At 44.7% G+C, this 59,438-nt stretch overlaps 1 protein-coding gene across 1 annotated transcript; it reads right to left on the bottom strand.

Moving 5' to 3' along the window:
• Window positions 1-1,883: 1,883 nt before the first annotated feature.
• On the bottom strand, window positions 1,884-58,770 carry abhd17b (abhydrolase domain containing 17B, depalmitoylase). The gene is made up of 3 exons (XM_072517373.1): window positions 58,254-58,770; window positions 7,651-7,830; window positions 1,884-5,161 (listed from the first exon to the last, which is right to left on the bottom strand). Exons 1-3 carry the CDS (start codon window positions 58,718-58,720, stop codon window positions 4,942-4,944), a joined length of 867 nt encoding a protein of 288 aa, XP_072373474.1. The 5' UTR covers window positions 58,721-58,770; the 3' UTR covers window positions 1,884-4,941.
• Window positions 58,771-59,438: the final 668 nt, after the last annotated feature.

Below are 59,438 nucleotides of genomic sequence, written 5' to 3'. Positions count from 1 at the left end.
AGAAAGATGATCGCGCTCATTGGAGGCCAAACATCTCAGTTCTGGTTCGTCACGGCAGGAGTTCCTCAGGCTAGTTTCGTGGACGCATTGTTTTATCGATACTCCTTCCATCATTGGATCAGAAGTGGGGTTGCTTGCACAATGTTCAGCACCATTTGCGACTCCTCAGATGCGGAAGCAGTCACTGCCAATATGCAGCATGACCTGAACAACATTCAGGCTTGGGCAGTCAAAAGTGTCAAGTAACATTCTCGCGACACATGTGCCAGGCCAAGACTATCTCCAGCAAGTCAGAATCTAACCATTTCCCCATGACATTCATTGGCATTACCATTGCCGAACCCCCCCCCCCCAATCTGTGGGAGGGTTGGGCACCATTGCCCTGAAACAGAACAGTATCAGCCATATAAATACTGTGGCTACAAGAACAAGGCTCCTATGACACCACCCTCCAAACACGTGGCGTCTACCATCTAGGTCAAGGGCAGCAGGTGCAGGAGAACACCACCGCCTGAAAATTCCCCTCCAGGTCACTCGCCAGCCGGTCTTGAAAATATATCACTGTTCCATCACTGTCAACATTCTGGAACTCCCTCCCCAACAGCACTGTGGGTGTACCTACACCACAGGGACCGCAGCGGTTCAATAAAAAGGCAGCTCACCACCATGCTCACGGGCAATTAGGGTTGGGAAAAAAATGCTGGCCTCGTCACCCGCATCCGTGAAAGAATCAAACCGCAGGCTGTCCGAGATTGTGAACTGAAACTACACACCCTCCTGTAAGAACATAGAGTGGCAGAGAAGGAAAAATTAAGCGTAAAGAAGCAGCCTTTTCTATTATCAAAGCCCCAAAATTCTTCCCTTTAGAAACAGTTTTAAGACAAGTAAAAACAAACACAGCACTCGTTGACCTGATTCTATGAAATCAAAGAGAGAAAAGAATAGGAGGTCATACTGATATGAATGAGATTACTGTAGAACAAACATTGCCATGGACCCGTTGGGTTGAAAGGTTGTTTCTGTGCTGCAAGTTCTATGGAATGCTATCAACTACAGTAGAGAATAGTATTTATAATCAACACATATGGCAAAGATTCAATGGATAATAATCATAGCCAGATGCTGGGTGTAATTACAGGACGGCACAAGTATGTGTACATAATGTTACCACTTTTAACAAGATTCTATTTGAGAATATAATTATAAACTTCATTTTATGGCTCAAAGTATGAATTTTCTTTTCAAAACAAGATAAATTACACTTCAATTATCCATATGTTGCCCACCTCGACATCAATTTGAGGTACCAGGAATGATTCTGTACTGCACTGGGGGGGGAAGTATCGAGCACTGGAGTTTGGAAGGGGCCGTGGGAGGAGGAGTGAGGGAAGCTGATCTGCCCGCATTTCAACCATCACATGCTTGCTACACGTTTACCACAGCTGGTGAGTAAGAGCAATGGGGACACAGCAGGTCTTAAAGGACTGCCTGTTCCTCCAAAACATTGCTGCTCATTGTGTGCAGTGTGGTGATGGAAGTAATCTTTTTCAAAGGCCTGGGGTGTGTATCGCAGATGTGAGCCCCTTTTGAGACATAATCTACCCTGGGTAACTTTATCGCACAGCCCACAGTGCAAACTAGTTTCCTCAAGTTTCCAACACAGGCCTGCACAAATGGGGGAGGTGGGGGGGGGGGGGGGGGGTTCTTTCCAGCATGGATTTCCAGGCCAAACAAATATACTACTTTTACACACAGCTAACAGAATTTTAAACTTATTTCAGCAAAATGTTGTATTGGGTCTTTTTTGTCCCCCCCAAACATGATAGCAATCTGAACAGATGTTAACACCAGGACCGAAGGGAAAAGATTCAGTAATACGCGTGTGTTTTAAATCAAAGTTTAATTCATCTCTAATAACAAAAGTACCAATCTGCCTGCATCAGGTAAAACAGAAAAAATCAAAACAAAGAGGTACAGGTAATTGTGATTTGCTCAGTAGTCGGTACGGTAAAAAGGTCTAGAGAATTTAATTTGCCACAGGCCACTCCATTTATCTCACATTTAAACAATGGTTACACAAAACACAGATTTCACACATTTTAAAGTGGTTTAATATATGGCACCTATCTGTTTAGACTGGTCATGTGCAATTACTACTATCACTTCAAGTTACCTGCCCAGCTAAGTAACCCATCCATTTTATGTCATCCAGTTCACCTCTGCTGCCTCTCACCGCATTTCTGGGTAACAAGAGGTGGAAGGAGCTACAAGCAGTTACAATGCTCTTTTGGGAGTGTTGAAAGTGACACACAGAATGAAATGGTTTACTAGTGTCGTACTGCTGTGTCGAGCATCAACCCATCTTGATCTGGGACTGAGATTACAATCCATAAAATTCAGGAAGTCCCAGAATACAGATGATTGCCTCTTCAATTCCACTCACGGATAACTTTGTATTGTGATGTCTGTGTATCACAGGGAGATATATACCTAGTCACTTGGAAAGGCAGAACATGCGGTGCAATTAATGCACGAGCATGGGGCATTTGGTTTCAGTCTTCCCAACCTCTATGAGATGAGCACAAGTTGAGGTCTTTTCCAATTTGATAAACTACTGAGGTAGCTGATCAGCAGGAGGACTCTGCTGCCTTTTGGGCAGACGAGATGATCCTGTGTTTGTGCAGCCAGTGGATTTGCAAATGGAAATTTCTCTTCCAGACTGCTTGCTGGAAGTGCACGGGACTGAATGGCAAGCTGGGTTATCAGTTAGTGGTGGGTTTTAGCTCTAAAGATTCACGAGTGAGAACAATGAAATATACACCGTGAAACTGCAGGATAATTTGTTAATTCCATGTGATCGGCAACATGCTGAACATCACACATAGCGGGGGGAACTTCAAAGAATGTGCACTACAGCTATTTTCCAGCACTGAATGGATTCAGGGTGGGTTAAGGAATACAGATGGGTGCCAATTACAATTTGAAAGATTTATCCGAAAGATACCACATCCTTTTTCATAATCAGTCTATATTAAAAAATGGGTACTCCAGCGAAGTATAACAATTGGCTCCTGACGTACTGAGCTCTGAATATAGCACTACCAGGACAAAGCATATTGCATCAAGGGGCAATGCCTGCTTGCCGCTCCTTATTTGACACAATGCATAAATTGGACTTTGGGCAGTTTTCCACAGGCAAGATACAACTGACTGCCAAATAACACATGTCATGATATACAGAAATAGATCATACATCAGCATGAAAATTAAAATACAAGAATTACAAGCATTTACATGTTCACATTATTTTTTTAAAAGTCATAATTCTGTAAGGCTACGTTGAGTACCATAGTGTTAAAACCTCCTTACTCCCCCCCCCTTAAAGAATTCAACCCTCTGCATTGACCCTTTAATGCGTTCATTCCACACTGCCCTATAATTGTTAGAAAGCTTAACCTACACAGCACTAAGGGGAGAGGGGGCACAGGGGACTACACCTGAAAAGAATGCTGTATTACAGTGCGTTGGTTATTATTCTGTTAAAATCATCCTCTATCTAATTGGATTAGTGCCCAATTCTGCATGATATGTCATCTCCCCCCCACCCCCCCCAGCGAGCCCGCCCCCAGCCAGCCCGAAGTGAAATGATTGGGGGTGGGTGGGAGGGGAGATCTACTTCATTACGAGAGACTTTTAAAACAAAACGGGATTAAAAAAACCTTTAAGACGCGGATGTTATGTTTTAACTGCCATCTCCCTTGTATTTACATATTGTACAAGATGTGTAATCTGAAACCAGAGTTTATTCACATGATCAGCAAAAATAAAATCAAAACCTGAGCGACCTCAATTTGTCAAAATTGTGCAAAAGGATTAGTACACGTTTTTCGGTTGAGTAAATTCGGCACTTGAAAACAAATCTCCGTGCGCTGAAATTGGTAAAAGAAACACAGCTGGAGAATTTTAAACGCTGCCGTAAGGTCAGCTTGAATCGAATATGCTGAACGGCACGAGACTTGTGAGATGGGGAAATGCTTCTTGTTCTTTTAACTCTGAAGGGGAGAGACTGCCCCCTTATGCCCACCCACACGTCCTCTTCCACCCTCCCCCAATGTACTTCCCACTTGCACTGCCCTGCCAAGCACATAATTGGAGCTTTGAATAATTCAGCAGTTACATGTCTCAGACTTGTACCACGTTAAGATTTACATTACGTATTTGTAGAACTGACGCTGTTGGAAGTTCAAGTCCCTCTGCCAAATTGACAAACACAGCCTGCACCCCTGATCTTCACACATTAATATCGGTTCAGCTCCCCGAAAAGCTCCGAGCAGAAGCAAATAAGTGTAGATTCTATTAAAAGATTTCAACTACTTTAAAGAGAAAGTGAACGCAATTCCACCAGGAGGAGTTTACATCATAAAGGGGTGAAAATTTATACCACAGGACCGGCACCTTGATCAGCATCCGCAATATTTTTGCTCCGTGTTGATTTACGAAGATGCATTCCAGAAGGCGTGTTCAATCCAATTCTCTTCCGTATTGATATGCTAATCCATTTGGCAATATACACGAAGCAATTAACCAAGTGCATGACTACTAAAGAAACATTTCATACAGTACATTATCGATCTGACATTTCTGAACAGTGGGATGGGGGAAGAAATATGTTTTTTAGGTTACCCCAAAACCAATTTGACAAACTGACTATATGTTCCAGTCTTACTATAAATACTGGCATCAATTATCACTATTCTTTATGTTTACAAACCTCTATAATCCTAAGGGCAGTACTTAATTTCACAACAAAGCCCCTGTAAGTCTTTTCTCAGTTAGGCTACAGTTGCATATATGCTTTGACAATGAGAAACGGAAAGCAGTCACAAATTTAAAAAATAAAAGCAAAAAAAAAAAAAAAGCCTCTGTCTATTAAAATTCCATTTAAGAATTTGTCAGTTCTTGAGAAACAAACTGCTTCAGTCTTTCGAGGTACTGTCCGTAAAGCTCCACGTCATTGTGGCCAGCTCCCTCTACCCACAGCGGCTCCACTGGTCTTTGGCATTGCTCATACAAGGCCAGCCCGTGTGAGAAGTCGATGACTTCATCTTCAGTCCCGTGGATGACCAACACCGGAGAGGCTATTTTTGAAATCTTGTCGATGCTGTCGAGACAAATGAAAATTCAGATTCATTGCTAGTTGGTGGAGGGGGGGGGGGCAATCGGTTTACTTTACTAGAAAGGTCGGAAAAGCTCACAAAAGTTGCATTTAGCACCACCGATGTTTCAGCCTCTGCACCCACTCGCTTCAGTTATCCCTGGAGACCACCATTAAGGCACAACAAAAAGCGCATTAGTAAAATTGGAATCCGCTCGAATATTTAGCATTTAGTTGCTGCAATGTTATTGCAGGATCATTCTCCACTAGCATAGCGTAACATATGTATATTAAAAATCAGCACGACTCTCTGAAGGATGAAATTAAACGCACACCAATTAAAATCAATTAAATTTAAGAATGTGAAGAAAATGTTACAACTATGAGGTTTATACAATAGTTATGTTTCTGGGACTGTCTTTTCAGATAATATGAAGATGGTCATGTGAGCTGTTGAGATGCGGTTTGTTGGAGATTAAATAGGGCCCATATTGTTTTACTCAGAAGGTGCAAGGTGTTTATGCTTGGAGACAATGGCAGCAGCCTCCGTCCTAACAGTAGATAGCCTGGGAGTCCCCAAAGTCCCGGAGAGTGTCGAGAATGTTTGTTTGCAAACAATTATGCTTTAAGCTGTCCACTTAGTTTATATACGTACAAGGAAGAGTAGGCTATTTGGCCCCTCGAGCCCGTTCCGCCAATTATTTTTATTGTTTTTCCAATTAAGGGGCAATTTAGCGTGGCCAATACACCTACCCTGCACATCTTTGTGTTGTGGGGGCGAAACCCACACAGACACGGGGAGAATGTGCAAACTCCACACGGACAGTGACCCAGAGCCGGGATCGAACCTGGGTCCTCGGCGCCGTGAGGCAGCAGTGCTAACCACTGCGCCACCATGTCGCCTATGCTATGTTTCAATCAAGTGCCAAGGTGCGAGAGAATTGGGCTCTCAAGGAGAGCTAATCAGCAACTCTACCTGGATACAAAGCCCGTGTGGCTTTTGCTGCCATGGAAATGGGCTTTGAAAAGGGAAGGATTTCTAAACTATCCCTGCAAACCCCGAGTCAGATTAATCTGCAGGGTCAGGAGAGGGAGTAAAAGCAGATAGAGCCAAAGGTCTCTTATGGTTTGCCACATCAGAAAGTGGGTGTAAGTTTGTGCTCAGATTGAAAAGATCAAATTAATGGGGAGTTAAAATGAGGCTGAAAGATTTGCCTAGCTTTAGATGGAGGGAGAAGTCTCCGGGAAAATGTGAACTTGATACTGGAGGGGAAAGATTGGACATAAACCCTTAGGAGCTAAGAATCATTTTGGACTGATCAGGGAGAACTGAATGCCAACTTTGTGGACAGTGCAACATACACCTGATTTTCTTTATTGCTTGTGTTAAAAGATCTTTTTTGCAGTTAAAGAATAAATTGTGTACAAAAATTGTGTTTAGCCAATAGAGTTTTTAGTCTGTTGTTACAATAAACATCTTAAAATGTGAAATCGTGTTATGTAATCTGTTCAACTAGGACCAGGTAACGTGAATTTCTTTCTAAAAGTTATCGGCCTCTATGAGGATTGTAACAACATACCAAAAGCACATTTCTTAAATGCCAGCTATTACAGTATTTATACATGGAACAACAGAACACACGTGTACATGCGTATGGACGTCCTCCACAGTATATGCATACTATGCCCAAGGAGGCAGAAAGAAAATGACAGCCTGAAGCAATCTGAAATTTGGCAGAATGGCTTTTAGCAATGACTTCTAAAGGAAAATGTTGAAGAGGCAAGACATAGCAGATCAGTGATGCTCGGTAAAATGGATAACACTCCCAAGGAGGAAGAAAGGATATCTTGGAGTTGCACGGTTTCAAGCCTGTCTTGTAAACTAATCATTACACTTGTTCCCCATCAATTTGCTACACATTTTGCTAGTGTCAACTCTGGCTCAGTCAGTAACACTCTCGCCTTGGAGTGAGAAGGTTGCGGGTTCAAGTCCTACTCCAAGACCTTGGGCACAAAGAAATCTAGGCTGATATGCGGTACTGAACGAGTGCTGCACTATTAAGGGTCCATTCTAAATGACGTCTACGTCGGAGTTGGAGAATATTAATAAATGTAGCACTGCATCACTTGAACTGGATAATTGCAACATAAATCCACAAAACTTTAAGAATAATTTATACTGCACAAATAAAAAGATTTTTAAAAAAGAATAACTTGTCCTGCAAAATTTTAATTTAACCGTACTAACCTATGGACTGATCTCTTCACATCTTTGCTATGGAGTAGTACTACACACCTATATGCTTCACCCGATGCCTGCGTCCATGTAGTTATATTGTGTATTTTATGTTTGCCCTATTATGTGTTTTCTTTTCATGTATGGAACGATCCGTCTGGACTGTACGCAGAACAATACTTTTCACTGTACCTCGGTGCACGTGACAATAAACAAATCCAATCCAATGACTGTGAACATTGGTAGTAAAATCACTTACTTGGGGAACGCATCAAAGCAGTAGGTCTTCTTAGTGTCTGGAAAGGCTACACGCATGCCCGACATTAAGGGAGAATGGAGGACAACTGCAGCACATTCGTATCGAGCAGCCAGGTCCACTGTTGGTACTGTGCCTATACTCTGACCATACAGGATCACGTTCTCTGGACGAATCCCATACCTGTTGAATGGAAAATGAAGCTGCTTTAAAACAGTGTTTTTGCTTTGAAAAGGGTGAAAATACATTACAGATTTCAATCATTTTTCTCATCAGGCAACTATTTCCCCATCCCAAATACATCTAAACTGAACTGGGCGAGCCACATTAATACTGTGGCTACCAGGGCAGGTCAAAGGCTAGGAATCCTACAGCGGGTAACTCACCTCCTGACCACCCAAAGCCTGTCCGCCATCTACAAGGCATGAGTCACGAGTGTAGTGGAATACTCTCCACTTACCTGGATGCGTGCAGCTCTAACGGCACTCGAGAAGCTCAACAGCACCCAGGACAACACAGCCCACTTGATTGCTCCCCCTTCCGCAAACATTCAAACCCTCCACCACCGATGAACAATGACAACCTTGTGTGCCATCTACAAGATGCACTGCAGCAACTCACCAAGGTTCCTTAGACAGCACCTTCCGAACCCACGACCACTACCATCTAGAAGGACAAGAGCAGCAGATAGCTGGGAACCCCACCACCTGGAGGTTCCCCTCCCAAGTCACTCACCACCCCGACTTGGAAAAAGATAAATAAAAATAAATAAACCTTCATTGCCACAAGTAGGCTTACATTAACACTGCAATGAAGTTACTGTGAAAACTCCCTATTAGCCACATTCCGGCGCCTGTTCGGGAGAATTCAGAATTCTCCGCTGGTACGGGAATTGAATCCGCGCTGCTGGCCTTGTTCTGCATCGCAAACCAGCTGTCTAGCCCACTGAGCTGAACCAGCCGCTGTTCCTTTGCTGTCGCTGGGGCAAAATCCTGGAACCCCCTCCCTAGCAGCATAGTGGGTGTACCTACACCTGAAGGACTGCAGTGGTTCAAGGAAACTCACCACCACCTTCTGAAGGGCAACTAGAGATGTGCAATAAATGCTGGGCCTAGCCTGTAATGCTCATCCCGTAAATGAGTTTTAAAAAAAAGCAATCAACATGCATTCCTGAAGCTACATTGAGGATTAGGTAACCATAAATGCTTTTAAATAAACACAAACAACATTAACTTTGTATATATCCATTTTAATACCTATTTCCAGAGTTTAACTCCATACAATTGAAACATAATACAACCGGGGGGGGGGGGGGGCGGGGGGGGGAGAAGGAGAGGTTCATACATTATCATAGAATTTACAGTGCAGGAGGCGGCCATTTGGCCCATCGAGTCTGCACTGGCTCTTGGAAAGAGCACCCTACCCAAGGTCAACACCTCCACCCTATCCCCATAAACCAGTAACCCCACCCAACACTAAGGGCAATTTCGGACATGAAGGGCAATTTATCATGGCCAATCCACCTAACCTGCACATCTTTGGACTGTGGGAGGAAACCGGCGCACCCGGAGGAAACCCACACACACACACGGGGAGGTCCGCACAGACAGTGACCCAAGCCGGAATCGAACCTGGGACCCTGGAGCTGTGAAGCAATTGTGCTATCCACAATGCTATCATGCTGCCCGTGGTGTGGGACTTTTAAATAAGATGTGGTAGCTGGGCAGTAAAAAAGGAACCAATTCAACATCAGAAGCAGGAGGTTACCATTGCCACAATTTCACAGTACCTTCATTGCAGTGTTAATGTAAGCCTACTTGTGACAATAAAGATTATCAAATGTTGTCCCACTTTTTGCATCGCACTATTAAGTCCAGCAGGATCTTAGATGTAAGTTAAAAGCTTTCTGTGTGTTACAATAGATCGTTCCTGCAGCTGCAGCCAAACCTTGCTCCCTCGGAATCCCTGAAGTGGAGCAAAAAGCCATTTATCAGCATGGCCTGGATTCAAATTCAGTTCTCTGCGGAGCGAGGCCATGTAGCAAGTTGTAAGATTAATTTCATCACGGTGAGATCTTAAATAACCATAATCTTCAACCAATAAAAAGCACTTTTGTTATAAGCTCCCCTTCCTTTAAGCAAGGGATTACAGTAAAAGTTCCAAAAATAAGTTAGCGGAGCTGGCCTCATTTTATAGTATAATTGAAAAGAAAATGTAATCTGCAGGGCATCAGATAACGCACAAACTAATCACCATGCTGAAGTGCTTCCAAACATAAGTACTTGGAAATTTATAGAAGTAATTCCAGATATGCATAGCAGTCTCCCCCACAGAGAGGTGCCCCACTTACTGAAGCTCAGAGAACTTATTGGCAGCAGCTGAACTGTAGGGAGCCCCAAGTGAATGTATGAGCAATTCGCAAACTCAAACCAGCTGAAACCTTGCAGCTTACCAGCACAGAGCTTGTCCTGCTAGATCATCCACCCATTAATGTCACCTTGAGCAGTGAGAAGAAATTAATCAAACAGCAACAAATTCCATTAGTGAGTCATGTAGGCTTATCAATAAACACCCTGACTAGTACTACCGAGCTCAGGTATCAGGTTCATCGAGTAGAAGCAACCCAACCTCGTCTCCCGAGGCAGGCAAACACTCTGTAACAATAAGAGGAGGCCACAAGTCAATCATATCAACAGAAGTGGCCACTCAGCCCACCATGTCTATGCTGGCTCTTGTGCTGAAGTCACACCTCCCTGCTTTTTGTCTGTAACCCTGAAGTTCGTCATCTTCAATTTCCTGTCCAGCTCCTTTTAAAAATTATTTAGGGGATCAGGTTCCACCAGGGTTTCAGGAAGTTATCCACATGTCAACTAATCTCGTTGAAAAAGGAGTCTCATTATTCGCTACCTCTGCTTTTTGGGATATGTCTAATTTAGCTTCTGTTCCTATCTCTTTGTCCTCTGATCTCAGTATTGCTCCCTTTTGCGCACCCCGCCCCCCCCCACCCCCCCGGTCAAATTTGTTTAAATCCCCGCCAAAGGTACTAGTTAACCTCGCTGTGAAGATTGATCTCGGCTGTTAGTGTACAACCTGCCCGCCTTGTGCAGGAGCCTCTTCACTTAGAACCAGTTCCAATACCCAGCAATCTGAAATCTCCAACCACACACTGACCTGCACTATCTCCCTTGTCTCTAGTCACGAGCACATGGTGTCGGGAGTAATCCTGAAATTACTAACTTGGGAGGTTATGTCTTTTTAAATCTCTTTCCTAGTTCCTGAAACTCAGCTTTCTTGACCTCAACACGCTTTATACCAAGTCACTGGTTCACACATTGCTTCACCCTCCCTTCATTTTGCACCACTGCTCTCTAAACAATTCAAAAAGCACACTTTGTTATGTTATACGTAAAGGGAATAATTTACCAAGCCCTGAAATATGTGACTGATTATTAGAATCACATAGGAGACAAACAAAACGTTTGCGATATACAATCAACAGCAGGTACCAGCAGAGTGTTTTACAAGCACACAAAAACGTCACGTCATTAAATAAACTGCAATCAAAAGCTTGCAGACGCCACACCCAGATGTACTTAGTCTTACTCACCTTCAGTTTACCGGAGCTTTTTCTTTAAAGAGCGCAAGTTCTCTGCCTTTTCCCTCTCACCTGCCTCTGTTCACACATACTCAGCTTAGTAAGCAGGTCAACCCCTACAATGCGTGAACGTGACTGAGTGATGCAAGGCAAGTATCAAGAGCCCCATGCACCAAAAACAGCAAACTGGCCTAAAATTATACAGCATTGGGTCATACTCTGCTGGGCCAGCTGCAGACAAGTAGTTCACGAGCTTGAAAACTTTCCTAGCTCCTGAAACTCGGCTTCCGAGACCTCAACATGCTTTAAAGCAAGTTACTGGTTCACACCTTCCTGGTCACCCTCAAGAGTCTCCTTCTTGAACCACTGCAGGTGAAAGTGCTCCCACAATGCTATCACAGCGAGTGTACAGCACAGACACAGGCCCTTGGGCCCACTGATCCGTGCTGGCATTGATGCTCCACATGAGTCTTCTCCCATCCCTCTTCATCTCGTCCCATCAGCACAACACTCTATCCCTTTCTCCCTCATCTGTCTATCTAGTTTCCCCTTCAATTTATCACCTTTGACCTTTTAAAAAGCACGGCAGCACAGTGGTTAGCACTGTTGCTTCACAGCGGCAGGGTCCCAGGTTAAATTCCTGACTTGGGTCACTGCCTGTGCGGAGTCTGCACGTCCTCCCGGTGTCTGCATGGGTTGCCTCCGGGTGCTCCGGTTTCCTCCCACAAGTCCCGAAAGACGTGCTTGTTAGGTGAATTGGACATTCTGAATTCTCCCTCAGTGTACCCGAACAGGCGCCGGAGTGTGGCAACTAGGGGATTTCCACAGTAACTTAATTGCAGTGTTAATGCAAGCCTACTTGTGACACTAATAAAGATTATTAAAAGTATGGTAACTTGCATATAATCTGCATCTCCAGCTAAAACTTATTAATTCCTTGAAAGAGCAAATTAATATAGGGACACCAGTTCTAGATATAAAAAGTGAATTTCCAGAATTTGCAGTTTGACCATAACACTGCTAACAGTTTCCAGTTAAGCACATTCTCAAATATTTAAAGAGTTTAATAAAACAATGATATGCAAGATGGCAAACCTGGATATTAAAAAGTGTGGACTAAGAATACAAGCTTCCCCTATAAACCCATTAATGAAATATGAATTTGACTCTTTTATGGAGCTTAGAAATGACTTTGAATTAAGATATATACAGGAATGATCCACCAGTATTGCTCAATAACATGCACAGTGGTATTCCACTGCTTTCTTGTGATCATGCAGTCAGATATATACACGGAAACAACAAGTGCAACTTAAACATGTAATTAGTCAGAATTGTCCAGAACAGCTTAGCCCCAACACAACTGGACAGTGTTTACATTGGAACAAAAGTACAAGATAACAGCAGTCAATTCCCAAAATATACTGGTTAATCTATTCTTCATGGCCAGTCCTTTCATACAATAGATTATGTTTGAAAGCTGAACTCAGTGGCCCTGATAAAGGAAACAGGAGTATGTGGACTGGCTGAACATGTCAAGGCCATTATATACGTTGAATCCACGAAATAGGAAATCTCATTTTTCCGCTGTTGCCTCAGCTGGGGGGGGGGGGGGGGGGTGGGGGGGAGAAAAGAGAGGAAAGAATGGTGACAGCATAACTGATGGACTCCGACCAAAAAACGTTATCTGTAGATAATGCGCATCTTTCAGGGATTTACTTTCCAAATTGTTATGGAAATCTCAATGAAACTGTGGCCTAGATTTTATGGGGTTTTATTTGGACATATAGAATTTGGAGAAGGAGGCCATTCAGCCCATGGAGTCTGCACCGACCCTTGGAAAGAGCCCCCCACACCCCCATCCTATCCCCACAAACCCACCCAATCTTTTTTGACACCAAGGGCAATATTAAGGGCAAATCCACCTAACCTGCACATCTTTGGACTGTGGGAGGAAACCAGAGCACCCAGAGGAAACCTATATAGACAAGGGGAGAACGTGCAGACTCCGCACAGACAGTGACCCAAGCCGGGATTTGAACCTTGGAGCTGTGAAGCAACTGTGCTAACCAATGTGTGACCGTGCCATATTCCTCAGCACCCCCCGATTAAGCTGTCGGGCTACCTGCTTGGTGTGGGCCTTCCCCTAGCATGGGAGAAATAGCGGTGGGGGCAGGATGAGGCGAGTTGCCATTAATTGGCCTCAGTAGGCCAATTAACGAGGACACATTAATGTGAAATGTTATCAGTGTTAATACATTAAATACAGGCAGTAGCTTACAGCACATGAGGCTGTTTGGCCCATCATTCCTGCACGTGTTCTGTCACAGAGCTTTCCAAATAGTCCCACTCTTATGCTCTTTTCCCGATCAACCCTTCAATTTTTATTCTTTTCAAGGTGTTTATCCAATTCAGTTTTGGAAGTTATTGAATTTGCTTCCACTGCCCTTTCAGACAGCACCTCACTGTGTAGGGGAATATTTCCTCACCTCAGCACTGGTTCCTCCAGCAGCTACTTTAATCTACACCCTCTGCTTGCTAGTCCTGCTATTGGAAATAGTTTCTCCTTAGTTACTCAACGCCCCTCATGATTTTGAGCATCTCTCTCAAATCTCCTCTGCTCTCAGGAGAACAGTTCCATCTTCTCCAGTCTGTCCACATCAATGGCTCTCATCCCAGAGGCCAACCTAATAAATCTCTTCTGCTTCCAAGTCCTCCACATTCCTCCTAAAGATGTTTATTTTCCTAAACTATGGCAGTGGCAAGTCAGTATTTAAGATGACAGCTATGGTGCTGTCAGTATCCAAGGATAGGCCAAAGTCGATAAGGCTTAATAGGGACCCATGAGCTTAAATTTACCTTTGGGTTTGTTTAAACCCACAGTTAAAGTGAGTCTTGTTGGAGTAACAGTTTCAGGAAGGAAGACCTCCAAATCATCTAACCTATCTATCCATGGTAAAAGAATACATCTGCATTTGTATAGCACTGTCTATGTCCTCAGGGCACCCCATTATTCTTTGGAGCCAATAAAGTTACCAGTGTTTCCTTAACCCAAGGAGAATCCATCTACCTGCATTTTGGCCTCAATCAAGATTTCTCCACCCGATGTATTGAAGCGGAGGAAAGCATCTGAAGGATCAGGCAGATTTTTGTAATGAACGCAAGTGTTGTAGGGCTCTGGGTCACACGTCTTACAACTTAGAGTAATGAACAGCAGAGGGCAGCAAGGTGCACAGAGAACAAAGGAGAGAATGCACACGACTTGGCGACATATCTTCCCAGTTGCAACTATCTACTGATAAGTAGGAAGACATTAATTGGTGTTGCTCGCCTGAAATCAACTTTACAAAACACCCAATTCATAAAAAATAGTCGATGCATTTTACACTCACAGACCTCAAGCACATAGGAACAGAAAGAGCCCATTGATCCATCAAGCCTGTTCCGCCATTCATTTAAGAAGATCAACTGAACTCCATATACCTGCCGTTGTCCCATATCCCTTAATGCAATTGGTTAAATCTCAGATTTAAAATTAACAGTTGATCTGGTATGAATTGCCATTTGTAGGAGTGTGTTCCAAACTTCTAACACCCTTTACATATAGAAGTGCTTCCTAATTTCAACTCTGCGTCAGAAACCTCTTCTAAATCCTGGTCTGATCCTAGTGTCCTTTTTAACTCCCGTCTTGCTAGTGGCTTCAATGTTGCAAATTTTGGGTTTAAACTATAGACTTTTGAACCCCCCCACCCCGGCAAGTTGCTATTTGAACTGGCCTAGGGGGATTCCCCTCCGTGTAGTGTGCTATGTGGCATAGTCTTGTGATGTCATTTTGATGGACTTGGCATTCGGCCAATTGTCTCTTCTGAAATTCCAGGACATATTCTGCTTTCGGCTGTGATTGGAGGAGCCCTTCGGAATATTCTGGAACACAAGTAGATTCAATATCGGATCTCAGTGCTGCTTAGACATCGAGAGCAGCCAGAAGCAGGTTTAAAACACACTCTCTACCCAGCCAGGTCTGAGAAATTTTAACCTCTGATTAAAAGGCTGCAAAGTATTCTCTCCAGCCAGGCCTGAGCAAGTCTAAACCTCCATGTGAAAGCTGAGAAAAGCCCAGGCTGATGTTTCTATCCTGAGAACCCAAAAAGGTCTTGAAAAACAGGCCCTTTTCTCTTTTTCCTACCACGGCCAGAACCTTGCCCAGAGAAAGGGAAGACAAGTGTTTTAGGGGTGGAGTGGATGGAAAACCTTCTTTTAATCTCCCATGCAGGGAATTGTAAGATTGTCTCAATGAGACAGAGTCAAGCTGGTGGTCAGTGGAGGTGAAGGCGACTCCAGAGGACATCCTACAGCCTGAGAGTTCTACCTGAAGGTAGATCCTAGAAAATCCAAACCAACTGATGGTTTGCAACAGCTCGCATTCGGAGAAGATCACGTACAAAGATGACAATCTCAGCAGCGCAGATACGCACCTCTCATCGAAGTTTAATCCCTCTGATTTTGAACCTTTCCTACCCCCCCACACTGTGTGTTGAACTTGTGTGTGTCTGGGTGGAGGGTGGGATGGGGTTAGGGGAATAATTAGATTAGCAGAGGGTGGTTGTATTTTTGCCATCACATATTTATCTTTTCTCTTGTTATAAACAAACTTTCAATGGTTTACTTACAAATCTGGCACCTGCAAGTCATTGGAGCAGTCAAGGGTCAAAGATCTCGGGAAAATACACAAATGATTGGTTAATTCACTTACGTTGGGACTCCCGAGGCCTGTGGGGCTGGAATTGCCCGCGCACTCGTCCAAGGTAACACGGAAAGATTTGGCTCTAATGTTTACACCATGGTCCTAGTCACAGACACTACAATCAGTGAAAACAGTTCTTCTCACTCGACCCTATCTGTTCCCCTTAATATCTTGAAAATCACCCCATAACCATTACAATTCCAGCGTTTATGCAATCTCCCCTCGGGTTTTGGCTCTTGGGAGCTCGGGTATCATTTTGGTAAATCTATTCTGCATCCCTTCCAAGGCCAACATATTGTCCCCGAGATGTGGTGCTCAGATCGGCTCTTTGTCCAACATCAGCGTAACAGATCTGGAGTGACGCGGAGGTTTTGATCTCAGCTGCCAAAGTGCACCAGCTTCATTTGCTGAAGGTGAACATAGGAATTCAGCAGCTGGAGGATCCCCTATAGACACTGGAATGCAGTCCGAGGTATAGAAACATAGAAACTAGGAGCAGGAGGAGGCCATTTGGTCCTGCTCTGCAAATCAATATGATCATGGCTGATCCACAATCTCAATGCCATACTCCCGCTTTCTCGCCATGCCCCTTGATGCCATTAAAATCTAAAAGATTCTCTATCTCTCTCTGGAACACAGTGACTTGGCCTCCACAGCCTTCCTGGTGGGAAATCATCCTCCTTGCATCTACTCTTCCCAGCCCGGTTAGAATTTTATACGTTTCAATCAGATCTCCTCTCATCCTTCTATACTCTAGCTTCACAGCACCAGGGTGCTGGGTTCGATTCCGGCTTGGGTCACTGTCTGTGCGGAGTCTGCACGTTCTCCCAGTGCCTGCGTGGGTTTCCTCTGCGTGCTCCGGTTTCCTCCCACAATTCCTGAAAGACGTGCTGGTTAGGTGAATTGGACATTCTGAATTCTCCCTCGGTGTACCCGAACAGGCGCCGGATCACAGTAACGTCATTGCAGTGTTAATGTAAGCCTACTTGTGACACTAATAAAGATTATTATATAGGCCCAGTCGAACCAATCTCTCCCCCATAGGAGAGTCCCGCCAACCTGGTCTCAGCCGGGAACTTGCGCTGCAATCCCTCTATGGCAAGTATATCCTTTTTTAGGCAGGAGACCAAAATGTACACTATACTCCCGGTGTGGTCTCACAATGGCCCTGTTTAACTGCAGTGAGACATTTTTACTTCTGAACTCAAATTCATAATCAACAATCTGGCCACATCTCAACCAATCTTACAGGTTACTATATGGGCCTTCTCCACTGCTGCGCTCGGAAGATCATTGATAAACCGGCCAGAACTTTGAAACAATCCACGAGTGCAGCAAGAGGTAGACGGAGCAGAGTTGGCTCATTGCCCTGGACAACACCCACAACAACAAGAATTACTGTCAAAATGATAAAAGGCTCAACAGATCAGACAACGTACTGCCCTGAAACAGTAATGTGCACTCCATCCAGATCGTGTGGGCTTTTCACTGATTTACGGTCCAATTAACTGGGAATATGGCGCTGAGGACCTAGGTTCGAATCCCGGTCCTGGGTCACTGTCCGTGTGGAGTTTGCACATTCTCCCAGTGTCTGCGTGGGTTTCACCCCCACGACCCAAAGATGTGTAGGATAGGTGGATTGGCCACGCTAAATTGCCCCTTAATTGGAAAAAATTGGGTACTCAGAATTTTTAAAAAATATGTATTTTAAGAGACTAAAGTTGACAGAAATAGCTGTAAGCTCATTATTGAAACAGTATTATAAAAATTGAATTGAAAAGGGAAGGACATTTTGATGAACTATAAAGATATTCCGTCAGCTTACATGCAGATAACTGACCAGCTTCAGCAGGGTAGGTAATTTTGCAGGATAAACATATTCTGCATACAATCTACCTTTCCCTTCACTTTGTGAATTGTGGGGCAGGGGAGGTCAGTAGGAGAGTGTTCCACGTTCCACGATAAATTGCAGCAGCTTAATCCGCATGTGAAAACTCATTCCACAAAAACAAACGATTAGCCACACCAACCAAAGCAGTAGAGCGAGCCAATGGTTAGTACAATTATTTAAAAATGTGTGGCACTGGATCACTTCTTTGGCTACCGATCTTTGGAGATGAACAGGCGCACCTGAGAATGAGATTATCAAGTTTGCTTTAGGAAGAGAGAAACAAAGTCAATAAACATAAACTGAGAAACTTGTATGGCAGTACACGCAGCCTGACAGTGCAGGAGGCATGATCAAAAATCAATCTCTTAAGGAAGAGGATCAGACTAAAGGTTTTTAGGTGCTGGAAGCCTCGAGTGAAGAAGTTGGTCTCTGCACAAATACATGCATCAAAAGGTATACCAAAGGGTTTTGACTCGGGTTACAAGAAGGTGTTACCCATCCAACTCCAAACCTCGATTAGAAAACAGCCCCATCTTTGCTTAATTAACGACAGGCAGCATGGAATTTGAGTATGGTGCACAGAATCAAACTCTTATCAAAAATAGTTTTATCGATCTCATGGAATATATGAAAAGGGAAAGCATGAAGTCAAAGAAAGCAGCAGCATCAGTGGCTAAGAATCAAGGACTCAGTAGAGAAGGGGAATATAATCTGTGGCTCTCTATTCCACATGAAGATTGAACCACCTATATCCAAACATTAACAGAAACTTTAATGGACAATACCCACTCATTTACATTGATCAGCATCTCTTATTTATTTGTTTTTAAATTTTAGCATACCCAATTAATTTTTTTTCCCAATTAAGGGGTAATTTAGCATGGCCAATCCACCTAGCCTGCACATCTTTGGGTTGAGGGGGCAAAACCCACGCAAACACGGAGAGAATGTGCAAACTCCACACGGACAGTGACCCAGAGCCGGGATCGAACCTAGGACCTCGGCACCGTGAGGCAACAGTGCTAACCACTGTACCGCCGTGCTACCCTGATCAGCATCTCACAACTCCCTCTTGCGCTGCATAACTCTCCAGTTCCACCAACATGAAACTTGCGGAACACTGGTTAACACTGCTTCCTCACAGCGCCAGGGGCCTGGGTTCGATTCTGACCTCGGGTGACTCTGTGTGTGTGTGTGTGTGTGTGTGTGTGTGTGTGTGTGTGTGTGTGTGTGTGTGTGTGTGTGTGTGTGTGTGTATGTATGTGTGGAGATTGCACTTTCTCCCCGTGACTGCGTGGGTTTCCTCCAGGTGCCCCGGTTTCCTCCCAGTCCAAAGATGTGCAGGTTAGGTAGGGTTACAAGGATAGGGCGAGGCAATGGGCCTACGTGGGGTGCTCTTTCGGGGGGTCGGTGCAGACTCAAATGGACCGAATGGCCTCCTTCTGCACTGTATGGATTTTTTTTTTTTTATAAGTGTAAATTTAGAATACCCAATTCTCTTCTTCCAATTAAGGGGCAATTTAGCGTGGCCAGTCCACCTACCCTACACATCTTTTGGTTTGTTGGGGTGAAGATACGGGGAGAATGTGCAAGCTCCACACGGACAGGGACCCGGGCCGGGATCGAACCCGGGTCCTCGGCACCATGCTGCCCACACTGTAGGGATTCTATGGATAATTTTGGAATAAGACTGCAATGCAACTCCACACAGCCTCATTACCCTTGACTGACTCCTAAGTAATGCTGCATTTGCACTGCTCTGGTGTCAGAACAAAAGTGAAGTTCATAGAATTTACAGTGCAGAAGGAGGCCATTCGGCCCATCGAGTCTGCACCTGCTCTTGGAAAGACCCTACCCCAAGGTCAACACCTCCACCCTATCCCCATAACCCAGTAACACCACCCAACACTAAGGGCAATTATCATGGCCAATCCACCTAACCACTGATGTTTCGACCAACGTTATAGTGCAGTGCCAATGCAGCCTTCGGACACCAGAAGGGTTACACGTTAAATGTTGCGGCAGTGAAGTTACGTAGCAAATTTTATCCGAACAATTTTGAACAAAAGTTAGCTCTGTCTTGTTCTTTTTTTTTAAAAAAGGGTCTGTTCCAAACAGATCACAGATGTGGTGCTCACTGAAGTGTCGCTGATACAAAGAAAGCTTCCCAAACCTACTCTGCAATCAGACTCCAGTTTCCCCGAGCTGCATTATACTGCTTCCCTTGGGAAATTCCAGCAGTATTATCTGCCGCTGAGCTTTAAATAAATGCTCTGCCCGAGTTGGTGGAATAAATGTTTTTTGCCCCACTTGCTAAAAATCACATTTATACTGTGGCTGAAGGATTGATAACCAGAGGACGGAGGTTTAAGGCAAAGGAAAAAGCTTTTGTAGTGAGTTGCTATGATTGGGAATACAAATGGGAGTTGGAAGCAGATTCAACTCCACTTGTCGAAAGAAAATTGGATAAATACTTGAATAGGAAAAGAGTGTGGGGGGGTGGGGCAAACGGCCGAATGCTTCCTTCTATACGGGTTGGTTCTATGATTCCACATCACCATGGTGTGTACAGTTCTTAGTGTCTCACTCAAAGTAGTGTGAACCATTGCAAAGCAATTCACACAAGGGCTCAATGGAATTAACGTAAAGGGAATGGTTAGGAGACTTTAGAAAGTTAATCCAGCATTTGACACGTGCGCAAATTTACCTGGAACGCTATATACCGCCTACAGGTGTGTTTCTCCCCCATCCCCTGTGCTCTCATCCTTGTTGGATTAAAAAAAAAAAACTGCTGTGACAAATATTTGTCTATACAAACAGCGGTAAAGTCAACGGGGATAGAATTCCTTCTCTTAAAGAGACACAACTTTAATTTCCCGACCTCAGATTTTGTGCATATGCAGTGGTGATCAAACCACTGATTACTTTGCAATGCTCCCTCACAGCAGCTACTCCAAGACTTAAAAAGAGAAAACGCTGGAAATACTTAGAAGGTCAGGGCAGCACCTGGGGAAAGAAAAAGACAGATCAAACGTGGCAACGTCAACTCGATTTTCCTCTCCACAGACACTGCCTAACCTGCTGAGTATATCCGACATTCTCTGCTTTTCAGCACCCACAGTATTTTGTTTTGATGTACGAGCAGTTCCAGGCAGTATGTCATGTCTGAAATGTTCAGCACTGAGTTTGGTGTGCGCGCAAAAGAAAAAGACCACTACATAAATCAGGGGAGACAGGGTTGCGCAGTGGTTAGCACTGCTGCCTTCACGCCGCCAAGGACCCGGGTCCGATCCCAGCCCGGGTCACTGTCCGTGTGGAGTTTGCACATTCTCTGTGTTTGTGTGGGCCTCACTCCCAAAACCGTGCAGCGTAAGTGCATTGGCCACACTAAATTACCCCTTAATTGGCAAAAAAAATTGGGTACTTTAATTTGTAGAAAAAAATAAAACTACATTAATCAAACATCTACAGAAAATAGAACAATCAAAAAAAATTTCAGTGCCCATCCATATCTGACTAAAAACAATCGGCATTTACATAGTGCCTTCAGCATAGCTAAAAGGCTCCAAGGAGCATTATCAAAAAACAAGCAACCCCATGCAGCGACCTCACCCAGCCAGTCACTGTGCTGTTTCTAGGAGTATACAAAGAACAAAGAAAATTACAGCACAGGAACAGGCCCTTCGGCCCTCCAAGTCTGCACCGACCATGTTGTCCGTCTGAACTAAAACCCCCTACCCTTCCGGGGACCACATCTCTCTATCTCATCTTATACATGTATATGTCAGGACGCCCCTTAAAAGTCACTATCGTATCTGCTTTCACGACCTCCCCCGGCAGCGAGTTCCAGGCACCCACCACCCTCCGTGTAAAAATGTTGCCTCATACATCTCCTTTAAACCTGGCCCCTCGCACCTTCAACCAATGCACCCTAGTAATTGACTCTTCCACCTTGGGAGAAGTCTCTAATTAAGAATCTAAGACGTTCAAATAGTTGAATAGTAAAAACAGCCTAGAACATCCAGAAAAACTCATAACAAACTGGATTCAAATTTCACAAAATTGGACAATGAACATTGAAAAATGTAACTTCACCGTTGGCAACTTTGGTGGCAATGTTAATAAAGCTCTTCTTTCATACAGCAACTGGGTTATCTGATGGCAGGGTGGCGCAGTGGTTAGCAATGCTGCCTCACGGCGCAAAGGGCCCGGGTTCGATCCTGGCCCTAGGTTGGTGTGGAGTCTGTACATTCTCCCCATGTCTGCGTGCGTCTCACCGCCACAACTCAAAAGGTGTGGTTAGGCGGATTGGCCACGCTAAATTGCCTCTTAAGTGGAAAAAAAAAAGGAACTGGCTACTCAAAATTTAAAAAAAAGGAACGGGTTAATCCCATGTATTTTATATCACTTTGGCAATTATAGAATCTGTATTCCCCTGCAACACCACAAATAGGAGAACAAGCAAAAATGTTCCTCAGTGATTATTTCGAAGAACAAAGGAGTTGGAACAGGATACTAAACTAAGACATCGAGCTGGACTGGGGAGGGGGATGCAAGGTGGGTTACTGTGGATTTGCAATATTGTTTAGCGTTAACAGGAATTAGCAATCTTGCTTTGATCTTTAGCCCAACAGAGCAATGATCACAATGACTAACGAGTACCAGTCAATAAGCAATACTTTGGTGTCAGATATCAGCTCTTGAGCGGTTTTTTTTCCCCAAAAGGACACAAGTTAAAACAGGATATGCAATACACAGCTGCTTTTTTCTCCCACAATAAGAACAGAGTAGGCCATTCAGCCCCTCAACACTGTTCCACCCACCCATTGTGGATTCATATCTTAACTCCATCTATCCACCTTAGTTCTGTAATCCTCAACACCCTGACCCAAGGAAAATCCATCAATCTGTTTTGAGCTGTCCAATTGACTCCCAGCTTTCCACTCCCTTGTGTGAAGCAGCTGTTCCTAACTTACCGCTAAACTGCCTAGCTCTAATTTTAGCATTATGCCCATGTGTTCTGAAATCCCCGTAACAAAGCAAACAGCTTATTTCTGCCTATCCGATCAAACTGTTTCACCACCTTAAAACCCTCAATCTGATCGCCCTTTAATTTGCTCCTGTCGAAGGAACACAAGCTTAATGATGGTGCTAATTTTTTCTTGGTTATGGGGATGGGTTATTGTGCACAGGGCAGCACGGTAGCACAGTGGTTAGCTTCACAGCGCCAGGGTCCCAGGTTCGATTCCCCGCTGGGTCACGGTCTGTGCGGAGTCTGCACGTTCTCCCAGTGTCTGTGTGGGTTTCCTCCGTGTGCTCCGGTTTCCTCGCACAAGTCCCGAAAGACGTGCTGTTAGGTAATTTAGACATTCTGAATTCTCCCTCAGTGTATCCGAACAGGCGCCAGAATGTGGTGACTAGGGGCTTTTCACTTCATTGCAGTGTTAATGTAAGCCTACTTGTGACAATAAAGGTTATTGTATTAGCCCTAACATTGAAGTCAGTGGTTAAGGAATATAGCACTCGTTGTTCACCTCGCTGACAACTGCCCAGTGTGCTCCTGAGGTGTTTTTTTTAAGCAAAGACATCGGACATCTGATGTGGCGGTGAGCAGGAAGAATCCTCACCAACACATACACTAAACCAAACCAAGAAGCATAAATTAGATTTAACTCAAGTATAGAAACAAAGCAGAGACCGAGAAAGTCAGACAGGATGAGGAGGAGTAAAAGGTAAAACAAATAAAATCACAACATTAACTGGCTTCTGGGGCAGCACGGTGGCGCAGTGGTTAGCATTGCTGCCTCACGGCGCTGAGGTCCCAAGTTCGATCCCGGCTCTGGGTCACTGAACGTGTGGAGTTTGCACATTCTCCCCGTATTTGTGTGGGTTTCGCCCCCAAAGATGGGCAGGCTAGGTGGATTGGCCACGCTAAATTGCCCCTTAATCGGAAAAATAAATGAATTGAGTACGTAAAATTTATTTTTAAAAAATTAAATTGCTTCTGAAGGAATGATGCGCCACACTTGGTAAAATCAAACTTTCCAGACCAAAGAGGTTCTTTGGCAGCATTGATCACTTATCCAAGCTGCTAAATATTGACACTCCTGAATGCACCCACCTTGACTTTTACTGGCACCTTCAGTAAATGGTAATAAATGGGTAAGTAACATCACATCTGATGCATTATGTTAAATGTGCTAACCCTGTTCTGTTATAGTGCGGCCTGTGAAGGAGCTGATAACCCTGAGACGTCCTAGTTTAAATGCACATATGCAGACTCCAGAAATTGCAGCTTAAATTTACTCCATAATAACAGCAAGCTAAAATCTGGGCCATGTTTGTCTGAGCTTGTGACATACCCTGTCACACCACTTCTCATGAGGATGTGGAAAGTACCGAGTGAGAAAATAATTGGAAACTGGGTCATCAAATGAAAAGCTTAAACTATATTCTGAACCTAATCCATTCTGCAGAGACTCATTTCTCAATTTAAATGAGTAAATATGACATTGAAAAAATATTAGAAGAAAAGGTTGTACCAATAAACAAATACAGTATTGTACAGGATACAAGCACCACAGTATTCCCAGATTTTGGAGCATTCCGTGGGGAGCTGAATGGGGAGGGAGAAAGCCAAGTTAAATATTTGGTGAATATTTTCCTCGGGCAGCCAACATGTTTGCGTTACTTCATGAAAAGGAGAGAATGAGGTATCCCTCGTCCATAAAGCTGGGCGAAGGCTCGTTACAGAAAAGGAATTACTCCTCACTCCAGATGTTTCACAGCCTACCAGCAGCATCTTGTGTTGTAAGCACTAAATTCTAAAAAACCTTCAAAACAAAAAAGTGGGCTATAGAAGGAACAATGGAACAGGCGGATGTCATACATCCCCTTGAGGCTGCTCCACCATTCAGAGCTACAGATTAGTTAGAATTTAAACTTGCAGCCATCTCTTTTCCTTCTGCAACCCGTAATATTTTTGCCTAATTAAAAGCAATCAGTTTCAGTTTTGAAATATTCAAAATGAGCCAGCTCTTAACAACTTCATAGGATAAGAGAGTCCCACATCTCCGTTATCCGGTGTAGAAGAAATTATTTCTGATGAACCACGCCGGCGGGAACTCGGCTGGTCGACCGCAGAGAATCGACGCGGGAGCCTCGTTCAACGGCCCCCGGCCGTGCACGTGCGACTGGAGCCGATTCGCTGGTCAACGGAGGTTCACATCCCGGCATCGGACCCTATCGCGGCTCTAACGCCCCATTCCCCATCCCCTTGCCGAGCGCAGTTTCGGCTCGGAGAATCCCGGCCAATACTTTGTGTCTTTCGAATTAGCTGGAGGGAATTTCTGGCTCATCCAGTACTGGATGCCAAACAATCCAGAGACGGTGGAGGGGTGGTGACCAGGTGGAGCTGGGTAGTGTCAGCATACATTTGGAAACTGATAGCGTGTTTTCAGATGATGTTTGCACCTAAAAGGTGTTGTGCTGTTCTGCCTTACAGAACACCTTATGGGGAACACCTCAGTAGAAGCAGATGTCTGGTCATGAAACTCTTCAAAATAATCTCCTTTGGTCTGGATTAAGAATGGGAGGAAGGCATCAGGTGGAGCAGCACTAGTTGCTGCGAGAGGGGGGGAAACGGGAAGGCAAAGAGTCATCTCTGCCCCCCCCCCCCAAATTAACCCTTCGTTTGATGCTTTAGCTTTTGAACCAATTGGATTTAAGACACGCTGCCTAGTTATTTATGATACCAGAAAGTAACAAAGTGAACAATTTACAGTGACGTTTATGCACAAAACGTACTGCTAATAAAGTAAAGCAGCATTCCAGCAAGTTGCATCAGTAAACTGCTACAACTGAAATGTGTCTGAATGGGAAATGTATATACGGCATTAGTGCATTAGGAATACCTTGATAAGTAAACTAATTTCCACTCTGCTGTAACCTCAATAGAATTGATTTGCTACCTTGCTTTAAAAAAAAAAAATTAGAATACCCAATCTTTTTTTTCCAATTAAGGGGCAATTTAGCGTGGTCAATCCACCCACCCTGCACATCTTTGGGTTGTGGGGGGGAGACCCACGCAGACACGGGGAGTGTGTGCAAACTCCACACAGACAGTGGCCCAGGGCCGGGATCGAACGCGGGTTCTTGGCGTCGTGAGGCAGCAGTGCTAACCATTGTGCCACCCAATTTACTACCTTGTTTGGGGAAATGAAGCAAATGTGGGCATTAAGGAGGCAATGGTAGAATTATCGCTAATTAAGGCATTTAATTAATTATCGTAAATTAAGGTCCTCTGAACCACACTACTGAACACCCCCAAAGAGCTAATACTGGAATGCTATGAGAACTAGTAAAATTGCATAAGAGAAGCAGAGGCAGCAGTACAAAGGACAGTGACATCTAAGGCACAGTGTTTTAAATTAAGTATGGAGCCAGTTGTTTAAACCGATCAGAATTTAAAGCTTAATAGGCCATTTAACGGATCATGATGTCAGCATACACAATCGTGAAATATATGACAGGTACTTCTTGGAACTGAAAACGAACTTTGCTTTTGCATTGCATCTTTTATGAACTCAAAGATATCCAAAAGTGCCTTTGAGCCAATGAAGTATTCTCGAAGTGCAATCACTGTTGTAACATAGGAAAGACACGGAATCTTTGCAAACATCTATTGCCCATAAACAGGATGAGACACCTGCACCGGTAGTCTGTTTTAGTGATATTAATTGAAGGATTAATGTTGGACCGTTGAGTCCCTGCTCAAGCACCGCCTCAATTTTAAAATTTACCTCATGTTCAAATTCCTCCAGAATCTTGTCACCCCCATTTTGGTAATCTCCTCCAGCTCTACAAAACTCCAGGATCTCTGCCCTCTTGAGCATTTACGATTTCCACCGTTTCCACCATTTGTGGCCATGCCTTCAGCTGCCAAACTCCCAAAACTCTGGCATTCCCTCCCTCGACCTCACAGCCTCTTCTACTTGAGTTCTTTGTCACCTGTTCAAATCTCTCCTTATTTGGCTCAAGTGTGAAATTTTTGAGAACACTGCTTGTGAAGTGTCTTGGGGCATTAAAGGTGCTATATAAATGCAACTTGTTGCTGCTTGTTGTTTCTCCTCTTCAGAATAAGGCAATGGGATGGGTCTTTTAACCCGAGAGTGCAGACTAGATTTTCATCAGAAAGGCATCATCTCCAACAGTGTTGCATTCCCTCCGTGCTGCAGGGAAGTGCTGCCCGATGTTAGGGAAAGTTTGAGAATTCAGCGTGAAACTAAGATGCTAATTTATGAAACTTATCTATCTGAATGATATTTTGGAAAAGGCTCCACGAGCCAATTTTCCTTTAACTACCCTGGGCACCATACCAATTACAGAAGATCACAGCTAATCGACCTCAAAAGCAAAGTTTGTACCTGGAAATGTCGCGGTTCCTTGACCGACTTACACATTGGGCAGTGCATTTCAACACTAATATCCATGCTGGAGGAAAAGGGGGAGGGTGCCCGGCCTTTTTAAAAAGAAAATGGAATTGCATGACTTGTGAATCCACATGTCTCACTCAGTCCTCATCGAACATGACCAAACGCACAATAGGTCATTTCTGACCAATTCTGATATGCATCAGAATGATCTAGGAATTCCTTTTCAAAAAAAAAAATCATCAGCTTTACAAGTGATTCAAACTTTGTCCACGGCTAGGTTTTAACTTTCGGAAGGAATTGTCGTCAAATTGTGATAAATTAATTCCCTGTCTAAAATGGGATTTGAATATTAGATTTGGACTCTAACAGTGTTGACAAATACATAGGTCAATATTGCGATGCTTCAAGTACAAATCGAGCAGATTGCCTTCTTAATCAAGTCCCAATTTTCATGTGAAGGCACGGGGAACGTTAAGGATTAGTGTGGGCAAAATGGTGACCTCAGAAAAGCAAACATCTGTTCCAGATGTCAGCTTGTAATATGAAATTCTTTATGAATGCAGCCATTGTACGCCCTGGCATTGTTTGTGCCAAGGTTTCTGAGCTGATCAATGATACTACAAACCTTAAACAGAATTTAACATTAAGAAGTTTGCTTTCCCTTCCCCCAATATTTGAAAGCAGAGAGAGAGAGATTTTCAGAAAACATCAGTGTTCTCGACACAGCACCCAGGAATAAGTCTCGATGTGGCTAGGCAATGCATCAGTAAAAGAGTTGAAAACTGATTTTGGACAAGCTCTCACTTCCACGCTCCATTGTGCAAGCTGAAGAAAAGAACACAGGGGGACAACAAAATGTAGCAGGTCTTTCCATAGGCTCCTCAAATAGAGGGAGGTATTGCAAAGAGCTCTCCAAGGCAGCAGGCAAAATACAAGATGCTGAGCAGAGGGTGGAGGGCCTGGGAGTGGGTACAGAGAAAATGCGAGTTGGGCGAATTGAAAGCAAGGTACTAAAGGACACACTGGCTAAAGGAGCACGTGCCTATGGCAGAGAGGAGAGAGATCCGACAGCATGGTGCGCCTAGCATTGGGAGAGTACGTTGGCTAGAGATTATTTGATTTATTATTGTCACATGTATTAGTATAGTGAAAAGTATTGTTTCTTGCATGCTGCACAAACAATGCATCCCGTACATAGGGAAGGAAGGAGAGACTGCAGAATATAATGTTACAGTTATAGCAAGGTGTAGAGAAAAGATCAACTTAATACGAGGTAGGTCCATTCAAAAGTCTGATGGCAGCAGGGAAGAAGCTGTTCTTGAGTCGGTTGGTACGTGACCTCAAACTTTAGTAATCTTTTTCCTGACGGAAGAAGGTGGAAGAGAATATGTCCGGGGTGCGTGGGGTCCTTAATTATGTTGGCTGCCTTTCCGAGGCAGCGGGAATTGTAGACAGAGTCGATGGATGGGAGGTTGGTTTGCGTGATGGATTGGGCTACATTCACGACCTTTTGAAGTTTCCTGCGGTCTTGGGCAGGGCAGGCTCCATACCAAGCTGTGATACAACCAGAAAGATTGCTTTCTATGGTGCATCTGTAGAAGTTGGTGAGGGTCGTAGCTGACATGCCAAATTCCCTTAGTCTTCTGAGAAAGTAGTCATTGGTGGGCTTTCTTAACTATAGTGTCGGCATGGGGGGGGGGGGGACCAGGACAAGCTGTTGGTAATCTAGACACCTAAAAACTTGAAGCTCTCGACCCTTTCTACTTTGTTCCCATTGATGTAGACAGGGGCATGTTGTAGCCACCTAAAATGGCTGATTCCCTATTAATTTGGCCAAAACCCGATTTAAAATGGCTAACCGAAAAGGCTGATGGGAAAAGCAGCCAACAGGACACAAACGGACAGCTGCAGACAGAATAGCGTATTCGGCTCTGGGGAAGTCGGCCCAGATCGATACTCAAGACTATTAGCAGCACATCAACCCAGATATCTGCAGTTTAATCGGCTATCCCCGGGAACAATTGCAACATATTAGCAATTGAATGCCGGGCCAGACCTCTCGGCGCCAGCAGTGGCCGAAACAAAGACAGGTGAACGACCACCCCCCAATCGAGGAATCGCCCCGTTATTGGACATATCGAACCCAGTGATCGGGAACAAGTCCAATCACTTGGGACTCAGGGTCAAGGGCCGCCCCGAGAGGCGGGAAGCCCCTGGGCCCTATAAAGTGAGGGGCCAAGTTCAGATCTCTTCCTCTCTCCCTTCTTCACCTGCTCGCAGCCTTCGCAAGAACCTTCAGCAAAGAACCGCAAGTTTGACTCCAGCGATCGCTACCCGATAAAGACTCCTAGCCATTGACCCGTATCAGCCTTTTGAATCCCGCGGGCCAGATCCAATTCGATAAGCCAATCGTTTCCCTGACCTGGTGGGCCCTTCCTAAAGTTAAGTATTGGCCAGTAGTGGTAGGTTTCGATATAGATAGTAGGATTATTGTGTAAGCATTAATTGTTGTATATAATAAATGACCGTTGATTTCAATCTTAACAAGCGGTGTGCTGACTTATTAATCATAACTCGAGCTTGAACCATGTGGCGGTATCAGAAAGATACCTGGCGACTCGTGAGCAAAGGTGACATAATCAGAGGTAATAAAACTAAGGCTAAAAAGAGCAACAATGTTCTCCACTACGCTTCCTGAAGTCGATGACAATCTCCTTCGTTTTGTTGACATTGAGGGAGAGATTATTGTCGTCGCACCAGTTCACCAGATTCTCTATCTCATTCCTGTACTCTGCCTCGTCATTGTTTGAAATCCGACCCACTGTCGTGGTGTCATCAGCAAATTTGAAAATCGAGTTGATGGGGAATTTTGCCACACAGGCATGGGTGTATAAGGAGTATAGTAGGGGGCTGAGGACACAGCCTTGTGGGGCGCCGGTGTTGAGGATGATCGTGGAGGAGGTGTTGTTGCCTATCTTTACTGATTGTGGCCTGTGGGTTAGAAAGTTCAGGATCCAGTCGTAGAGGGAGGGGATTATTGCAGTTGACAAGTCTATGCGGAAACTTGGAAGAGGATGTCAGGGATCTTTAAGTCTATTTACTGGGGTGAGGAGAGTCAGAGGTTGGAGAGGACAAGGACAATAGGAGTGTGGGTGTGAATGCGAGTCTTGGTTTGTGGGGTCAGAAAAGAGGAGCTTAAACGCCACAGCAAGTAAAAAGGCACATTGGAAAACGCCACTAAGTCCGAACTATGTTTTACTGCCTATATGCCAAATACAACCCCACCCACTCTGATGATTCGCCATCACTCTTGAAGCCAACAATCTGGCGTTAAAATGATGCAACTAGTAGACTTTTGAGTAATTTGTTCTTTGATCACAGGTTTAATTCTGCCAGTACCTGCACTATGCCATGTTACTCAGATATTCTGTAACGATTGTAGGGAAGGGTATGCACAGTCATCTAATCGTCGGGAAGATGGGTGGCGATGCAGGTGGCTATCCAGCTTAATTTTATTGTGTCTACTTCATGCCGCATTACATGTCAGAATAGGCTTGAGCTTGCTGTAGAGTCGTCGTCTTCAATTCAAGCTGGTTCACTTTACAAGTCTAGATTTACACGATGGAATCCCAAGTGTGTGTAAAGCAGAAGAACATGCATCTTTGTGATGTTAGTTATGGATTTGTAGCGATATTCATTAGTGTTTTGCACAAGTTGGGGACAGTGTGGCAGAAGTCAGATATTGGATCGTTCTCATATTAGAATGTCTTGAAATTAGGTTGCGACAGTTAATCAACAAAATGATGAAGCAATCCCAAAACAAATCCACAAAGTCAGGAGATCTGAAGTCAGACAGTCATTGACCAAGTCATTATAATTCCCTTCTAAATGCAATTGTAAAGATGACATAAATCTGTTAAACTCAGGATTCCACTAGATTATACGATTAGAGTTTGTCCGTACCGTCTCCTTCCAAGAACACAATACTTGCCTTGCCATGAGTCTGCGGATATGGGAGCAGCAGCAAACACTCAACAAAAGGTGAGTTTATGTTCAATTGTTGGTCAGATGTTCAAAAAGGTGGTTCATATCTCTTGGTCCTATTACTCAACAGAAAATAATTGTGTCGTGAAAGTTTCAATTGACCCTCTGCATCCAGAGTTCCAGATTTCCATTACCCTTCATGTGGAAATGTGCTTCCTGACATGACTCCTAAATAGCCCCCTCTGATTTTAAGATTATGCCCCTTGTTCAGTATTGCCCCAAAGGAAATAGTTTCTCTGTATCAAGTTATTTAATCCCGTTATCATTTTAAATATCTTGATTAGATCACCCCTTACCGTTCTAAACTCAAGGGAATAAAAGCTACAATTAGGCAATATCACAGAATCATTACGCAGGAGACCATTCAGCCCATCGTGTCTGCACCAGCCCTCCAAATGAACATCATGACTTTGTGCCTTTCCCCTGCCTTTTCCCCCCCCGTATCTCGAAAATAACCAACGCCCTTTTGAACGTCTCAATTGAATCTGCCTCCATTACATTTCCAGGCAGCGCGTTCCAGACCCCAACCACTCGCTGTGTGATAAAGTTCTCTTTCCCATCATTATTTGCTTCTTTTGCAAATCACTTTAAATCTGTGTCAAAGAACAAAGAAAGAACAAAGAAAAATGTCAGCACAGGAACAGGCCCTTCAAGCCTGCGCCGATCCAGATCCTCTATCTAAAACTGTCGCCTATTTTCTAAGTATCTGTATCCCTCTGCTCCCTGCCCATTCATGTATCTGTCTAGATACATCTTAAATGACGCTATCGTGCCCGGCTCTACCACCTCCGCCGGCAATGCGTTCCAGGCACCCACCACCCTCTGCATAAAGAACTTCCCATGCATATCACCCGTAAACGTTTCCCCTCTTGCCTTGAACTCGTGACCTCTAGTAATTGAGTCTCCCACTCTGGGGAAAAAGCTTCTTGCTATCCACCCTGTCTATACCTCTCATGATTTTGTAAACCTCAATGAGGTCCCCACTCAACCTCCGTCTTTCTAATGAAAATAATCCAATCTACTCTCGTTCTCGATCCTTTTATGAGCGAGAAGGGTTTCTCCCCGTCTACTCTGCCCAGCTCCCTAATGATTTTTAAAATTTCCATCAAATCTCCTCCTAATTCCTCCAAGACCAGTCCCAACCTCTCCAGTCTATCCTCACAATTGAAGTTCCTCATCCTTGGAACCATTCTTGCAAACCTCTTCTGCACTCTCTCCAATGCATTTACATTGTTCCTATAGTGTGGCACCCAGAACTGTACACAATACTCCAGCCGAGGTCGAACTAGTGTCTTGTATAAGTTCAGCATAACCTCCTAGCTCTTGGTCTCTATGCCCCTATTAATAAAGTCCAGAATACAATATACTTTATTAACTGCTTTCTCCACCTGTCCTGCTGGCTTCAGTGATCTATGCACACACCCTGGTGTACGCTCCTGCACCCTGGTAATTTAATTTAAGCCCTGGTATCATTCCGGGGAACCGCACTGTCCCTGCTTCAAGGAGAACAGCATATAACCGTCCAGGTGTTGTGCACAAAATTGATCACCGTCGTCCAGATGGAAAACAAACAATACTTTGTGCAACTGAAGCATCACTTTCTCACTTGAATGCAAGCCCACTTGAGAAAATGGCCAATACCTCATCAGCCTTTTGATTCCTTTGTGTACCTGTGCAATTTGTCAATGTGTATACTGTACCTAGACACCCAAGGCTCAATTGATCTGTTGGTTTATCATTGAGAAAATATTCTCCAATCCAAAGTAGACCACGTCACTCTTACCTACATTAAACTTCATCTATTCACATTGTCTATGCTCCTTGAACACCGAATTCCTGCAGTGCAAAAGGAGGCCATTCAGCCCATTGAGTGTGTAACAACCCTCTGAAAGACACTCCACCCAATCCCAATAACCCCCTAATCTAACCTACATTCCTGGATACTTGGGAGGGATTTTATTATGGCCAATCCACCTTAACTGCACATCTTTGGACTGTGGGTGGAAACCCACGCAGACTCAGAGAGAGAGTGCAAACTCCACACAGACAGTGACCCAAGGCCGGAAATTAAACCTGGATCCCTGGGACTGTGAGGCAGCAGTGCCAACCACTGTGCTGCCCTTAAAATGCTATGTAAATAGGAGCAGGGTGGTTGTGTCTCCTAACTTAGTCCCAATTTGATATACAACTCTGTTCCTTCATCCAAGTTACTAATATGGTAAAAAGCCGAGACCCCAAGTACAGATCTCTAGTGTACACCACTTGGTACAAACTACTCATCAGAAAGCATTCCTTTTATCCCTTACGTTCTGTCTCCTATCACTTACTGACCCGTGTTACAAGACTACCTCCAATCTTAGTGAGGAATCATATCATTTCCTTATGGAAAGCCATAAAAGGCAACACGCAGGAACAGAAGCCTTACCTACCATGCCGACAATCTTTAAAAAATGGAATTAGATGAGTCAGATATAACCTACACCCTTACTCTCTGATCAGCTCACACTTGCTCAAGAGCTCAGCCACTCGGAGGATAAATTCCAGTAACCTTCCCGCAACTGATGTTAAACAGACAGGTCTGAAACTAACTGGTTTTTATATCGCTCCCTACTTGCGTAACAAATTATAAGGTTACATGAACAACTTTACAATTAAAGGGCATAAGCCCTAAATCTAGAAAACGATGGAAAATTCTAGCTATGCACCTATACTTTCCTTAAGTGCTGTTTTTAATTACCCTGGGGTGGAAACTCCCTGGTCAAAGACATAAATGCGATTCTGGATGCCCTCAGTTTACAATCCCAGCTTGAATTTCTTGACCGCCATTACTTTTAGTGGTGACACTATATTCCCCTTACTGAGGTCTCATGGCTCAAGCCCAGTAAGCGCCGTGGAACATTAATATTGCTGACAATGCTTTATTCTCCCACGGCCAACTCTGGCACTCCCTACAACTCAACCTTCTTCTGGTATCAAATTTGAGACCATTGGCAACATCAACCAGAGAATGGGTGAAGTGCCACCATATATCAATGGTGAGGGTGGGTGAGTGAGAGCAATCATCCTGTGCCGTGTGAGGTTGTGGTTGAGGTACTTTTATTGGGAGCAGATCAGAGGTAGCTGTACTCTGCAGTAACTAAATGTAGATATCTCAATAGTGCTGTGATTCTGTTACTAAGCTAACAATCTAGAGAACCAGAGTTCAAATCCCATGGTTTAAGAATTTGAATTGGGATCAAACCGGGTCCTCGGCGGCGTGAGGCAGCAATTTGAATTCAGTGTTGTTCTTAGTAAAATGAGAATTAAGCTATTCAGCTATTGTGAACATCTAGCTTACCATTATCCTTCATGGAAGGAAACCTGCTGCCCTTACCCACCAGACTCTCAACACTGTGGCTGACTCGCAACCCCACTGAAGAGGGCGGCACGGTGGCTGAGTGGTTAGCACTGCTGCCTCACGGTGCCGAGGACCCGGTTTGATCCCAGCTTTGTGTCACTGTCCGTGTGGAGTTTGCACATTCTCCCCGAGTCTGCGTGGGTCTCACCCCCACAACCCAAAAAGGTGTGCAGGGTAGACCGATTGGCCACGCTAAATTGCCCCTTAATTGGAAAAAAAAATAATTGGGTACTCTAAATTTATTTTTTAAAAACTTCCCACTGAAGTTGGCTAGCTGCCACTCCGTTACATCAAACCACTACAAAGAAAAAGAGTAAAAGCGAACGGACTGAGTGTCCACCTGAGACTTAACCATCAAAGCAGAATTCAAAGGCACAAAGTCAACCCTGAAAAGTCCTCCTAAGTAACAAATGGCGACTTCTGCCAAAATTGAAAGAACTGCCCCACAGACTAGTCAACTAATCGTTTGACAAAAATCATACTCATGGATTCATGTCCATCAGCCATTGCCGAGATTCCTTAAATCAGATTCCTGGTACATCCAGACCCAGCGGAGCTGGAAGAACAGTTCATGGGAAAACAACGAAAGCTTGCATTTATATAGCAACTTTTAACATAGTCAAACATCCAAGAGTGTTTCACAGGGGCAAACACAATAGGGCAGCTGGTCAAAGTGGGGGGTTTTAAGGATAGTCTTATGGAGAGAGGTAGAGGAGTTTAGGGAAGGAACTCTAAAGCTTAGGAGCAGGAGAGCAGGAAGCAAGGTCTGCTCTGGTGCAGTGATTAAAACTGAGAACAATAAATGTGGCCCACCCCAGTGTGAATAAAAAATTCAATGTTGTCAGTTCATAGCAAGAGCAGATAAAGATTTTAATCCACATAAGGCACTCATTTTAAAAAGGGGGAGGGGGGTGTATAGTATAATTATCAATCCTTAACTTACCTGCATTTGTACCATTCCTCTACCAAGGACAATTGAAATCCGAGTGACTTTCTGACCAGCACGGTTGACTGTATCTCTTTTTAATGATTTGCAAATATATTTAAAAATAATTTACCTCAAACATCCCAAGAACATGTAGGCCTTCAATCTAAAGTGCTATCAATTGCATCAGATTTAATTAACCATGCTGCACTCCAGCATGAGCTCATCAGTGTAACTTGCAATCAATTGAAATGGTATTGGATCAATGATCACCTCTCGAATGAGCTAGACAGTGCAGCAGAGAGTGAAATCAATGTAAATCGGAGTGAAGCACGAACAGTTAACATGATTAATCAAGAACAGAAAATAGGTTGTAGTTCTGTAATTCATACGGCACTTGAAAATCCTCTTCAGAAAACCTATTATCGAGGTACAAAGTGAATATATTATAGTCTACTTTACCAATTAATAATGTTGGGTTTGAAGGCAGTGCAAGCACATATGTATTTTACTCAATGAAGATTAGTGTAATGGTCATTGTTTGGTTTTGAATAATTACCGTCATTATACAGTACCCTTCACACCCCACGGATTTTTAATGAAAATTACCAAACAGGCGGTACAAAAGAAAATTTGCCGTGGGCAATCAAAGGTGTAATCAGAGGTAGATTTTGAATAGACATTGAACGGGGATAAAATAAGTTATGCTTTCCAAGCGGGAATTAAATTTCACCGCCTGATATTTTTGTCATATTATAGTTTCTGTTAATTATTCATTCTCGGGTAATGGATGTCATTGGCAGGGCTTTGCATATACTGTCTATCCTTCACAAAGCATACTCTTGCTGTCTGGACTGTTAAAACCACAATATTAATCTATACCAGAACTACCAGAGACAACGTGCCGCAATGAATAAAACTCACTTCTCTTAATAGTCGGAACGTTTGAACCTTCACTTTAAAATCTAGGAAAGAATCTTTTCGCATTCCTTCATTAAACTAGAAATGCACAATTTCCCATTAATGAAATTAGCATTTTCAAGTTTGAAAAACGGGCTTCTTTCCATTTGTAAATGTGTTTCAGATTTGTTTTAACATGATTTTTATCACAAGCGACTGCACCTGCACATTTCTCTTCCATCATTGATGTGGTAATTCACAGGGAATGCTCCATCTGAAGCTGCAAGTTACTGCAATGCTAATGATCCAAACTGAAAAGTCAATTTAAGCTTTTAAAAGCACAAGTAAACCCGAATATTCACCTATCGCATGCAATTTCTTAATTATGATATTAAGTTCTGACGGGTGACTTAAGCTGCAGAGTACAGGACATTACAACAGTTGGGCAACTCTCAAAACAGGATGGATGGCGCCTGATGTGCGCTATCAATTGGAATGTTATGTGAATAAGCTCCTTGGTGAGTCACAGTACAAGCACAAAAATGAAACCACAAAGCTCAAGGGCAAGAGACAACGAAATAAAATTGACAGCTACAAGTCTGATATGCTGCAGTGCTTTGCATAACTGCAAACATCTTTACCGCATTTAATCACTACAATTTTCCAGCAAGATAGAACTTAAAAATTCTGGATTCAGCGATGAGAATGGCATTTTCTCACTGCTTACTATCCGTGTCTAGATATGGTACAGCAAAGGACGTAGAGCTGATCATAAACTTTGTTCATTTCTTGGTTTAATAGTTATTTTATTTGAACAGTCAATCCACAACGTGAGAAGCAATGCAGATAATGGGCCAGCAGTTTCAGTTTAAGTTATAACTGCGTTCAGAGGAGAGAGAAAAATGTTTGCCTTGCATCACATTCCTTTCTGGATTAAGGTGAAGAACTGGCAGGCAATATCTGAATCTTTACATCAACCAACACCTCCAAAATACTAATCACAGACAGATTTTTCTCAAATGCTACTGATGCAAGACAAGCATAAAATCACAAAAGCTTGCCGATTCACAATGACAGGACTTGTTGAGAACATCAACGTGCTATCATCAGCAAAGCGACAAGCTCTTTAATTAGTCATGTTAACTTGAAACTACTCAGATCGGAATCCACTGCTAGCGCCAAAAAGTCTCAGCATCTGGGACAGAGTGGATCCGATTTTACACATGGCTTCATTGTCGTCCTTATTGCAAATGCCACAAGTACTTTGATTATTGGCAAGCAGGTGCCCATTTATGTTGCATACAGTTTCTCCAGATCTAATGCAGTTTTGGACTTTATTGATCCCGGGCAGGTAAGGGCTCTGGCAAGGACCTGGCAATGCCTAAAAAGGAGTCACCCAACAAATCTGGAAGATACAGATGCTGACTTGCTGCAGTGACAACAGTATGCCCTGATCGAGCAAGAGCGACATAGAACATTCCAAGATGCTGCACAGGAGCGATATAAAGCCGGGCCACATTGGATGATGTGAGGGCAGGTGGCCAAGAGCTTGATCAAACAGATAGGTTTTAAGGAACGTCTTAGAGGGGGAGAAGGATGCCGAGAAGCACATCAGGGAGAGAATTGTGCAGCTGAAGGTCACGGCGGTGTGACGAACGTCAGGGGTGCTCAGGAGGTCTGAACTAGAGGAGCACAGAGATCTTGGAGATTTATCTGGCTGGCTGCAACGTCTCTCATAGATAGGTGGAGGAGTTTGAAAACGAGGATGAGAAGTTAAAAAATCTAGGCATTGCTTACCCAGTACCGTAGATCAGCAACCATGGCGGGGGGCGCAGGGCACAGTGATGGTGAATGGAACTTGGGGTGAGTAGATGCACAGTTTGGGTGATTTCAGGTTTTTTGGAGGGGGAATGAGGCGCGCTGGTCTGGTGTGCAGTTGACTAGTCAAGTCTGGAGGAAGCAAAGATACGGTTGACACAAAGTCGGAAGACGGTTGCAAACGTTTTTTTTTAAAAAACTCTTCCTGTAAAACTTATTTACAGCACATGACAATATTGCAAAGCAGTATTGCCCACTGGCATTGCATTTCGGCATTTTGTATTACTGAAGCAGCCTCTTTCTTTGCAAACTGAAAACCGGCCAACGCTAAATGTGTTTACATCATTTTTTTTTTTAAAAAGCTGCCCTTTAGGGAGATCCAAGACTTGCCGAGTGTACGCTGATATCCGAGGATTTAATCCTCTGCCAGATTCATATGCTAGTTGTCTCGAAGCAAAATCCTGTAAAGTTACTCGAGTGCAATTTTGCAAGAAAAATACCCAAAGAGCAATTAAAATAATTTTTAAAAAAAAACATAATTGCTGTTAGAGACTTTGTTACAAAATTGCTGAGGATTCAGCATTTCCATCAATATAATAGGCCCCAGCCGTCAGAAATTGACAAATAAATTGGCAATGTTTCATTTCACAAGAATGTGATAGGGTCTCATGAATAATTCTACTCATAAAACGCTCATTCAATGAGCAGACAGGAGGATACCTATTAATATTTAACCAGTTGCTGCTGTGGGTAATAGGATGTGTTGCCGTTTTGCCTGCTCTTGTTTTGACAATGCTGCTAGTTGTATAGGCAGAACAAGGCCTGGTGAAGACAACGCAAAATAACCTTCAAAGTGTCTACAGCTCACAAAAAACATTGAAAAAAAGACTTCCTCTCATTTCAAATGTTTTGTACAATAACAATTCATGACATTTGCAAGCTTGAAGGGCTTTTTACTTCTTGCCGTGCAGCCTGCATGCATCTGTTAAAAGAAAAACTGGTGAATGCAACTCACAAGTCAGAAAGCATGGCTGAGGTCGTAGAATATGCAGCAGAAGACCAGGCCATTCCGCCCAACCAGTCCATGATGGAGCCTACTCTCACCCTACTTAACATAGAAAATAGGAGGCCGCCATTCGGCCCTTCGAGCCTGCTCCGCCATTCATTATCATGGCTGATCATCCAACTCAATAGCCTGATCTTGCCTTCCCCTCACATCCTTTAATCCCTTTTGCCCCAAGTACTATGTCTAACTGCTACTTGAAACATACAATCCTTTGGCCTTAACTGCTTCCCGTGTTAGCAAATTCCACAGGCTCACCACTCTCTGGGTGACAACATTTCTCCTCAACTCAGTCCTAAAGGGTCAAGCCCATATCCTCAGACTGTGCGCCTGGTTCTGCCCCCCCCCCGCCCCCCAATCCCATCAGGAATACCCTCCCTGCATCTACCCAGTCTAATCCGGTTACGATTTCACTGGTGAGATTCCCCCTCATTCTGAGTTCCAGCGAATATATTTCTCATTGACCTCTATTTCTTCTCGTACGTTAATCCTACCATCCCAAGCAGCAGTCTGGTAAACTTTCGCAGCACTCTCCCCTACAGCAAGGACATTGTTCCTCAGATGAGACCACCAAAACTGCACACGCTATTCCCAGTATGGTCTCACGAAGGTCCTGTATAATTGCAGCAAGACATCCCTGCCCCTGTCCTTTAACAGAGATAGATAGGTGCTTGATTAATAGGAGGGATCATGGGTTACGGGGAGAAGGCAGGAGAATGGGGAGGAGAAATGTATCAGCCATGATCAAATGGCAGAGCAAACTCCTATTTCTTACGGTTTTACTCGAATCCTCTTGCTTTGAAGGCCTTCTTCAGCGCCTGCATGCTTATCTTCAGCGACTGGTGTACCAGGGCACCCAGGTCTCATTGCACATTCCCCTCTCTTGTTTATTGCCAGAAGGGGCACACATGCACAGGGCGGCCGGCATTCTTGGAAGCCGATTGCGGCCGGCATTTTTAAAGTCGGTCATGGTCGTTGGGCACTTCTTCCCACGATTGAAAATGCCGGGACCCTCCTTACACCTGCCTGCAACCCGTCCAGGGGTCGCGACCCTGAATTTGGATATGACTGTTATAGGCAATGTATATTTGTATTCCCAGATTCCTTTCCTTCTAGATTTCCATTTGCAAATCCCTTTATTGTTCGGACCAAAATGTATTGCCTTGCACGCGTCGCTTCTGATGCCAAGTTTATTGCCTTCTCCTTTGTTCTCCTTTGAATAATTATCTACCGCCCACCCTACTCACCAATTTGGGGTCATTCGCAGAAGTAGAAAGTGTTCTTCGGTTTTGAAAGTTTAAATCATTAAATTGAAATTTTGAGGTCAGGATTATCTCAAATTTAAATGCATTAAATAATAGAATGAACAGCAAATACAAACGTCTGGATTTGCTCAAAAACCTGTGAACCCGGATGTAATTTGCAAATTAAATGTTTAACCAGTCTTCTTCATGTGCAGGTTACATTGCCAAACCGTTCCGGCCGCTTTGGTGTGCTTGACTTAACAAACTAATCCAAAATAAATTGAGTTTTACCTCCCGGACAATCAGCAAGTAAACAGGCAGGTTCAGGAATTTTAACATTTGCACTCGAGTCTGATGCTACAGCAAAACTAAATTCTAGACATCTTGAAAGTTAGAGCTGACTGTAGAATTTTCAATGTGATTTACCCATATATTATAAAGAGCTTGCATATCTGCCAACATTCTGCATCATATTACATTTTCTCAGCGTGCTTTGCCAATCCCTCTCTAGCCTTTATTTAATTTAGGCTTTCATCGTGTGTGGATGGATTAAGTCATTACATATGAATGGTTCCTCCTCCAGAGGTAACATTTTAATTTCTTTATTCTTTCATGTATGTGGACATTGCTGCCAATGCCAGCATGTGCCCATCCCTAACTGCCCTTGAAATTAGTGGCTAATTCGCCCATTTTTAGAGTATAGAGTCAACCACATTGCGGTGGGGTCTGGAGTCACATGTAGGCCAGACCGGGTTTCCTTCCCTAAAGGATATTAGTGAACCAGATGGGTTTTTACAACAATTGATGATCGTTTCAAGGTCACCATTACCCAGGCTTGCTTTCAATTCCAGATTTATTGATTGAATTTAAATTGCACCAGTTGCCGTAGTGGGATTTGAACTCATGTCCCAGAACATTAGCCTGGGGCTCTGGGTTACAGCCCAGTGATATTGCCACAATGCCATAGTCTCCCCAATAGTCACGTCTGCCCTTGGCTGCTGCAATGCTCCAGTGAAGGCTGGCACAAGTTGGAAGTGCAGTAATTCATCTCCCGATTCGGCAAGTTGCAGCCCAGGGACTCAACGTGGAGTCCGGCAGCTTTAGATTGTGACCTTCCTCCTCCATCTAAAACCCCATTTAAAAATCAATCCCACACATGTACTGCCTCAATGCAAACTCACCCCCTTTCCTCTCCCACACTAGGTCATCTGTCTTTTGTTCCTAAAGTTGCTACTTTTTTGTTGCAATCTTGGACACATCCTCCCTTCAGTTCTGACGAAAAGCCAAAGGTCTCTAAACGTTGGGTAAGACCTTTCAGCTCTTCACGCCGGTGGGATCTTCGGCAACCCCCCCACAGCGTGAGGTGGATTCAAATGGGAAATCCCATCGACGGGGTGGAACCAGAGGATCATGCTGCTGGTCAACGGCGGGCCAAGTCCTGACACCGAGGAACACACCGCGAGAGAGGCCAAAGACTCCCGCCCATTAACGCTGCCTTCACTCCTTACAGATGCTGCCAGACCTGCTGAGCTTTTCCAGCATCCTCTGTTCTTGTTTCTGATTCCAGTATCCAGAGTATTTTGCTTATTTGACTGCATTTTTCTGAACTTGTTTATAAAGCATTCTACCATCACAGTCTGAAATACACGCAGGCCTTTTAATGCCACCAGCCTGCTCTTGACAAGGTATGCCGATACTCGGGCTTTATTGAAAATATATTGTTGGACTCTTAAGACATAGAGCATTACAGCGCAGTACTTGTAACACTTACCACACATTGTTATGTCTATGCTACAGGCAAAAGCAATGAAAGATAAAAATGTGTATTGGTAATCTAAATCGGATTGCTACTGCAAGCAAAAAGCAGGGTTTTAAAAATTAATTTATGGGACAAGGGTGTCGCTGCTAGGCCAGCATATATTACCTGTCCCTAATTGCCCCTTGAGTAGGTGGTGGTGAGCTGCCTTCGTGAGCCACTGCAGTCCCTCTGGCCTAGGTACACCCAGTGCTGTTAGGGAGGAGCTCTAAGATTTTGCCCCAGCGACAGTGAAGGAATGGCTATATATTTTCAAGTCAGGAGGGCGAGTGACTTGGGATGGGGACTTCCAGGCAGTGGTGTTATAGAACATAGAACAATACAGCGCAGTACAGGTCCTTCGGCCCACAATGTTGCACCGAAACAAAAGCCATCTAACCTACACTATGCCATTATCATCCATATGTTTATCCAATAAACTTTTAAATGCCCTCAATGTTGGCGAGTTCACTACTGTAGCAGGTAGGGCATTCCACGGCCTCACTACTTTTTGCGTAAAGAACCTACCTCTGACCTCTGTCCTATATCTATTACCCCTCAGTTTAAAGTTATGTCCCCTCGTGCCAGCCATATCCATCCGCGGGAGAAGGCTCTCACTGTCCACCCTATCCAACCCCCTGATCATTTTGTATGCCTCTTTAAGTCTCCCCTTAACCTTCTTCTCTCCAACGAAAACAACCTCAAGTCCATCAGCCTTTCCTCATAAGATTTTCCCTCCATACCAGGCAACATCCTGGTAAATCTCCTCTGCACCCGCTCCAAAGCCTCCACGTCCTTCCTATAATGCGGTGACCAGAACTGTACGCAATACTCCAAATGCGGCCGTACCAGAGTTCTGTACAGCTGCAACATGACCTCCCGACACCGGAACTCAATCCCTCTACCAATAAAGGCCAACACTCCATAGGCCTTCTTCACAACCCTATCAACCTGGGTGGCAACTTTCAGGGATCTATGTACATGGACACCTAGATCCCTCTGCTCATCCACACTTTCAAGAACTTTACCATTAGCCAAATATTCCGCATTCCTGTTATTCCTTCCAAAGTGAATCACCTCACACTTCTCTACATTAAACTCCATTTGCCACCTCTTAGCCCAGCTCTGCAGCTTATCTATATCCCTCTGTAACCTGCTACATCCTTCCACACTATCGACAACACCACCGACTTTAGTATCGTCTGCAAATTTACTCACCCACCCTTCTGCGCCTTCCTCTAGGTCATTGATAAAAATGACAAACAGCAACGGCCCCAAAATGTTCTCAAGTATCTGCTGCTCCTGCCCTTCTAGATGGTAGTGGTCGCAGGTTTGGAAGGTGCAACCCAAGGAGCCTTGGCGGGTACACAGTGCATCTTGTAGATGCTATACACTGCTGCTGCGGTTCGCCAGTTGTGGAGGGAAATGAAATGAAAATCGCTTATTGTCCCAAGTAGGTTTCAAATGAAGTTACTGTGAAAAGCCCCTAGTCGCCACATTCCGGCGCCTGTTCGGGGAGGCTGTTACGGGAATTGAACCGTGCTGCTGGCCTGCCTTGGTCTGCTTTCAAAGCCAACGATTTAGCCCTGTGCTAAACAGCCCCTGGGAGTGAGTGTTTGTGGAAGTGGTGTCAACCACGCAGACTGCTTTGTCCTGGGTGGTGTTGAGCTTCTTGAGCGTTATTGGCGCTGCACTCATCTAGGCACGTATTCCATCATGCCCCTGATTTGTGCCTTGATAGATGGTGGACAGGCTTAGAGGTGGCAATGCAAACAATCCTTATGTCACACAATGATGTCCCTCTTGAAGTGTAACTAACAAGAAAGGCACTATTCTGTACTTCATAGATTCCTCTTTGGAATTTCAAGGGTGGTGAAGAAATTAAATGAGAACAGCGTGGCAATAAGGTGACAAATCCGTAAGCCATATTTCATCAACAGATAAGAAGCCATAAAACCATAGTTTTCAAACTGAAATTTCCCCGACTACATCCTCATTGAACTTTTGACCGCACGAGCAGAACAGGAAAGTCCACTTTACATCTTACACCAAGGAATTTATTTTTCAGTGCAACACAGTTATCAAGTTCAATGCAGATTCTTTCTAGCCACACATTTCCAGATCTTGAAAATATCCCTGCTTTCTATAACATGTCAAATTTTAAACCACCCACCTGTTTATAGTACCAGCTCCCCACAAAATATTTCAAATGCCATCTTATCCCAGTGATTCTCTCTACTCCCTCCCCCAAATTAAGCTAATTATAAGGTATGTCTGCAGACAAGAAAAACAAACAGAATGACGAAACGTCGGTTTGTGATTTCCCTCTCATTTAGGGGAAAATGGTGGTGTAGTGGTGATGTTGCTGGACTAGCATCCCAGAGCACAATGCTCTGGGGACATGGGTCCAAATCCCGCCACAGCAGCGGGTGGAACTTAAAGTCAATTAACAAAATCTGAAATTAAAGCTAGTTTCAAACTATCATTGACAACTATTACTGATTGTTGTAAAAACCCATCTGGTTCACTAATGGAAGGAAATCTGCCGTCCTTACCTGGTCTGGCCTACACATGGCTCCAGACCCACAGCAATGTGGTTGACTCTTAACTGTCCCCTGAAATGGCCGAGCGAGACACTCAGTTCAAGGACAACTAGGGATGGGCAACAATTGCTGGGCTTTATCAGCAATGTCCACATCGCTTGAAAGAAAAAGAAAATCCTTAATGTCGGGATGAACTATATTCAAGTAGTTTATCATTGAAGAGGAATAAGCCACGGATTTGCCGGAAATAGATTTACATTATTGAGGGCAACTATTCTTTCTCCTGCCCCTAAAGACCCTGCTGCAAGCCTCTTTGCTTCTCAAATTGACTTTTGCAGGCCACCAGCTCTCCGGCCACTAGCCTCTTCTTCATGCATCCTCTCCCCTTCAATCAGGTGTCTCTGAGGACAGAACTCCAGACAGCTGCTAATAAGTCAAAGTACGAAGGAGGAGGAGAGGCGACACTGGATCAGTTGTAAACTTTGAAATCAGAGATTGGTAGGTTTTTGTTAACCAAGTTAAGAAAGAATACAGAAGAATGGGTATGGAGGTAGCTTGCATCTATAATCCGTGATCTCGCTGAATGGCAGAGGATAAACGACTGTCTCCTATTTCCATGTTCCTATAGAAACCAATCACTGTTCCTTTCTATCTTTGCATTCAAGTAGAGAAAAGTACCCCGTGTCACAGTTTGAAACATACAGACTCCCCATTGAATGGCAGTGCCTGTTCTCCTCCAACCCCTCCCGCCCCCAGGCCGAGTGGTCCCCTTGATTCTTGGTTGTCTGTTACGATATGAATGCTGCTCTTTAGGCATACTATGCACTTTTAAACAGCAGCTTTAAAGCACAGACAGATTTGCCCTTTGGCAATAATTAGCAGTCTAAAAATATACGCCTTCATGGGCTTGGTTGCAGTTTCAGCAAAGCCTGGTGGTACAGTGCTCGAGCAATAACCAAATGCAGTGAGGGCAAAATAAGGAAATAAAGTTGTTGTGGAAAGTTATGGTGGTTGAAATTTGACCCGAATAGTTTGAGATGGAGAATTACATTACTACTGATGTCAGTCATAGTCATACGGTGGACTTTGTGATGTCCCGAGACACACTTGGGAACATTTATTGCCTACAAAAGGAGGGGAAACTAACCTTCATTTAACTGTGAAATGCCTTCTTCCCAATTCCCTTCAGATGCTAACTGACTAGCTGAGCATTTCCAGAATTTTCTGGTCTTTCTCAACTTTAGAAAGATGGCCTTTCAAGGGAAGTAGACGTAGGGGCAGTGAGCAGTCGATTACTGGCCTGAATTTTGCAGCAGTAATTATGGCAAGACCTTCAGCGTTCACCACCTGTTCCTCTCTGTAACCAACACCAACATCTGGAGTCTGCACATGCACAGCTAAATGAGGAAATCCAGAAGTTGCTGTTAGTGATTTCATACTTCCACACAGTGACCCAAGCTGGGAATCGAACCAGAGACCCTGGCGCTGTGAAGCAGCACTAACCACTGTGCTACCGTGCTGTCCTTAACAGCAAATTAGAAATCACTTAACTGATGTGAACTTGTTGTTTTACACTTCGCCTTCCTGTAAAAACCTTGGAAGCTTATTGAATAAGGTGTAACTGGGATTTTAACAGCGCACTAAATTCATAATTATTGCTGCAAAAACAATTTTATATTAGTGGAATGCCAAATTACTCCAAAATGATGAAAATAAATCACTTAAACATTTTAGTTATCATTTATGATGTTTCAGTGTCTGCCTTAATCCTATGCGAGTGTCATCTCACAGATTTGATTTGTGAAGGTAATAAGAACATTTTACTTCCTGGTTTCCTGTCTGTGTGAACTCTTCAATGTGACTGGTTGCTTACTCTGATTACATCACTGCTGCGGAAAGTCTTGTGATCGACTGGAGTTGGTCCCAGATGCAAAATGGCACCGAGAAAGGAGAAAACTGCGCTACAGAGGTCGCTGGATCTTTTGGCTGCTTTCTTTGAGGTCAGACATCAAAATCTGGACCACAATTGGTGAAACGTGCATTTGGCTATAGGAAAAATGCAACTTGCAGTCGAGTTAAGATATTTTATTGAGATTAATTTATGGGGACTAAATGAAATATTAAATAATTTGAAATAGTTTTCTCAGCTCTTACCAAGGTGTCCATGTCATGCCTACAAGATTGTCTGAATTGGTTACAGTCAACACATTTATGGCCATGATTTTTCTTTCACCTTTGTCGTCAATTTTCTGTAGTTACAACACAAGGCACACCCAGATACGGGGGAAAAACTTGCACCCGTGACTCACAACCCGAAGATCTTGTGCAGCAAACCACTTGAAAAGAACCACAAAAACATTCTAGGCAGGGTTTAAAATTCTTGGTTGACTTTTGGAAACCTCAGCAACAATTGGGCAGTTTGAGATTAACATTGACTGCACCTTGTACTGTACTTGAAAATTGAATTATTTTTTTTAATATAAAGGAGGCTGCAATCACAGGCCAAAATTGAGAATTAAAAAGCTGAAATCTATATCGAGTGCGTTTTAGGATTTTGCTGAGTCATGGGCAGCAAGGTATCGGGAGTGTTGGACTCACCTACAATGACATTTTAAATTCAATCAATTAATCTGTTATTAAAAAGCTAATGTCAGTAACTGCAGCGTTGAAAATGCCAGATTGTCATCAAATCCACCTGGTTCATTAATGTCCTTTAGGGAAGGAAATCTGCCATCCTTACCCGGTCTGGCCGAGAGGCGACTCTAGACCCACAGCAATGTGGCTGGCTCTTAACTACCCTCTGAAATGGCCGAGCAATCTACTCAGTTATAGTCAAGGAGTTGGCTCACCACATTGATTGATTTGATTTATTATCATGTACCGAAGTACAGTGAAAAGTATTTTTCTGCGGCTGAGGAAACGTACACAGTAAGTACATAGTACATAGTAGACAAAAATAATAATCAACAGAGAATATTGACAAATGGTACGTCGACATTTTTGCGAGGGGCAAGGTTGAGAAGGCAGGGCCTTCATGAATAACCTCAGCCTGTACGGGAATTGAACCCACACTGCTGGCCTCGCTCGGCGTCACAGACCAGCTGTCCAGCCAACTAAGGTGCGGTACATAACCACTGTTCCAACTGAAACTAACTACGGTCTTCATTGTTTTGTAACAAGGGGTAAGCACAAGTGGAGAGCACTGTGGCTTCACAGCGCCAGGGTCCCAGGTTCGATTCCCCGCTGGGTCACTGTCTGTGCGGAGTCTGCACGTTCTCACTGTGTCTGCGTGGGTTTCCTCCGGGTGCTCTGGTTTCCTCCCACAGTCCAAAGACGTGCAAGTTAGGTGGATTGGCCATGGTAAATTGCCCTTCGTGTCCAAAAAGGTTAGGAGGGGTTATTGGGTTACGGGGATAGGGTGGAGGTGAGGGCTTAAGTGGGTCGGTGCAGACTCGATGGGCCGAATGGCCTCCTTCTTCACTGTATGTTCTATGTAACGGCTGCCTGACAATTGTTAGGGGCAAATCGCGGTGGAGCTGCAAATGAACATTACTTTCCAAGAACAATATGAATGCCTTCGATTTGGAATGGTATGCACCTTTATGCAGGAGCGACTCAAAACCTGCACAACAGAAACTCTAGCATTGTGATCACTTACTCCTTAAAACAAACCCCCAGAGAAGTCAGCAACTGGTGTACTTGACAGGTTAGGGACCTTACTTTAAATTTAGAGTACCCAATTCATTTTTTCCAATTAAGGGGCAATATAGCGTGGCCAATCCACCTACCCTGCTCATCTTTGGGTTGTGGGGGTGAGACCCACACAAACACGGGGAGAATGTGCAAACTCCACACGGACAGTGACCCAGAATTGAACCTGGGACCTCGGCGCAGTGAGGCAGTCATGCTAACCACTGCGCCACCGTGCTGGCCTGTTAGGGACCTTACCTGAACAGAAGTGATTTTGAAAATTTCCACATTCCCGTAAAGGAAAAGGATTTTCATGTGTAAATTTATTTTTGTTCAGGAATTTACTTCAGTCGTTCGGCCTCAGCTGAAATATAGTGTTCAGTTCTGGGCACCACACTTTAGGAAAGATACCAAAGCATTGGAGAGAGTTCAGAAAAGATTCACTAACATGGTTCCATGAATGAGGAACGTCAGGTATGAAGATAGATTGGAGAAGTTGGCACAGTTTTCCTTGGCGAAGGGCAAGAGGAGATTTGATAGAGGAGTCTGAAGAGAGCAGATAGGGAGAAACTTTTCCCATTCATGACAGGATCAAGGACAAGACGGTATAGATTTATATAATTGGCCAGAGAATCAAAAGCAACAAGAGGAAATGCTTTTTCATGTAGCAAATGGTTACGGTCTGGAATGCACTGCCCGAGTGTGTGATGGATGTTAATTGTGGTATTCAAAAAAGGAATCAGACTGTCAACTGTAAAGGAAGAATGTGTGGAGTTACAGGGAGAAGGCGGGGGAGTGACACGAGGTGAACTGCTCATTTGGAGAGCCAGTACAGACTCGATGGGTTGAATGACCTCCTGTGCTGAAACAATACTGTGAATTTCACTTTGTTAGAAGTGGAAGTCTCTATTGCTGCTTGGTAAATAGAAACCAGTATGGGGAGACACAGAGCACCCCAGAGGGAGGGAACACAGGCGCGCCAGAGGGAGGGAACACAGGCGCGCCAGAGGGAGGGAACACTGGCGCGCCAGAGGGAGGGAACACTGGCGCGCCAGAGGGAGGGAACACTGGCGCGCCAGAGGGAGGGAACACTGGCGCGCCAGAGGGAGGGAACACTGGCGCGCCAGAGGGAGGGAACACTGGCGCGCCAGAGGGAGGGAACACTGGCGCGCCAGAGGGAGGGAACACAGGCGCGCCAGAGGGAGGGAACACAGGCGCGCCAGAGGGAGGGAACACAGGCGCGCCAGAGGGAGGGAACACAGGCGCGCCAGAGGGAGGGAACACAGGCGCGCCAGAGGGAGGGAACACAGGCGCGCCAGAGGGAGGGAACACAGGCGCGCCAGAGGGAGGGAACACAGGCGCGCCAGAGGGAGGGAACACAGGCGCGCCAGAGGGAGGGAACACAGGCGCACCAGAGTTCAAATAGGTACATATTCATTATATTCTGGGAACTGGTGATGATTCACCAGGGCAAGACAAGAGACTGATGGTCATGTTGCATCATTTAGGGATGGTTTAGTACATTTTTCTCTCTCACTTTTGAAATTGTGTGTATGAGAGTTATGTAACTGCGGTCCCCAGGTGATGCAGCAGGAACTGTTAAATCTTTTGTTCGGCCCGGTGGTGAATCATCACCAGCACCCAATTATGAGATTAAAGGTCTGTGTAACAGTAAAAATATTTTGAAGCATCGACTTAATACAAACAGGTGGCCGCATATAGACAAGAAAGTTACCTCCCTCCCTCAACAAGAACCATCACCGTTTCTCTTGCTGATCACAAATGTATCCAAGTTCATACCCTTCCATAGCCTTGCCTCTCCTTATCTTCATAATTTCCTCCAATTCTCTTTGATAATACTCTGAAAAATAGCCTTGGGAGTGCTGTGTAAATGAAATCTGCTGTTGCATACCCTCGACCAAAATGTGAAGAGTGTAAAAGAGCCAAACCCCCCCATGTGAGTGCAACCTGAAGCAGACATGTCAATAGCACAGAGCTATTGATTATATCAAAAAGAAATATGCAGAAAACAATAGGACCTGAAATACACTTTATTGTTCTTTCCTCTGAAGAACTAAGGACACATATGGAAAGCATAGGAGAGACAGGTGACGAATATAGCACAAGGTAAAAAATACACACATCACTGCAGGAGTTCCTCAGGGTAGTGTCCTAGGCCCAACCATCTTTAGCTATTTCATCAATGACCTGCCTTCCATCATAAGGTCAGAAGTGGGGATGTTTGTGGATGACTGCACAATGTTCAGCACCATTCGCGACTCCTTAGACAATGAAGCAGTCCATGTCCAAATGCAGCAAGACCTGGACAATATCCAGGCTTGGGCTGACAAGTGGCAAGTTACATTCGTGCCACACAAGTGTCAGGCAATGACCAGCTCCAACAAGAGAGGATCTAACCATCGCCCCATGACATTCAATGGCATTACCATCGCTGAATCCCCCACAATCAACATCCTGGGGGGTTACCATCAATCAGAAACTGAACTGGACTAGCCATATTAATACTGTGACTACCAGGGAAGGCCAAAGACTAGGAATCCTACGATGAGTAACTCACCTCCTGACCCCTCCCTCCCCCCTCCCAAAGCCCACCAATCATCAAGACACAAGTCAGGAGTTTAATGGAATACTCTCCACTTGCCTGGATGAGCGCAGCTCCAACAACACTCAAGAAGCTCGACATCATCCAGGACAAAGCAGCCCGCTTGAATGCTCCTCCTTCCACAAACATTCAAACCCCCCACCACCGACGAACAGTGGCATGTCTGCATCGACTCTCACAAACCTCTACAGGTGTGCCATAGAGAGCATCCTATCCGGCTGCATCACAACTTGGTATGGCAACTGCTCAGTGCAAGATCGCAAGAAACTGCAGAGTGTGGTGAACTCAGCCCAACGCATCATACAAGCTTGCCACTGTTATGGGCCAGGGTTTAGAGAACCCCAAAGTGCATCATGGAGTTCACCTGACCCACAACTTTTAATAGATTATGGTATGGGGAGCACACGGCCCACTCTACAGGTGTGGTACAGCAGAAATGGAAAAGTATTTTTTAAAGCAAAACAGTGTTTATTCTATGAACTCAAGTTAACCTTTTTAAAACATAGTGAACATCTTAGCACCATCAATTGAAATATAACCCCCAAAAAATACAACACTAAGTAATCCTTAAGCTGTCCTTTTAACATCCATAAGATTGAAAAAAAAACTTTAAACAGAGGCACATCAGGTTAAAGTCACTACTGAGAGTAGTTATTAGTTTTAAATCACCAAAGGATCGATTTACAGTTTTTAGATTACAGAGAGAGAGACTAACACCCCTTCTGGCTGTGACTGCAGCTATCCAGCTCTGAAAATGAAACTAAAACACACCCTGCAGCAAACAGCCTAAAACGAAAGTAAAAAGCTGACATTCGGCCCATCGAGTTTGCACTGACCCACTTAAGCCCTCACTTTCACCCTATCCCCATAACCCCTCCTAATCTTTTTTTTTTGACATTTAAGGGCAATTTAGCATGGCCAATCCACCTAATTTGCACGTCTTTGGACTGTGGGAGGAAACCGGAGCACCCGGAGGAAGCCCACGCAGACACGGTGAGAACATGCAGATTCCGCACAGCAGGGAATTGAACCTGGGACCCTGGCGCTGTGAAGCCACAGTGCTAGCCACGTGTGCGGCCATGCTGCCCAGAGGAACAGCTTCTTCCCCACAGCTAGAAGACTCCTCAACGACTTCCCCTCGGACTGATCTGGTCCCTGTAAGAACACTATTCACAACGCCCTATGCTGCTCTTGCTCATGTATTTGCTTTGTTGGGCCCCTTGTTCCGCACTGTAACCAATCACTGTTTGTCGATGTACCATTTGTCAATGTTCTCTGTTGATTATTCTTTTGTCTACTATGTACATACTGTGTACGTTCCCTCGGCCGCAGAAATATACTTTTCACTGTACTTCGGTACATGTGACAATAAAAAAATAAAATCAGCCGTGTGTATCATCTACAAGATGCACTGCAGTAACCCAACAAGGTTCCTTAGACAGCACCTTCCAAACCCACAACCACCACCATCTAGAAGGACAAGTGCAGCAGATACCTGGGAATCCCACCACCTGGAGATTCCCCTCCAAGTCACTCACCACCCTGACTTGGAAATATATCGCCGTTCCGAACTCCCTCCCTAACAGCACAGTGGGCGTACCTACACCTGAAGGACTGCAGCGGTTCAAGAAGGGAACTCACCATCACCTTCTGAAGGGCAACAGGGGATGGGCAATAATTGCTGGCCTAACGAGCAGACGTCCACACCCCATAAATGAACATAAAAAATCAATAGATTGTGCTGCAACATGAATTCAGGAGAATGAACTTGTGCAACAGAAAAGCAATGCAGTTTTCAATATTTGTGGTCAGCCAACTAATGGGAAAGTGTTTGAGCTAATGGTATATTAGCACTGCATTGTTCCGAAATTAATCAGAACACGTCACATTACAATAACTGAAGGGTTTCTGTACAAGTGTGTTTCCCTCCCTACTCAAATGTGATTAAATATTCACTCATGTCATTAGAGCTCCTACTGGGTCCATCACACTAAAAGTGGTTGAAAGGCGACCAAGATTGGGGAAAATAGACTAGGATGCTGGCAGGACAGAATAGGACTTGCCAATTCCAAACATCCGGCTCCAATTCATCGATAGCGCAATGAGAACTTTTATATTCACCCCAGGGAGCAGTTCCAACATCTCATCTGAAAGATGCAAAGTCAGATGATGCAAAACTTCCCTCTTTACTGTACTGGTACCAGGCTAAATTAAGTCTCTGGAGTGGGGTTTGAACCACCTACCTTCCAACAGAGGGTAGAGTGCCACCGATTGAGCCATGGCGGAATACCATTTGAAAAGGGCAAAAAGATCAAATATAGTACAGTAAGCCCTCACTTTAAGTTGCCCAGATTTCAGCTGTTTCAATTTAATATTGCATTTTTTAAACGGGGCAGGTATTTGAGTTCAATGCTGTGGATTCGCTTTATTGTTTCGCACTGGGTCACGTAGTCCAATCGCCGCCATTTTGGAATGGCCTCTCCCACTCCCTATTGACCCTTCCATTGGCGGCTCATCTTGCAACCCTACAACGCAAAGCTGTTCTCACTTCACAGTTTGCTTCCTGCCTCTTGCTGCTGGTCTCCTGAGCTCTTGCTCACAGCCGCGAGTTTGGGGAGGGGGTCCAAGAACACGATCGACAACGTGCAAGAGAGGTGGTGTTAAGTAAAAGGAGTTAGCGCCTTTATTCAAAATATGGTTTTCTTTTTTTTTTAAAATAAATTATTTCATTTATTAATGTAGCAATTTAGCCATGTATAATATCTAAACTTGCAGAGTATAATTTTTTTTTCAAATGTGAAAGGTCCAATAGATCTAACTACACCTTTACTCCGGTTTCAATTGGAATATCTGCTTTGCTTAAAAATATTTCATTTAAAGTTGAACTTTCCAAGAACGTAACTACAATAATAAGCGAGAAACAGCTGCAAGTGTCATTATTTTCAACCCATTTGTCAAAATCCTCATTTACATGGGGGAAAATTTACACCGACCCAGACAGTGACAAAGCAAGAAATCAGGTCAATTCTCCAGCCAGTGTTTAGCTCTAGCCAATGTGTGCAAATGAACAGTAAACAAAGGTCCCCACGGGTGCATTCAATAATTACCCCCACTTCACTATTAGCCACAAACATGGTTAAAGTTCCTTTCACCTAGGCTTACACAAAGTAATCCACAGGAAATCAGTTTAGAATCAGCCTAAGTCTGAGATCATGTATTTCGTAAGATCAAAGATTCTAAAGAAAACCTTCACCACCCTACTAAACAAACCTGTTGAGACTAAGCAAAGAACAGGCAATTCCTAGTAACGAATTAGCCTGACTATGCATGCTCGATGATGCAGCACCATTAGTTACTCCACATACCTAGAATTTAAATATTACATTTAAATACAATAATTTATACATATTACATTCAAATATAATGATGCATGTACTCATTTAAGAATATTCTGCACTGTAAATTCTATGATTCACATATAGGAACAAGCGGCCATTTTGCTTTGCCACTCAATTAGATCAGGGCTAATTTCCACCATAACCATCCTCACTCACTTTGCTCCACATCTCTTAGCTAACAAAAGTTTATTGATTCAAAGCTCAGAAGCTTCAAGAGCCTGTCTGCTTCAATAGCCTTTTGGAGAAAGCATTCCAGATTTTCACCACCCTTTGCATGGAAAAGTGCATCCCGACACCACTCATCGATGGCGTGGCTCCAATTTTGACGCACGTTCTCTGTTTTGGCTTCCCCGGCAGAAATAGCTTCTCTCTACTGAATTTCTATCATTTTAAACACCCTGATTCAATTACACTTTGTCCTGATAATAGGTGTTATAAAAAAATTAAAAAAGTGGTGGAGGTCGAAAAAGATTTACAAGGGTGACTTCAAGATTGAGAGGTTACACCCATCATCAAACATTGAACAGGCTGGGCTTTTTTTTCTTGAAAGGAGAAGGCAGAGCGGGTGACCTGATTAAAATCTTAAAAATTGAGGGGCTTGATAGAGTAGAGAGAGAGAGAGAGAGAGAGAGAGAGATTTCCACTTGTGGGGTAGTACAAAACTAGGGGCCATAAATACAAGATATTCACAATAAATCTATCATTTTGATCGTTATCACATCAACTTATTTGTGCTTGCTGTTTGCAAATTGGCTGCCACATTTCCAACATTAACCACACTTAAAAGAGTATTTCAGCATCTGTAAAGCACCCTGGGGGACATCCCAAGGTTGTTCAAGGAGCTGTAGGATTGAAAGTCTTTCTTTCTTCCCCAGCTTGGCGTCATCTGCAAACTTTGGTATGCAACCTTCTATATTCCTCTTTCAACTCATTGATCCTTCTCCCTCTGGTACCCCAGGGCATTGGCAGTCATGGACATCTAATGGATTGGTCCATGATGATGTTTGGCAAAGTACTGCAGTGGTTTGCTATTACCGTTTGCAATATGGCCGACCAGGAAACTCTGCTACTCTTACCATCTGCCATCAGGCACATCGGAAGCACTTACAGGCTGATAAGCAACTGGAATGACCGCATTATCAACACACCTTCCATGGCCATCAAGTCCCAGGGCTGGGACTTGAAAACGTCATTGATAAAGATGGGGGGAAGCTGTATCCACACAATAGATGCCTTGGGAACACCATTTGTCTTATCTTGCCAATCTCATGACATAGCTTTTATTCCCACTCACTGCCCCCTACTTCCCAATCAAATTCAGTCCATGCGGTCAGCACTCCCTCCTCCTATACTGAAATGTCTGTCGAAATCAATTTCCAGGAGTGAGGCTTGACAGACATTTTCCTCACACAATTTGAAAAATAAGTGTTAACAGCAATTCCACTGATTACAGAGAACGAATACAGAGAACGAATGCAAAAAAAAACATTCTGAAGTTGCATCGATAATGAAACGGAGTACAAAATCATCTACACAAATTAAAACCTGCAAGATAACAGTATTGAACACAGAGAAGATGTTCCATTGAGCAGATGGTGGTGGTGCGGATGTGGGGGTGGAGAGAGGAGAGATGGGCGATAACAAAAAATAAAGTTTGATGTATAAACAGAAATTACAGGGCACAGTGGTTAGCACTGCTGCTGCCTCACAGCTCCAGGGTTCAATTCTGGCCTCGAGGGACTGTCTGTGTGGAGTTTGCACTTTCTCCCGTGTCTGCGTGGGTTTCCTCCGAGTGCTCAGGTTTCTTCCCACAGTCCAAAGATGTGCAGGTTAGGTGGATTGCCCATGCTAAATTGTCCCTTAGTGTCCAAAAGGTTAGCTGGGGTTACTGGGATCTTCGCAGGCTTAAGAAAGGCTGCTCTTTCCAAGGGCCAGTGCAGACTCTTTGGGCCAGATGGCCTCCTTCTGCACTCTAAATTCTATGATTCTATGAATAGGCTCAATGACATTTAATAAAGTCATTCATAGATACATGAAGGGGAAACATGCAGGCTTATGGGAATGTCCAATGTGTAGTGGGATTAAAACAAAATACAACGGGTGTTGGTAAGATAACAGAAAATGCCCAGCACCTGCAGAGACAGAGGGCTAATGTTTCAGTCAATGGCCTCTCACATAACCGTATGGTAGAGTAGAATTAGTTGGATAGGAACATAGAACCACAGCAGCAGTTCAAGGAGGCAGCTCAACACCACCTTCTCAAGGGCAATTAGAAGTGGCCTAGCCAACGACACCCATGCTCAGCGATAGAAGTAAAAAATAGAAGGTTATTTGCCTGCACGGACAAAGGAGTTTCTCAGCTGTTAAACAAAACTGCCCATCCTTCAGTGGGCAATTTTAATTTGAATCAGGTGGATGGCAGTGTAGTGGTGATGTCACTGGACCAGTGCTTCAGAGGCTAATACTCTGGGGGCATCAAATCCCGAAATGGTGAACATGAAACGATCGATTGTTGTAAAACCCATCCTGCTGACTAATGTCCTTTACCCGATCCTTACCCAGTCTGCCCCACATGTGACTCCAGATCCACATGCCAATAATAATAATAATCCTTATGAATGTCACAAGTAGGCTTACATTAACACGGAAATTAAGCCACTGTGAAAATCCCCTAGTCGCCACACTCTGGCGCCTGTTCAGGTACACTGAGGGAGAATTCAGAATGTCCAATTCATCTGACAAGCACATTTTTCAGGACTTCTGGGAGGAAACCGGAGCACCCGGAGGAAACCCATGCAGACAGAGGGAGAACATGCATGCTCCGCACAGAGTACAGTTGACTCTTAACCACCCCGCACAGTGACAAACTTTAGCAAGATTGTGGGCCAAGGGCTGGGTCCCATGATAAGGGTAGTCAGATCTTTGTTGACTCCTTTGCACGCGATGGTCCGAATGGCCTTGTTCTGCGCTGTAAACGTCCGTGACTACATCCAAGCTAGCCACGCAGTTCAAGAGCAATTCTGGGTGGGCAACAAATGTTGGCCTTGCCAGTGACACCACATCCCATGGAAGAATGGACATAGATCATAAGAGTTTACAGTGGAGAAGGAGGTCAATTGGCCCATTGAGTCTGCACTGACCCTTGGAAAGAGCACCCTATCTAAGTCCACACCTCCACCCTATCCCCACCTAACCTTTTTCGATACTAAGGGCAATTTAGTGTGGATAATCCACCTAGCCTGCACATCTTTGGACTGAGAGAGTAAAGCGGAGCACCCGTAGGAAATCCACGCAGACACGGGGAGAACGTGCAGACTCCGCACAGGCAGTGACACAAGCCGGGAATCGAAACAGGGACCCTGGAGCTGTGAAGCAACAGTGCTAACCACTGTGCCGCCCTCTAATATACAGAAATATATCCCGAAAACACTCAATGACTGACCCTGGCCAGCCAGCACAGGCGCGATGGGCTGAATGGCCTGGGTGTTGGACATGTGCCTACCTGGTGCGGAGGGCTTGCCAGGCCGCGTCCACATCGGCGTAGAGGTTCTTCTCGGAGGGTTTCCCGGAGCTGGCCCCGTAGCCCGAGTAGTCGTAGGAGAAGACGTTGCAGTTGATGCGGGAGCCCAGGCCGATGTAGAAGCTGCTCATCTGGCCCAGGTCCACGGCGTTGCCGTGCGAGAAGAGCAGGGTGAAGCGGGCGCTGGGCGAGCAGCGGATGAACATGCAGGCGATGCGGCTGCCCCGGCTGCTGCGGCTCATGAAGACCTCGATGGAGTCCTTCTCCCGCTGCGAGTACTGCCAGTCGGCCCGCTCCGACAGGTGCAGGCTCCAGCGGCCGCCCGCCTCGTCCGCCAGCAGCGCGTAGGTGGGCTCGGGGGGCAGGAAGGCCAGCTTGGAGGCGATCCGGCCCGGGCACGGCGGGCAGCAGAAGAGGCAGCAGAGCTCACTCAGAGACAGGTTATTCATGGTCGGGAGGGTGGGGGGAGGTGAGGGAGAGGTGTGGGGGTGAGGGGGAGGGAGAGTGAGATGAGAGGGAGGTGGGGGGGGGGTGAGGAGGAGAGGGGGTGAGGAGGAGAGGGGGGGGTGAGGAGGAGGAGAGGGGGGGGTGAGTGAGAGGTGTGTGGGGGGGGGTGAGAGGTGTGGGGGGGGGTGAGAGGTGTGGGGGGGGGTGAGAGGTGTGGGGGGGGGTGAGAGGTGTGGGGGGGGGTGAGAGGTGTGGGGGGGGGGTGAGAGGTGTGGGGGGGGGGTGAGAGGTGTGGGGGGGGGGTGAGAGGTGTGGGGGGGGGGTGAGAGGTGTGGGGGGGGGTGAGAGGTGTGGGGGGGGGGGTGAGAGGTGTGGGGGGGGGGTGAGAGGTGTGGGGGGGGGGTGAGAGGTGTGGGGGGGGGTGAGAGGTGTGGGGGGGGGTGAGAGGTGTGGGGGGGGGTGAGAGGTGTGGGGGGGGGGGGGGTGAGAGGTGTGGGGGGGGGGTGAGAGGTGTGGGGGGGGGGTGAGAGGTGTGGGGGGGGGTGAGAGGTGTGGGGGGGGGTGAGAGGTGTGGGGGGGGGTGAGAGGTGTGGGGGGGGGGTGAGAGGTGTGGGGGGAGGGGTGAGAGGTGTGGGGGGGGGGGAGAGGTGGGGGGGGGGGGGAGAGGTGGGGGGGGGAGGGGTGGGGGGGGGAGGGGTGAGAGGTGGGGGGGGTAAGGGG

Source organism: Scyliorhinus torazame, chromosome 9 (assembly GCF_047496885.1).
Source record: "Scyliorhinus torazame isolate Kashiwa2021f chromosome 9, sScyTor2.1, whole genome shotgun sequence".
Classification (NCBI taxonomy): domain Eukaryota; kingdom Metazoa; phylum Chordata; class Chondrichthyes; order Carcharhiniformes; family Scyliorhinidae; genus Scyliorhinus; species Scyliorhinus torazame.
This window is presented reverse-complemented; position numbering and strand designations above follow the sequence as displayed.

Excerpts from the sequence above, each read along its gene's own strand:
- abhd17b (XM_072517373.1), bottom strand. The coding sequence starts at position 58,720 with ATGAATAACCTGTCTCTGAGTGAGCTCTGCTGCCTCTTCTGCTGCCCG. Across the intron at positions 7,831-58,253 it reads TGGCAAGCCCTCCGCACCAG|GTATGGGATTCGTCCAGAGA; the intron begins GTAGGCACATGT and ends TCCATTCAACAG. Across the intron at positions 5,162-7,650 it reads TGCTTTGATGCGTTCCCCAA|CATCGACAAGATTTCAAAAA; the intron begins GTAAGTGATTTT and ends TTGTCTCGACAG.